Source organism: Bos taurus, chromosome 29, assembly GCF_002263795.3.
Source record: "Bos taurus isolate L1 Dominette 01449 registration number 42190680 breed Hereford chromosome 29, ARS-UCD2.0, whole genome shotgun sequence".
Taxonomy (NCBI): domain Eukaryota; kingdom Metazoa; phylum Chordata; class Mammalia; order Artiodactyla; family Bovidae; genus Bos; species Bos taurus.
The window spans coordinates 49,707,956-49,763,252 of NC_037356.1; the positions used below are offsets into that span (position 1 = coordinate 49,707,956).

The following is a 55,297-nucleotide window of genomic DNA, read 5'->3' on the forward strand; positions in this document are numbered from 1 at the left end:
CACAAATCTGTGTTGGTTTCAAGGTCACGAAGGTAGGCTCCTTGTCTTATTCCCCTGGTACGTTTACTGTTGACCTAACTAACCTAAGGGCTTCCCAGGTCACGCAGTGGTAAAGAACACACTCGCCAACACAGGACACACAAGAGACTCAGGTTTGATCCCTGGGTCGGGAAGATTCCCTGGAGAAGGAAATGGCAACCTGCTCCAGTATTCTTGCTTGGAAAATCTCATGGACAGAGAAGCCTGTCAGGCTAAAGTCCGTGGAGTCGCAGAGTCGGACCTGATTGAGTGACCAAGCACAACAACATGACTGAGCTGGGAATTGACCACACGGGACCGAGGGCTGTGTGTGGTGTGAGAGGGATTAAGTCCTCCCGTGATGCTGGGAAAGACCAAGGGCAGGAGGTAAAGGGGCACAGAAGGTGAGATGGTTGGATGGCATCACCGACTCAATGGACATGAGTTTGAGAAAACTCTGGAAGATGGCGAAGGACGGGGAGGCCTGGCGTGCTGCAGCCCACACGGTCACAAAGAGTCGGACACGACTGAGTGACGGAACAACAAAAGCCACCCCGTGCTCCTCAGTGTGAGGCTCTCCTGCTCCCCCGTCCATCCACCTGTCTTTCTGCACCAATACGCACTGTCTCATCAGCAGGTCTTTACAAGAGTGGCTCTCTCTTCACCGACACTGCTCTCCTCCGGGCCACGTCGCTAAGTCCCGTGGTCACTGCCGAGTGCCCCCTCCACCTGGTCCGCCTCAGCACCCCCCCACCACGTTTCATTCGGCGACCAGGCCCCCCTCTTGTTCCCACTGCTCCCACTGTCTCCTCTGCTGGTACCCTCTCGATTCTCTGACCTGATGCATCTGGGAGCCCTCGGGGCTAGTTTGTCTGCACTTTGCTGGCAGCTACGTCTGACCTCCCTGCTCAGAAACTGCTGAGTGCTGATGACTCAAGTTTCTGTCTCAGCTTGGGTCTCTCCCCTCAATCCCCAACCACTTGAGCTGCTGCCCCTCAGCGGTGCCACTGCCCGTCCCCAGGGCAACATCCTCCCAGCATGACAAACCTCCAGAACAACGGAGCTCCTGGGCTTCCTGCCCCGCCCCTCCTCCTGCTTCTGACCCATCTCGATAGGTAACAGGCCATCCTTTCGGCCCGTTTGGACACGTGGGAGTCGGTGTTAAGCCCTCCGCTGCACACCATTCTTCCAATCCACCAGGAAATCCTACCACCACCCCTCCCACCTCGAAAGTCCTTCCAGAGCCCAGCTGCTTCTCACAGCCTCCTTGGGCACTGCCTGGTCCAGGCCATCCCAGCCCCCACGGCCAGATGGGAGCCCCAGCCTCCCAGCTGGTCCGGTGCCGCCCTCCTGCCCACCCGCCCCCCCTTGCAGGGCAGCTCCGCTCTGACCCCTGACCTCGTCTCTCCTGCCCCCCAGCACCGCCTGGGCTCAGTTCAGTTAACAGGCTTCCTCAAGGCTTCCCTGATTGCAACACCCCTTCCTGTCACCCAACCCCTCCCATGCCCCCATTTTCCCCACAGTCTTCTCCCTCCAATGACCTGTGTGAGCGCCCTCAGCGTGGGTCACCTGCCTCCCCTGCCTGGAGGATGAACGTCGAAGGGCAGGAAGCCGGTTTCCTTCCCTTCACTTCCACAGCACCCAGAGCTTGTCCGGCACAAGGGGGGTGCTCCCTGATCACGTGTGGGGGCGAAGTGGACACACAGGGTCCCAGAGGGACTGATCCATGAGACGCCAAGTGGAGGTTAAGGGGAGGGGCTGCCCATGCCAGTCTTCTCGACCCTCACCGCGGTAGACCCCCATCACACACACACACACGCAGACACACGTGCACACACATACATGTACACACACGCACACATACATGCATACACATGCATGCACACACACATGCCCGGGCCAGGGCTCTACCTCCTGGAGCACCAAGGGCTGGGCTGGGACCAGTACAGAGAGCATCTCTACTCTGTAATAAATGGACAAGCAACCTCTGCAGGGGGTAGGGGCCTCTCCACCCCTTCGGCCACCGGAGGGTCCCTTCTCAGAGGTCCCCTGCCACACTCAGGGGAAACTCAAGGGTGTCAGCTTGCCTCCCACGAGCTCCAGCTCAGGACAGTCACAGCTGGATGCCAGATCAAGCCCGTGGCCCCTCCAACAGTTCACACCGCCTCGTGCCCAGAACCCCTGGGGCCTTGTAAATGTCTCTGAAGAAGATGATGATGTTCTAATTGTGTTTTCTTAGAGGCCCACTTCTGAGCACCACCGTTACAGATATCATGTCCCCACTGAACATCGGGACCAGGCATGGTGACCAGGGGACACCAGCTGGGACTACCTTCCATCAAGTGCCAGAGGCCAGCCCAGCTAGGGCCTCGATGACCACTCCAACACCAGGGCCGGGTAACGACTGGTGCAAGGGTCCCAGTTCTGGGCCTGTGTGGGGAACAGCCTTGGCCCCCAGGGGGCGGGGTCAGGTTCAAGGGCAGGATATGAGCCTGCTTGGCCCCTGGTTTTACTCCTTCAGAACCATGTCAGGGGAACCCAGCAAACATTTGTGGAATGGCCAGGAGAGGAGGCAGGGCAAAGCAAGGGTCACTCATCCGTGGACATCAGGCTGACCAGCATGGGGGGTGGTAGTGGTGAAGGACAGGGTCCTGGTTTATTTGGTAGTTACAGAAAAGAAAGGAATTCCAAGCTTGCATCTGTAAGCACAGAACCTCGGTTTGACCCCCTTTAGGTGGGGAACTGGGAGGACCACTCAAGAAAAAGTGTCCCTGGGTGAGCCCCCTTGTGAAGATTCCCCCGTTCACATCCTGCTCAAACGTCACCTCCTCCAAGAGGCCTGGCCCCTGTGAACTACAAATTGACACTTGCCATCTGCCTCAAGGATTAAGTATGTACTGCTGCAGCTGCTGGCCTCCAACACCCCCGAAGGGAGTCCAAGGTGAAGAAGAGAAATAGGGCACTCGGTGCTCAGGGGGAAACTGGCAGGACAGGTCTCCAGAGAGCTAGAGATCTTCAGGAGCTGATTTATGAGCCCAATTCTTACATCTCCTCACACCTAGAAGAGCATTAAAACCCTTCATGATGACGACTGTTCCTCATGACTAGCAAAGCTTCACAAAACTAGTAGAATCCTTCAGGGAAAATGTCTGCTTGACCCCTTCACCAAAATCACATACGCTGACCACCCCGCTCCTCTTTGGCGCAGTTTCTCAGAGCTCTCTGAGGTGCTGGCTCCTGGGCTGCAACTCTCATTTTGCCCCAAATAAAACTTAAGTCGCCGCTCACACATTGTGCATTTTTAAAGGTGACAGTTCATGGTGACCGACGAAGTTACCCAGAGAGGGCTGGAGCCCTGGTATACGACCAGAGGCCTCTTATACCTGTCCACCTCCTTGAAGAGTCCAGACAAATCTGGGTAGGTGAATAGTGAAGTCTGGCATGCTGTAGTCATTGGGGTCCCAAAGAGCTGGAACAACAACTCCTGGTTCTCGGATCTCCCATATTGGTTGATAATCCTGAGTTTTATTTGGTGGTGGAACAGGTACCTGCCTGCTTCCAACTGAAAGATATTTGGGGGGGAGTTGGGGGGGAGGTGGTGTGCAGATGCTGGTTGACCAGGGCACACTCACCTAAGGTCTAGATACTGGGTGGGGCTCTGTTGAAAGATACCAGGGTTTGCTCAGTTGTAGGAGACTTGAGTGGTCTTGGCTGAAGTGGTTAGGTAAGAGGCTGATCTGACACTTTTCCTCAATAGAAAATCTACCTTAATAGAGTTTGTCAGGTTAAAAGTGAAGATACTTATTACATGAGAGCTTTGCTCCAAAGGAAAGGGACAACTTTTACGTTGTGCCATTTTTTAAGTCGACACCCCCGTATCAGTCACTTCCCGGCATATTCTCCTGCTGAATTTCCTTCTTCACGTGACCTTCTCTGAAATGACCTGTCCGAATTCCTTTCCTTGGTAACACCCATCCCCTCCTTTGGGTGCGACCTAGGGTGGAGGATGGAGCTGATTCTCCCCTTAGGCAGCAGGAACTCAGCTCCCAGGCTAAGGGGTCACTGAGGCCTCAGACAGGGCTGTGCATTAGCCAGACCAAGGGACTCGCTCTCCTACCCCAGAAGCTGGTAAAAACTGATCCCAAATGGCTGAACTGTGACCTGCTGTCCCCTCCCCACCTACACACACACACACACACACACACACACTCCATGGCAGCCTTTGAGATTTGCCACAAGGTAGGGATGGTGCCAATTTACAGAGGAGGAGAGCCCAGGGTTACCAGGGCCGGGCCAGGCCAGGTGCTGCTCTGGGGCGCAGTGCCGAGGCTGGGAGGGCTGTGGGCCACTTGGAGGATGAGGGCGGCTGGAGCCTCCAGAGAAACCACCTGGGAGACTCCCAGGGCAAAGGAAGAGCTGGAAACAAGGGCGCCCAGGGAGGGAGCAGGTGGAGTGGGGAGCCCTGGGGAGCCGTGGGGAGCCAGCCGCGAGCCCGGGGCCGGGAAGGAGCCGCGGCTCCGGGAGCCTCGCCCGGCTGAGGGGTCCAGCGGGGCCAGGCCCGGTCCCCTTCTGCCCCGACAAGGTCGTGGCAATTCTCCGGGTCAGCACGTGGCCCGAGGGGGGACAGGAGGACAGCTCGCCTGAGCAGACGCAGCAGCTCCTAGTCGCGGGTGGCCCCGCCCCTCACCGCTCAGGTCCCGCCCCGCGCCGGCCCGGCCCCGCCCCCCGTCGCCGGCCGCAGCCCACGTGACCAGCCCCGGTGCAAACAAGCGGGTCAGCTGACGCGGCCCAACTGCGCCGTCATCCCGGCTATAAGCTCGCGACCTCCCGGGCTCTCCGCTTCGACCGGGCCGCCGCCGCCATGCAGACGCCCAGACTGCTGCCGCTGCTGCTCGCCCTCGGCCTGCTGGCCGCGCCCGCCGCCGCGGTCATCAGGTGAGCCGCGCAGCTCGCGCTCCCCGCGGACGCCCGCGCACCCCTGTGCCCCCGCCGGGGTGCAGCTGGGCCGCCCCCGGGGCCTCCTGTGGGGCCTACCCGCGGGCGGGGCCGGGGAGCTCTGCAGGTGCGGGGCTCGCCCGGGGGTCCGCGCGTCCTCTTCTCCCTGCCATCATGGGGGGGGGGGGGGGGGACCGGAGGTAGCAGGAGGGCTGTGACTGGGAGTCGGCTCAGCGTCCCCAGGACGGGTAGGGTGGAAGCCTGTGCTCAGGGGCCCGCACTCGGCTGGAAGACAGGAGACCCAGAGGCAGGCCCAGGAGGTCCCTGAGCTTGGGTAAGTCCTTTTTGCGCCTGGGGTCTCTCTTCCCAGCTGTGAACTGGGCCTGGCCTCATCCCGGTCTGTTCGGCCAATGAGATCTTCCCACAGCCCCTGAGCCAGTTGGACGACCCTCTGGACACCAGGAGGCCCACAGGGTCGAGAGGCAGTCAGCCTAAGGATGGGTCTGGGGGAGTGGCCCAGCTGGCACCAGGCCCTGGGTGGCTTCCCCCACTGCTGAGCTGGGGCTCTGTCCCACCTGCTGCCTCAGTAAGGACCACACCCTCCCCAGGCTTGGGGGCCCCCACTGGGTCCAGCGAGGCCGAGGACTGTCAGGCTGGTCCAGGGCTGTGCCATGCTGTGTCAGCGAGACAGAGGGTCCCCCCACCCTCTGAGCCTCGCCAGGCAGGCTGCTTGCCCAGCAGGAGAGGGGTGCGGAGGGCCCACCCTCTTCTGCCCTGCCCCCACCCTTGCCCAGGCCTGGAGCCTTAGTGCGGGCCTGGGCCGGCATTCTTCCAGCTCTGCTGTGGGCCTTTGCCTGTGGGCAGGGGGGTGGGGTCTCGGGGCTGCAGCAGGCTTGCGCCTTGCCAAAGGGCTGGCTTGTGTGGGCCCTTGCGTGGGCTGTGCCCTAGGAGCAAGTAGCCCTAGCTGGAGCAGTTGTGGGGAGCAGCTGCAGGCCTGAACCTGCCCTGGCCTCACCCCCAGGCCTTCCACTGGGGACGCGAGCTTGGAGCTCCTCAGGTTGGGGCAGCTGAACCCAAGCCCCCACGTCTTCATGTCCAGTGGAACTGCTGGCATCTGTCTCCTTAGTCATTGGAGGGTGTGTCCCCCTCCCCCGCCCCCAGACAAGAAGCCCAGGCTCCCCCAGCCTGTCCCTTCTTAGGCAAGAGGCCAGGCCCACATCTTCCTGGAGCATGCCCTTGGCCTGCTGGGAGGAGCCACTGCGACCTTGAACTCGCAGATCCCCAGGCTGGGAAGTAGCTCTTCTTGCTCAGGTGGCCTCCTGTCCCACCTCCTGGGGCAATCTCAGACCCCTGGGGAGCTGGGGGTGGAGAAGGACCCCTCACAGTGCCCCTGCTGCTGGGCACACCACCCAGGCTGGCGTGTGTGCTGGGTGGTGGGGCTCCCGGGAAGGGTCCTCCAAGGAGGGGCACCGGGCCTTGCCTGGAGTGTGGCCTAGCAGCCCCCACCTCCAGGCCCCAAGTGTCAACCTTGACCTCCAGTGGCCTGCTTAATGGGGAGAGAGTGACGGGGTTCAGTGCGGCCTGGGGTGAGGACTGGAAGGAAAGGGGGGTCCTGTGAGGGGCCTGGGGGTGGTCAGGGAGAGCTGGCTGCTTGGAGTGGGTGGCCTGGAAGTCCCGTCTGGCGGCCAGAGGGTGGCCACCCCGCAAGTCGGACTGGTGAGCTGGGACCATCTCTGGGGGATCTGGGTGGGGCGGGCCAGGCAGATGGGGCCCCATGGAGGGCTTTGGGCAGACGCGATAGCTGACCGCTGACCCTGGACCCATTCAGTGTGGGGATAGGAGACCACAGCGGTGCGTGTTGGAGCCCCCGGGGTCTGCGGCGGGGCGGGGAGCAGGCACGCTGGACCTCCAGCTTGGTCGTGGGTGTGGGAGCCTCCCGGTGGGCTGTGCACCAGCCAGCCCTGACGAGCCTGCCTCCCGTCTTGACAGGATCCCACTGCACAAGTTCACGTCCATCCGCCGGACCATGTCGGAGGCCATGGGCCCCGTGGAACACCTGATCGCCAAGGGCCCCATCTCGAAGTATGCCACTGGGGAGCCTGCTGTGAGGCAGGGGCCAATTCCCGAGCTGCTCAAGAACTACATGGATGTGAGTGTGGGGGCCGGGGAGGCAGCCTGGGGCTGGGGGAGCCCGCCGACTGCCCACAGCACTGCGGGCAGGAGCTGGCTCTGAGGAAACGTTCCTGAGCCGGTGTGGGTTTGGTGAAATCCTGTGTTCTCAGCCTCCAGTGGTTTGCGAGCTTCATCCGTGTGGGGGGCGGGGCTTCTACCCAGCCACCCTTGTGATGGGCGTTTCCACCATGCCCTCCTGACTGAGGGCTGTGACTTCCTGGCCCCAGCTCCCAGCCCCTCTGCCCATCCTGGCCCAGGGGGCTAGGAGGGTTGGCTGGAGCAGCTGAGCACCTCCCTGACGTCTGCTTCCCCTCCTGCCACCGAGCATCAGCTCAGAGCCGGGCTGGCATCTTCATCCTGGTGGCCGGCCCCGCGAGACTGCCCCAGCCCCTGCAGTACATGGGGGAGCCGGCCCGGCGCGGAGAAGCCCAGAATCAGGCCCGGGCCTGCCCGCGAGGCTGTGGGTGGGGGCTGGGGGTCCCTGAGCTCAGTTCACCTGGGCCCGCCTGCCTGGGAGGCACCCACTGCCCTGGAGCCTCTGTGCTTATCTCGCCTGTGTTTTTGGAAGGCCTGTGGCGACCACGGCCCAGGCCCTGCACCCTATCTTCCTCTTTGGTCAGTGACCAGCCTGTGTGCCCACTGCTCGCAGGGGGGGAAACCAGCTCAGAGGTGGAACGTTCTGGAACACACAGCATGCTGGGGCAGGTCACCCTGGTCCCAGCTCTGGGGCCAGGTCCTCTGGGGCTGCCCAGGTGACATCCTCTCCACGCCCCCCCCCACTACCTGAGTTTCGGGAAGCCAGCCCCTCGCTGCCATCCGGCCTCTGGGCCACTCAGGTTTAGGGCAGGTAGCTGCGCCCTCTGTCCTGCCTGGCTGGAGCCCGGGCCAGGAAGCTGTGGCCTCTTGCAGGCATGTGATCAGGCAGTGGCGGGGGGGTCTGCCTGGGGCCTGATGGACCAGTTCCTGATCCCTGCCCCCCAGTATGCACGCAGACAGACAGCATGTGCGAGCGTACCACGGGTATGGAGATTTGCTGAGTCATGCTCCGAACCCCCAGCACCCCCCAACCCCAAGTCTAGACACTTCTGCTGGGTCGTGAGTCAGTGGTGGCTGCTGCTCCCTGGAGCCAGGTGGCCGGAGAGAGATGCCCAGAGGTCCTGGAGCCGGAGCCCTGCAGTGACCTGGGGCCCAGCCTCCGTCCCTGGGACGGCAGGGCCCAGCGGACCCCAGACTCATAGACGCCTGTGCCCCTGATCTCTGAGGGGCTGAGGATGGGGTCCTCCTGGAGGCGTGTGCCCCCTTCATGCTCACCAGAGCCCTCACCCCACATCTGGGCCTCCAGACTGCCTCTGCTGCCCCGTGTGCAGAGGGGGAAAACTAAGGCCCAGGGCAGTGAAGGCAGCATGCCCACCACTGAGGGACTCAGCCTGACTGTGCGCCGCCTCCCCAGGGCCCCCTGGACCCCTCTGCCCGGGGCCCTCCAGGCTCGGCCCAGGGGGGTCTCAGGGCCCAGGGTCAGGCTGTCACTCGACCCTCATGCTGGGGAGGAGGCCTTCCCTCCCAGAGCCCTGGACCCAGCCGAGGGCTTGGGCGGGGACGGCGGGGTAGGCGGCTGAGACAGCCCACCTGGCCCCGGGCCCCTGTCCTGGCCTGGGCCTTCTCTCTCCCCGTTTCCCACCCTAGCACACCCCCCCGGCCTGGCCCTTCTCTCAGCCCCGTGGGGAGCCCCGTGCCCTGCCCTGACAGACCCCACCCCCAGGCCCAGTACTACGGGGAGATCGGCATCGGGACGCCCCCGCAGTGCTTCACAGTCGTCTTCGACACCGGCTCTGCCAACCTGTGGGTCCCGTCCATCCACTGCAAGCTGCTGGACATCGCCTGCTGTGAGTCCGTCTGTCCTAGGGGCCTGCCGTAGACCCCAGAGGGAGGGACCCCGGGCAGGGGCGTGCCGCCCCCACCGGCTGCTTGCTGTCCCCTCAGGCGCTGGAGGCCAGCTGTCTAGTCTCAGCCCACCCTCTCCCGTCTTAGGGCAGAGATGTCCAGGTGGACCTCCTGGACCACCTGCCGCTCCCACCTCTCGGCCACACCCAACAGGCGGCCCCTCCGGATTCTCCACCCTCCTCCCTTCCTTGATTTAGGGACGGGACCATGGGGGTCATGGGCTGGACCACCCGCCCGGGGGCTTGCTGGATGGGCCGCAGCAGGCAGCGGGGGCCTAGCAGGCTGGTCCAGGGCGGGAGGACTGAGGCTGCAGTGGGGCCGGGCAGGCAGGCCGACAGTCCCGCTCGGCACAGGGACCCACCGCAAATACAACAGCGACAAGTCCAGCACCTATGTGAAGAACGGCACGACCTTCGACATCCACTACGGCTCGGGCAGCCTCTCGGGGTACCTGAGCCAGGACACTGTGTCGGTGAGTGTCTCAGGGCCGCTCGCCAGGCCAGCGGATTCACCCCTGACACCAAGGCCAGGCAGGGGTCCGCTGAACAGGGCAGCCAGGGTCTCAGCTGAGCAGAGGCCCGGAGGTGGAACAGCTGGGCAAGCTTCGTGGGGGGACGTGACGGGGGCACGTGGTCCCATGTGCCGGCCAGGTGATGCTGGAAAGGCTGGCAGGAGAGGCAGGCCGAGAGCCCCCAACTGCAGAAGCGAGAGTGCCGGGCGGGGGTCTGGGCCCAGGACCGGCGAGTGACGAGTGGCAAGGCTCCTAGCCATGCAGCCAGGCAGAGGAGCCGGCGGACGGCGGGGGGCCACCGCAGCCAGAGCTGCCGACCAGGGGCAGCTGCCAAGGGTGTCGGGCAACATCTGGGGAGGGCTGCGGGGTGCCCGCAGGATGCGCCCGCCTCCCTGGGGAGCAGGGCGGCGCCCTCATGGGCTCTGCTCGGGCGGATCCCCTGATGCCCGGCCACAGGAGGCATCTGGGTTGGGAGCTGTGGGGAGCAGAGCAGAGCAGAAGTTAGTCCCCTCCCAGCCCCCAGCCCCATGAAGGCCGCGGGAGGCCTGTCCCCAGCCTTGGTGGCAGGAGGACCCTTCCTCCAGCCTGCCTGGCGGGGCCGCCCTGCCCCTCCATGTCTGCCTGGCGGGAGTGGGGGCCTCTGCCCGGCTCCCTCTGAGCCTGAGACAGGATGTCGCGCAGCCCTCCTCCGCCCCCAGCGTCAACCCCAAGCAGCCCTTTCTTCCCACATCCTGCTCTGTGTGTGTCTGCAGTCTCCGCCCTGGCTTGGGGGAGGGGGTAGCATGGCCTTGAGTCCAGGGTTAGATCCAGGGTTCCCCGAGGGCGAGGGCGGGGGTGGGCGGGTGGGAGGGCCTGAGCTCAGGAGGAGTGCGCGGCTCCCTGCTCCCCCGCTTTGCAGCCGTCCTTGAAACTGGCCCAGCAGAGCATGGGCCCCGCACCCCACTCTCCCCACCCGGGTCCAGTGCATGGGCAGCAGCCCTTACTCCGGGGCCGAGTCCCATGCTCCAGATGATGGGCACCGACCGAGCTGGCTTTCGTGGCCGTGGCTGCCCGTGCAGGGATGGGGGTGAGGGCCGCCTGGGGCCCAGCGTCAGGCTCGGTGTCCACACGGCGCCTGATCCCCGCTGTCCGTGGCCCGCAGGTACCCTGTAACCCATCCTCATCCAGCCCGGGTGGCGTCACGGTGCAGAGGCAGACCTTCGGGGAGGCCATCAAGCAGCCCGGTGTGGTCTTCATCGCGGCCAAGTTCGACGGCATTCTGGGCATGGCCTACCCCCGCATCTCCGTCAACAACGTGCTGCCTGTCTTCGACAACCTGATGCAGCAGAAGTTGGTGGACAAGAACGTCTTCTCCTTCTTCCTGAACAGGTGCGGGGGCGGGGCTCCGTCGTGCCAGCCTTCCCTGCGGTCCCCTGCCAGGCGCTGAGCCACAGCTCTCACTGCCCGATGGGTCGGCGCCCTCTCACAGGCAGACAGGCCATACCGAAGGCTGGGTCTCCCCGGGGTCCCCGAACCAGGGTCCCCCAGCCGGCTGGCCCTGGATCTGGGATCTTGGTCGTTGGGCCTGCCTCCTGTGACAGCCCAAGCTGGGCCAGGGACCCTTCCGGTCAGTCTGCCTGATGTTCCTGGGCCCGGTGACAGGCAGGCTGTTCCCTGCCCCTGGGTCACTTTCGGCCCAGCGGGGATCAGGCCACGAGCCCTGATCTGTGCCAGGAGCTCTGGAGGCAAGGGAGCTGGGGTTTTCCCATGGGGGTGACCCTGGGAGAGCTCAGGGCGAGGCTCCCACGTTGTAGAAGCAACGCTTGGTGCCGGTCACACTGGGGAGGGGTCGTTGGAAAGGGTGTCTCAGTCCCCCAGCCCCTGGCCTCTTCCCACGATGGTGCTGTAGGTCCTGGGAGGGAGCCCCCAAGGGGGGGAGTGCAGGTTTGGTAGGGCGGGGCACGGGCAGGGGGTGGGCCGGCAGCCTGCTGCTCCTGGTCACTGGTCGCCACGCCCCGCATGCCCCGTCTGGGTCCGACCTGGGCACTTCTGGTGGAATTCCAGCCCAGAGCCTTTGGCCCGGTCTCTATATGGATGCTGGTCTCTGTCCCTTGCTCAGTCAGTGGCAAAAACTGAGCAGCTGCTGGGGCCGAGCTGCCGGCTAGGTGCTGGGTGCATGTGAGCCCTCGGGTCCTGGAGAGGCAGACGAGGTGCAGAGGACCCAGGAGCTGGGCCAGGTCTGAGGTCGGGACAGATGGCCCAGCTCCGTGACTCCCCGGGCGCGGGTTCGGGCAGGAAGTGGGGGCGGGCGGCTGGCTTGCAAGGGCAGGGCTGAGGAGGGTACATGTGTCCTCCACACGTGGGTGGTGGAGGTGACGGGAGGTGGCAGCCACAGCGATGGGCGGAGGACAAGTTTGGTGAGCACTGGAGACAGCTGGGCAGATGATGCTGAAACCACGAGTGTGACTAAGAGGTGGGGAGGGTCGGAAGCTGAAATCTGAAGTGGGAGCCAGTCTTACGGTGGTCTGGGTGGAGAGTGTCCTCCGGAGCGGCAGGTGCAGAGGGCCGGGGGCGGGCGCAGAGGCTCCGCCCTGCTCGGGGCAGCCGGCCCTCCTCCTGGGAGCCCCTGCTTTTCCTTCCAGGCCCGTGAGGTCCCCGCCCCGGGGCTCCTAGCACTCACGACCTGCTCTGCCTGCTGGCCCAACCCTGGCTGTCCTCGGGGGGCAGGCTGGATCCCTTGCAGCCGAGGCAGGCTCTCCTGTCAGGAAGGGGCTTGGCCTGCGATCCCTGGGTGTGAGATTGGAGCCCCCCTCCCCCCGCCAGATCCTCCCACCCCTGCACGCCCAGGAAGGGCCCTGCTCTGGGTCGCCTTCTGAGGGCCCCACACCAGCCCTGACCCCCGTGCCCGTCCAGCCCCGCCACCCGCAGTCTGGACGCCTGGCGCAGAGGCGGGCAGGGCATCTGACTGCCTCCTCCTTCCCCGCAGGGACCCGAAAGCCCAGCCCGGGGGCGAGCTGATGCTGGGCGGGACCGACTCCAAGTACTACAGAGGCAGCCTGATGTTCCACAACGTTACCCGCCAGGCCTACTGGCAGATCCACATGGACCAGTGAGCGTGGGGCGGGTCCCGCCTTCGGCCCCGCGGGGTGGGCCTTCCCGTGGGGGCCCTGCCCGTGGCCTTGGCACAGCAGGGCTTGTGCGGGCTGCGGAGGGCTGGCCCAAGGGGACCCGGGCCCCGTGTCCTGCCAGCCCCAGGTGCTTCCTGCCACCTCCCGATGTCCAGCCAGTGGCCCCCCCGCACACAGCTCCCTTGGGTGACCTGTCCTTGGCTCCTGCGCTCCCCTAACTCTGCTCACGACCTAGTCCTCTGGGGGCAGGCAGGGGCTCCAGTGGCCCTGGGAGGGGACTCAGGCTCCCGCCCCTCCCCGCAGGCTGGATGTGGGCAGCAGTCTGACCGTGTGCAAGGGAGGCTGTGAGGCTATCGTGGACACAGGCACGTCCCTGATCGTGGGCCCTGTGGAGGAGGTGCGGGAGCTGCAGAAGGCCATCGGGGCCGTGCCGCTGATACAGGGCGAGGTGAGCGCCGGCAGGGCTGGGGAGGCGGGGAGCCCTGCCGACGGGCCCACCCCGTACACCGGCTCCCCTCTAACCACCCCCGCAGTACATGATCCCCTGCGAGAAGGTGTCCAGCCTGCCTCAGGTCACCGTGAAACTGGGGGGTAAGGACTACGCGCTGTCCCCAGAGGACTACGCGCTCAAGGTGAGCGGGGCCGCGGGCGGGTGCAGACGCCCTGGGACGTGGCGCGGGTGGCGGCCGGTGGTGACCGCTGCTGCCGGCGCAGGTGTCGCAGGCCGGCACGACCGTGTGCCTGAGCGGCTTCATGGGCATGGACATCCCCCCGCCTGGCGGGCCGCTCTGGATCCTGGGCGACGTCTTCATCGGGCGTTACTACACCGTGTTCGACCGGGACCAGAACCGGGTGGGCTTGGCCGAGGCTGCCCGGCTCTAGCTGGCCCCCGCTCACTGCTGGAGTCCAGAGGAGGAGGCCGCCCCACCACACACACCCACACACGCACACACACTCATGCTCACACTGCACTCACAGTCGCACCACAGCCCGATCATCCCGAGGCCCGTCGGGCCGCAGTTCGGCTCCGTGGGTTCCCCTCCCTGGTGTCTGAAATGCTGCTTGCTGGTCTGTCTGTCTGTCTGTCTGATGGGGAGGCAGCCTGGAGCCGAGCTGGCGGGCAGCTCCGGTGCGCAGAGTCCTCTCTCTGACTTGGAAGACACAGCCTGTTGGATGGTCGTGTCCCGGGACCCCCGCCCCGGGTGATTCCCTCGGGCCCGGCTGCCCTCCTGGGCGCTCCGCCCCGCAGCTCCAGCCCCTGCCCGCCTGTTGGTCCTGGACGCCGTGATGAAGGGCCCGCTAGGCCTGAGGACGAGCTGGCAAGGGTGGCAGGATCCAGAAGCCAGTCTTGTGAGGCCTGCAGGGCCATGCGGGGGCTCGCCTCGTCACGGAGGGCGTCCAGGGCATTCTCTGGCCCGGGGTGGGGTGGGGTGGCACCAGAGGGGAGGGGGCTGGGTCGACCTTCTCCATGGCCACCCCTTTCTTGAGTGGCTGGGAGCCAAAGTTGGCACGAAAATAAAGTTGTTCAGGCCTCTGCCCATGTGTTGGTGTGTTTTGTGCCCGGTGGGGAGGGCACGCTCCTCGTGGAGGCGGGGGAGGAGCTAGCATGCGCGGCCGTGCCCTCGCCTCAAAGGGAGGCGGGCTCAGCCTGGGGCACCCGGGGCCCAGGCCAGGCCCGGACCTGGACACTTGCCTCCCGCCCAGCCTCGTGGCCGAGGTTCTGCTGCTGGGGGTGCCAGCTCGGGGGGGGTGTCCGGCGCAGTGACCAGCGAGGTGGGCCTGGCTGGGGGCCTGTCTCGTGAGCGCCTACACTGAGGCACGTTTTTGGGCCCAGGCAAGTGCCCACCACACTTCCTTAGAAAGTGTTTCCCGAGTCCCCTGCACACCTGACTGGGGCCTTGGGAGGGGGCGGGTGGCGCCTGGGCAGCCTGCCTCCCTCCCGGGCCTCCTCGCCAGCCCGTGGAAGCAGTGTCTCCGCGAATAAGCCCTGCCAATCCTGGAGCAGGCCAGCCTGGTGTCCTGGGGTGGCAGGGTCCAGCGATCCAAGACAGGAGTCCCCTCAGGCTAGTCTGGCCTGTTTTGCTAGACGGGGGTAGAGGTTGGTCAGAGTGGTTGCAGAGCCAGGAGGTTTTGAGGGATGAATAAGAGTTTGGGAATGCTTGGTGGTGAGGCAGATGCCTCCGGGATGGGTAACTCTGGACCCTGCTCGGAGCCCACCCCCCCCTGCAGGGGTAGGGGTCTGATGTGACGTTTGTTCCCGTCCTGGTACCGTCTAGGCCGGCAGGGCTGTGGCTGTCACCGGCCTGGCCCCGGGGGCCTGGAGACCACACCCCAGAGCCGGGCCCTGGCATGCCTCTTCCAGAATTGCAAGAGGGATCATGAACGCATGCCCAGTGTTCTCTGCACCTGAAATCTGAGCCAGGAGTGGGCAGAGCTCTGCAGGGCTGCAGGGCTCCTGGGAGACGGTCGTCAGCGCCGCAACCTGGGAGCTTGCAGGGCAGAGCCGCCAGGAAGGAGGCCGCCTGCCCCTCACGTCCTGTGCCTTGACCATGCGGGCCTCTCTGTCCTCAAAGCCTCCCACCACTCCCTCAAGGCTGGCGGTGGCCCCCTCCTCCGCCTGCCTCGCTCACTGAGACTGGGCAGAAGTGGGGCCATGTGTCCTCTCCTCTGGGACATGGGGACGAGACCCCCAAATGCCGCATGGGTTATTAGCGCAGGCTGAGCCCCCAGCTCCTAACCCAGACTGGCAGGGCACTGGTGTCCTGCCCAGGGTCGGCTCCACCCAGCTGGCCAGGTTTCTCTGGACCCTGGAGTCTGACTCTGGGCTCAGACCCAGCTTCTGTGACCCGACCCTGAGCCTCGAGTCTCTGTCCTGGGAAGGTGGGTGACAGCTGGGCACTCCTGGCCACGGGCCTGACGGACGCCAGGAGGAGCCCAGCACAGGGCCTGGCGTTCGGCCGCTCCAACGCTGGCTCTCACTCTGGCTGGCTCGGCCCTGCTCTGCACCAGCCCAGCGGGCTCAGGTGGACACATCCTGCTTGGAGGACACCCAGTCTGAGCTCTCAGGAGCTGATCTGAATCCAGCACCTTCCCTCGGCCGCTCTGGTGAAGGCCCGTGGGATGATGCATCCCGGACAGTGGGCTGGGGGTCGGGGGCAGGGTGGTTGGAGTTGGGAGAGGAAGCCCAGCTCCACCCAGTGACCAGAAGCAGACCCCTGTGGGCCTGGTGCCCTCTCCCATGCCCGAGGACCAGCTGGACTCGGGCAGGCCAGCCCATCCGCCTTGCAGCCTGCCCAGCCCTGGGCAGAGCCTGGCCCAGGGAGCCCAGCTGGCACGCCAGGGAGACAGGTTCCCAGGCCACACACAGGCTCACTGGCCCCTTAGGTCAGGCGCCACCTGAGACTGGGGTCTGGCCACCGCCGAGCCAGGCCCTTGGAAGGGGGTCGGTGGTGGACTGCTGGGGGAGAACTGAGCCCAGCTTCCCGGAAGTCCCATCGCCCTCTCACCTGTGGGCTGGGCCTGCCAAGGGTGTGGTCGGGCAGGGGAGGGATGTTGCTCTGGGACCCTGCCCCCTGGAAGACAGTTTTAGCAGCATCTTTAGAGCCAGCTCTTTGTGGGCTCCTGATCAGCCCTGGACAGGAGAGGGGGCCTGACCAGGGAAGAGGCTGCAGACAAGGGCTCGGGCTCGGCACGTGCAGGGGTCCTCGAGAGAAGGGGCTTCAGAGAGGACTCTGAGGAGAAGGGGCCCCTGGGTAGGAGCCAGATGGGAGGAGAGGGTGTCCTGGAGACGAGAGGTGAGTCGAGCCGGTCAGAGCAGAAGCGGCCTTCATGGGAGGAAGGGCTCGAAGCCTGTGGGGGTAACAAGGGCTCGAGGGGGAGCACAGGCTGCCACCGGGAGGGCGGCTGCGTGGGGCAGGGGTGGAGGGGGGGCCGCTGCTCCTAGCGGTGGCTGGTTGGAGAGGAGGACCACCTCGGAGGCCCCTGCGCAGCGAGGAGGGGTTTGGGGCTTCCCCACGGCGAGGGTGTGGTTGGGACGACTGCAGGAAGGGCAACCGATGTGGGGCAAGTGTCAGAATGGCAGGGAGGCGGCGTAGATGGGGCTGGAGGCCTGGGACGGGGGCGAGGGTGACAGAGCCCGCAGGGCAGCTTGGGCAGGTGGGAGGCCTGAGCTCCAGGGGGATGAGTGTCACCGGGCCTGGGAAGGGACACCTGGCCCCAGGGGCAAAGAGGCCTGTCAGGTGAGGGGTCATGGTCTCCAAGACTAGACTTCGTGAGGGAGCGACATTACCTGGGCTCAAGCAGGGGCTCTGGGCTTGGGGAGCTTGAGTTCAGATCTGGGGGAAAGTGGGGGCGGGAACTCGGTGGGGTGGACTCAGGAAGGATGAAGTCCCGGCCAGGTCAGGGGCAAGACTGGGCAGAGTTGGGGCTCGGGTGGGGGCCTGGCGAGGGGCACCCTGCTCGGGGAAGGACTGCAGCTGGGGGCCCTGGGGCTGGGAGGGGCCTGAGACTCAGGAGGAACTAGGGCCCTGGTGGGGGCTTGGATAGGAGCGGAGTCCTGTGGGGACAGGCGCGCAGACAGGAGCCTGGCTAGACGTGAGCACTGACTTGGTGAGGACAGACTGTGGGCAGAGGGCTCTGTGGGCAGAGGGCTTGGGGAGGCCCAGGCACCCACCTGGCCTGGGACTAGATGGGTAGGGGCAAGGGCTGAGACGCAGAGAGAGCCCAGATGGAGCAGGAAACTCACCGGGCAGAGAGGAGGGGAAGGGTCCTGGGAACCGGGGCGGGGCGAGACAGGGGGAAGCACAGAAGGGGGAAGGGGCTGTCCCCGGAAAGACAGGTGGGACGGCTCAGCGAGGGGCCGGGGGCTCAGCCAGAGGGAGGACACAGGGAGCGGGTGGGATCCGGGAGACGCAGGCAGGTGGCGCGGGCGCCGGGGCTGGGCGCTGCGGGAGAGCCCATCCCTGCCCAGCTCTGCCCACCCGCAAGGGTCGCCACTTCCGGCCGGCGCCCGCAGCGCCCACCCCACCGGCGGGAGGAGGCGGGGAGGTGGCTGCGCCCGCCGCCGCCGCCGCCGTGAGTCAGGTTTGGGCTGCAGCCGGCGGCCGGCCCTGGCGCTGCGGAGGGCGCGCAGGCAGCGGAGGAGCGGCGCTGCCAGCCCGCGCCCCTCCCCGCGCCGCCCCGCGCGCTCCCCGCGCCGAGGTCGGGCCGCCGGGACGCGGAGCGGCGGGACAGCCAGCCACCGGCGGGACGGCGAAAGGACGCGCGCAGCGAGCGCAGGGTCGGGCCCGGCCGCCGAGGAGTCGCCAGTAGGTGAGCGCGCGTCTTCCCGCGGCTGCGGCAAACCTGGGCCGGGCTGGGGGCCAGGGGGCGGGCGCCGCGGGGCCCCGGCTGCCGGACCCCCGGGGCGGCGCGGGGCGAGGGCGCGTGGTCTGAGACGGCTCGTTTTGCAGAGTGTCGCTGTGCGATTGCTCCTGGCGACCGGCGAGTGCGCGCGCTTGGGGTCCCAGAGCTGCTCCGGGCCGGGTCGGGGGGCAGGGGCGATGCGCGCGAGTTCGGAGCCCCCGCGGGCGGCGGGTTCATTCTTCCGCGACTGTGTCGGGGCCTGTGGCGCGGTGTGTGTGAGGGTCACAGTGCGGGCTTGTTTACCTGGAGGCCTCTCTGGGCGCACGGGGTGTGCTGGTGTCTGGAGAGCCGGGCGGTGATGCTGGCGTTTGTGTCCCAAGCGTCAGCTTGTGCCAGCGTGCAGGTGCCGGGCAGAGCTCCGCTCCGCCTGCCGAGCCTGGCAGAGGCCGTGTCATTGTGGGCGTGCGTGCCCTGTGTGGGCGCCGTGTCTGGGGTGCTGCTTGCGTTGTTTACTGAGAGAGCCTGTCGGTCGGGTGCTGGGGGAGTGTGGGAGTGTTGCTGTTGTGTGTCAGCGGGTGAAGTGTTGGGAAGCCCCTGCTGTCCCTGCCAAGGCTGCTCGGAGGGCTTTGGCATGGGGCGGGGGACGGTGGGGGAGGCAGGTGGTGGCCGGCAACTGGCTGCCCCTGCGGGATTTCCGTGTCCCTGGAGCTGTTTATGAGACTGCAAGGGGGAGGCTGTAGGGGCCAAGGTGGGCCCATAGGGTGATCAGGACCCGGCTTATTCTTCGTCTCCCCCTCCCTGCAGGCCCAGGGCCCCGCCCAGTGCCCAGCCCTGCTGGGAGCCCCGGCCAGCACCACGGACGGCACCCAGGAAGCCCGAGTCCCCCTGGACGGGGCCTTCTGGATCCCGAGGCCCCCGGCAGGTTCGCCCAAGGGCTGCTTCGCCTGCGTGTCCAAGCCCCCAGCTCTGCAGGCTCCGGCGGCCCCGGCCCCGGAGCCCTCGGCCTCACCCCCCATGGCGCCCACCCTGTTCCCCATGGAGTCCAAGAGCAGCAAGACAGACAGCGTGCGGGCTGCCGGTGCCCCCCCGGCCTGCAAGCACCTGGCGGAGAAGAAGACCATGACGAACCCCACGACCGTCATCGAGGTCTACCCAGACACCACGGAGGTGAATGACTACTACCTCTGGTCCATCTTCAACTTCGTCTACCTCAACTTTTGCTGCCTGGGCTTCATCGCCCTGGCCTACTCCCTCAAGGTGAGCCAGGAGGATGGAGGAGGGGCTGGGGGTCTGGAAAGCTGAGCAGTGGTGCTGGCCCCTCCTCCCTCACAAAGAAGCCCGTGGGTGCAGCAGGTATAGCAGAGAGGCTGGGGGACCTAGGGAGACGCAGAGGTCGGCCAGCTAGCTCAGGACAGCAGAAGGCCTGCCCATCGCATCCTGAGCTGGGGAACCTTCCAGGGCGTCCTGGCAGGCTCAGCGTCCTCGGGGCCAGGGTCTCTGCACGGCCAATTTGGCCTCTGGGGTTGGGACCTCAGTGTCCTGTCCCCTGTGTAGAGACCTGGGAATTAGGCCTGGGCGCAGCTGCCCCTGGGCATTAGGATGGAGCCAGCGTGGAGGTGAAGAGAGCTTGGAATCCTTCCCCTGTTGATAGGAGGAGGGCTGACGTCACTGCTGGAGACCTTGTCCCAGCCCCGCACAGGGAGCCTGACGCCAGGCAGGCACTCAGGGGGGCTGTGACAGACAGACGGGGCGCTGCCCCCACCACTGCTCTGCCCCTCTCACATGCTTTCCAGTGACCCATCCTGGGGGGATGGGGCGGGGAGGCCGGGGCAGGGAGGCCTGAGTGTGTCCCATGCAGCCTGACCCCGCACCCTCGGTGTGCACGGCTCTCAGAAGGCCTTCCCTCGCTGCTGTGATGGGAGCTGCCGGAGCGGAGCAGACAGGATACCCCCATCCCCTGCTCCCCACCCTCGAGGGCGCAGCGGAGAAAAATGGACCGAAATGGGGGAAGGGAGCTGTGGTTGACTCACACTTGGGGTCCGGAGATCCCTGCGGGTGCGTCAAGACCCAAGAGCCTGGGGCTGCTGGAGCCCAACCCGCGGAGGGGCAGAGGGAGACCCGGGCCTCCCTGTCTCCTCCCGCTTCCCCAAGGGCTGGGCTCTCATCTCGCCAGGTCATCCCTTTTCCTGGGCCCAGATTTGAGCGTCCGGGCGCATTTCACTGATTGCAGCTGCCCGAGGCAGGGGTGGGGAGCGGGAACACGGGGGAGGGCAGGCTAGAGGCAGAGGAGGGGCTGGCACCCGGGGGGACGGAGGCTGGGACAGCTCTGCTTGCTGCTCTGAGCATGGAGCACCCCCCACCCGTCCCTGTCCCAGCGTCACACGGCCTGGCCACCTGGCCTTCCCGCCTCCTGACTCATCCTCAGGGCCTCCATCCCCCCGCTGCTCATGCGTTCATCTCCAGGCTAGTGTACCCAGCCCTGGGCTCCATCGGACAGGAACTGTGTCCAGTGAGTGTGCATGCGTGTGGGCACGTGTGAGTGTGCACGAGGGCATGAGTGTGTGTGCAAGAGTGTGTGCGTGCATATAGGTGTGAGCATGTATGTGTGTGCTTGAGATGTGCAGGCGTGAGAATGCACGTGTATCTGTGTGAGGGTGTGAGTGTGCATGTGTGTGTAACTGTGTGTACTGTGTGTGTGTGTGCATATAGGTATCAGCGAGCATGTGCGAGTAATTGTATGTGTGGATGTGTGAGTGTATGAGTGTGTCTATGCGCGTGTGTACAACTGTGTGTGCATGAGTGTGCATGTGTGCTTTAGAGGCAGCAAAAGGAAGGGGGTCCCAGGGAGGCCGGGGGAAGCCCCCCAGCCTCAGCTCTGCCTCCGGGGCCCTCCTGCCAGTCCCGCCAGCAGCCCGTGGACCTGGGCGTGGCTGTGAGGCTCCTGTGGGTGCCGGCGGGCCCCGGGCAGGCCCATCTGCCGTGGGTTGTAGGTAGGTCACAGGTTTCTGAACTGAGTGCAAGGCTCTGCGCTGGGGTGGGGGGTGGGAGATGGTGCTTCTAAGAGGCAGAAGGAGCCCCACTGTGCCTCCAGCCGGGCGCTCCCCCACATCCTCCCTGTGGGCTCTCGGAGCAGAGAGGCGTGGGACTTACTGGGGAGCGGCATGGGCAGCCAGCAAGGCAAGCTGCCTCTGTCCCCGGCAGAGGGACAGGCGGGCCTGCTGGCCCGGGCTCCCGCACCCGGGAGTTCGGCCATCTGTCTGTCCGGCTGCACGTCTCCTGGCCTGCTGCTCCGGACATTGTTTGCAGCCAGTCGCGGGCACTTGCAAGGGCACCTCACGGCCTTGGGGTCAGGAGGCCTTGGCTGGACTCTTGGACTCCCTGGATCCCTCCGAGCGCTGACCTGCGTCACTGAACCCATCCCCTCCTCCACTCGCAGAGCACGGCCGAACAAAACGGCATTCCCGGGAGCGCCAGGGGCAGGATGGCCTGCCGTGTCCCCACAGCCCCCCTCGGGCGCAGCCAGGTCCGTCTGGGCAGGCGTGGCCACAGATGGGAGCCTGGGGCCGCGGCCTGTGCTGTGGGGGTGGGTGGCCCAGACAGGGCTCACGACGACCGCCAGCCCCCCTTCTCGGTTGGGAGGAGTCCAGCCCCTCCTGCTGGTGCTCCAGGCCCCGCACGGCCCGCTCTCACCTTCGCTTCCTCCTATTCTCTTTTCTCCCACCCATTTGCTCACCCCACGCCCTCCTCCAGCCTCCCATTCACTCCTCCGTCCACGCTGTGTAGCACTTTCTTCAGCCCCTCCCCCACCCGCCACCCACCTGGTGCGTCCATCAGGGCTCTGTCTGTGGCCCACACACCTTCATGGATGCGTGTCATCTCTTTCCTCCTGCCCCGTCTTTCCTTGACACCTTCATCTACCGGCTTCCCTGAATCTGTGTATTGATTCATCTGCCCGTGCTCCAAGTCTCGCGCCTGACGTCTTCTTCCACCCTGTCCCTCCCTGACTCTCGTGTAGCCGCCATAGCCATTCATTAACCTCTTCTAGTCAGTCACCCGGTCATCAGTTCATTCAGACACTTCAGCACCCTGTCACTCTCCACCCATTGATCCCACGAGTAATAAATAATTGTCTCGTTCCTAGTAAGTGACGAGCAACACGTGATCCCTGTCTAGAAGAGCTTACATCCTGGCCAGCAGTCAGACAATAATAAAACTTACACTTACGTGAGTCAGGTGGTAATGTCAGCTATGAACAATAAATGAAGCATCGTCAAGGATATACGAGGTGCTATTTTATATACAGTGGGCAAGGAAGGCCTCTTTGATGAGATTATATTTTAGTCTAAACCTGAATGAATTCATGCAGTAGCCATAAATGCATCTGGGAAAGCATATTCCAGGAAAATGGACTGGGTATTACAAAAGCCCCGAGGCAAAGCCAGGTTCAGGGCCCAGCGTAGCTGGCGTGGGGGTGAGTCTTGGAGCTGGTCCAGAGATGGGGTGTACTGGGCCAGACCACGTGCATTGTGTCTGCCCCAGTAGGGTTTTGTTTTGAGTGAAATCTTGGATGAATTTTAAACAAAGAGTCAATATTATGTGGCTTGTATTTTAAAAGATTGCCCTTGTTACTGGGGGAGATAGCCCATAAGGGCTTAAGGAGTTGCGGAGCTGGGGACCAGATCAAAGGCTATTGCCTCAGTCAAGTCTTGGTTCAGAAGGTGGGAGCAGAGAGTGGAAGCAGATCCCGTATTTTAAAGGAAAAGTCAGTAGACTATCCTGGTGGGTTGGGCATGAGGTGAGGGAAAAGAGAGAAGAGCCTAAGACTGCTGTTGTTGAGTTGCTCAGTCATGTCCAACTCTCTGCGACCCCACGGACTGTAGCCCACGAGGCTCCCCTGTCCATGGGGTTTCCCAGGCAAGAATACTGGAGTGGGGTGCCATTTCCTTCTCCAGGGGATCTTCCCCACCCAGGGATGGAACCTGCGTCTCCTGCATTGCAAGCAGATTCCTTACCTCTGAGCCGCCCAGGAGCTCAAAGGACATTCATCTGATCTGTTGAGAGAACGGAGGTGCCATTCGCACCTGAGGAAGGAGGCCGTAGAAGGAACAGGTTTGCAAGGAAAAGACCCTTGCTCACCTTGTCCACCCACCAACGCATGCACTCATGTTTCCACCCTTTCAACTCTTTGCCCGTCCATTTTCTCTCTATAAATTCATATATTCATCTTCCTTCCTTCCAGAGTTTCTCTTCCACGCTGCCAACCATCCGTAGATTCACTCATTCACTTACTTACTAAATTCATGTTCCTTCTGTCTTTTCTTTCTTCCTTTCCTCCCGCTGTTTATCCACCAACCTCATCCATCAGTCTTACTCTTTCCATCCACCCAGCTCGCCATCTAATCTTTTTTCTTCCCTGGGTTCATCTGTTTCCCCCCCTTACTCATTAATAGCAATAATAGTAGTAACAAAAAGCCAGCAAATACCAATAAGCACCAAACAGCCCAGTTATTTATTGAGCTTTTATATTCTAGGCACTGTTCTAAGCATGTCTCATTATTTAATTAAATGTAATATTTTATTTAAAGGTAGCAAAACCCTATTGGAGAAGGCAATGGCACCCCATTCCAGTACTCTTGCCTGGAAAATCCCATGGACGGAGGAGCCTGGTAGGCTGCAGTCCATGGGGTCACTAAGAGTCGGACACGACTAAGTGACTTCACTTTCACTTTTCACTTCCATGCCTTGGAGAAGGAAATGGCAACCCACTCCAGTGTTCTTGCTTGGAGAATCCCAGAGATGGGGGAACCTGGTGGGCTGCCGTCTCAGGGGTCGCACAGAGTTGGACACGACTGAAGCGACTTAGCAGCAGCAGCAAAACCCTATGAGACTGGTGCAGCTAACTGCAGATGAGGAAACAGGGGCAGAGGCACCAGGTAAATTCCTCGGGGTCGCCATCAGGTTCGTTTCCTGGACCTTTGACTCGTTACACTCTTCTTTCTATAGTCATCGCCATTTTTCTTTTTTTTTAATTAATTTATTTTTTATTGAAGGATAATTGATTTACAGACTTCTGTTGTTTTCTGTCAACCCTCACCATGAATCAGCCATAGGTACACATACATCCCCTCCCTCTTGAACCTCCCTCCCGTCTCCCTCCCATCGCATCCCTCTACCTAGAGGCCATCAGTACATTTCTGTCTCTTCCTTTCATTTATTCACGCTTCCTGTTCAATCACCTCTAAATTAAGTTGCTCATTCATCCGTTTGTGTATTCGCCTTCCCTGTCTTCCCTCTACTTCTTTCTCCCAATTGCTTACCATGTCCATCCAGGTAGTCCGCTCTGGAGCTGGCGTCAGCTCGTCTGTCCACCTGTCCACCCATCTTCCCTCCCTTCCCGTCACACACACTCTGTCACCCCAGTAACATACACGCTCATCAGAGAGCGTGTATATTACCATCCATTTATCCGCCTGCTCATGCTCCCATTTTTCTCATTTCCTTGCTTCAGTTGACTTACCCAGTTACCCATCCATCAGTCTGTTCACTCGCCAAAGGGCCTTCCTTCTCTTTCCCTTATCCAGCCACCATCGTCCAGCGACCTCTCTGCCCTCTGCTACGCATCCGTTTATCCACTCCGCTCCTCCATGTTTATTCCTCCTCCTTCAGCCCATTGCACCCACTTCCATCCTTCCTTCCTCTTTGCCTTTCTTCTGCTCTGTTTTTTTTTTTTTTTTTTTTTTTGAGGGGGCGGCTACTCTGGGTCTTCATTGCAGCACACGGGCTTCTCTAGTTGCAGCACAGGCTTAGCTGCCCCTCGGCACGTGGGATCTTAATTCCCCAACCAGGGATCGAACCCATGTTCCCTGCGTTGGAAGGCAGATTCTTAACCTCTGGACCACCAGGGAAGCCCTGTTTCTTCTGCTTTTCTCGCCCGCTCATCTCAGCCTCCCCTCCTCACTGCCTCTTGCTTCCTGATCTCCTAACGGGGTGCTCCCAGGCATGGTCCTTGGTCCTCCTCTTCCCGTCGTCGGCGCTCAGTCCCTTGGTGCTCTCGTCCAGTCTCAGAGCTTTAAGTAGCATCTTCATGTTGATGCTCCTCCAATTTGTATGTCTGCCCTAGACCTTACCCCTAAACTAGGCTCTACAAAACCTACCTGCTCAAAATACCTAGCTGTATGTCTAGAAGACATTTCTAGCTTCACGTCAAAAGTCAAACTACTGAATCGCTCACAAGCGTCCTCCTCCTGGAGTGCCCTACAACCCCCTTATTTCAGTAGATCAAAAAGCCTTGCAATCATCTCAAATTCCTTTCTTTTTTATCACACTGCACATCTGATCCCAGTAAATACTGTCAGCTGTGTCTTCAAAATAGACCCAGAAAACGGTCAGTTCTTACCACCTTCATGTCTACTGACCTGACACGACCCACCCTGCCCACTCACCTGGGCTGTTAAGGGAGCCTCTTTTCTGCTTTTCTCCAGCCTCTGCCCCTGCAGTATGTTCTACACACAGCATCCAGAATTATCAGAGTAAAAAACTCCAGAGCCTGCCTGTTTTCTGCTAAAAAGTGCCTATGAAGCCCCACACAAATTGCTCCTTGACAGTCTCCTCTCTGATTTTAAGCCCCCCTCCCCTCTCCTCTGGGTTCTGCCCTCCTCACACTGGCCTCTGGTTATTCCTCTGGTAGAACTCAGCACATCTACACCTGGGAGCTTTGTATTTAGACACCTGTTTTCCTGCAGGTGAGCGTATGACCATCTCTCCACGCTCTCCTGGGCTTTACCCAAACATCCCTGCTCCCTGGGTTCTTTCCTGAGTGTCCACAGGAAGTCCATCCACCCCTACACACTCCCACCCTCCTGCGCATCTATGTCTCCCTGTGTTAGCTTGCCATCCCTCCTCCACCCTCCAGGCAGCCAGACATCAGTGCCATCTATCTGCCTAACCCAGGCCCTGCCTTTTGTCCATATACCCACTCATCCATCTATCCACCCAACCATCCTTCCATCTATTCACCTATCTATCCACCCACCCACACATCCATCTATCCACCCATCTCCCCATCCACCCATCCCCCCACCCACCCACCCATCCATCCATCCATTCACCCATCCACCCATCCATCCATCCACCCATCCATCCATCCACCCATCCATCCATCCACCCATCCTTCCATCCATCCACCCATCCACCCATCCATTCACCCATCCATCCATGTATCCACCCATCCATCCATCCATCTATCCATCCGCCCACCCACCCACCCATCCATCTATCCATGCACCCACCCATCCATCCATCCATCCATCCACCCACCCATCCACCAATCTGCTGATGCAAAGACTCTCTTCCTGCCTCTCCTGTCTCTCTCCTTGCTCCCTTTCTTCCTCCTCCCAGGCTCTGCTTGCAGTATGCTCAGACCTGCACCTCTCTGGGCTCTGTGGAAGGAGAAGGTGGGAGGGAAGGGGACTCCTAAGACCTGGCCTGGATGAGGCCAGGGGCGCCTCCCCAGGGACGCTCCTTCCCAGCCCGAGGATCTTGGGAGTAGGCCCACCGCTGTCTGTGGCTCCCTGGGACTTATTGGACTGCAGGCCGCTCCTCTCACTTGGGCGTGCGTGTGGCTGTGCTGGGTCTTTGCTGCATCAGGCGGGCTTTCTAGCTCCAGCGTGGGGGCTTCGCTTGCAGTGCATGGGCTGAGTTGCCCCATGGCAAGTGGTCTTAGTTTCATGACCGAGATCTAACCACATCCCCTGCATTGGAAGGCAGCTTCTCAACCCCTGGCCCACCAGGGAGGCCCCCGTTCACTTTAATATCCCGTCTCGAGGCCCCGGGGGCTGCCCCTTGTCCACAGCGTGTGTCCTCAGGGAGCCCCAGTTAACTGTAAGTGAGGCGGAACCAGTCAAGTCAGCACACACTTGTGACGCCCCCTCACCCAGTCACAGACTCTCTGAGGCCAGCTTCCTCTTCCGTCTATTTTCCCAGAGCTGGTGGCGTAGAGTCGACCCGTGACACTGAACACGCTTAAGGTGTACGCGATGACCTGACACGTGTGCGTCGCGTGGAGTGGTTTCTACAGCAGGGTTAGTTAGCACTCCATCACTTCTCATAATTACCTGTTTTTAATTTTTTTGGTAGTAAGAACACTGAATTTTTACCCTCTTAGCAACTTTCAAGTACGTAAAACAGCATCAACAACCCGTGTTATTATAAATAGTTCTATGTCTTTAATATTTATTTTATTTATGTGTTTATTTGGCTGTGCTGGGTCTTCGTTGCAGCGTGTGAATGCAGCAGGATGTGGGATCTCGCTCCCTGACCAGGGATCCAGCCCGGGCCTCTGCATTGGGAGTGTAGAGTCCTAGCCGCTGGGCCACCAGGGAAGTCCCCTAAGTGTTTTAGATTTACCTAAAAGTTACCAGAAAGGAGATACAAGAACCCCTGCATGCCCTTCACCCAGACCCCCAGCAGTTAATAGTTCACCACATCCAGTGTCTCTTCTGCGTGTGTGCTCACTCACCCAGTCACGTCCGACTCCTTGTGACCCCAAGGACCGTAGCCCTCCAGGGGTTCAGCCCTCCTCTGTTCGTGGGGTTCTCCAGGCAAGGATACTAGAGCAGATGCCACACCTTCCTCCAGGGGGTCTTTCTGACCCAGGGATTAAGCCACGTCTCTTGATGTCTCCTGCATTGGCAGGCAGATTCTTTACCACTGATGCCACCTGTTAAATACAGGTTATTTGTCTCATAAACTGAGAGTAAGTTTCAGATCTGATGCCCCTAAGCCTCCCCCGCCCCGCCCCCAAAGTCCAGCGCACGTTTCCACCCAGAAAGGACATCCTTGGGCAGTAGCCCCGTGTGGTGGTCAGGAATCGGGAACTGACCCAGGCTCAGGGCTACCCTCTCCTGGGCCCTCTGCCTCAGGCCCTCCCGCCTGGCCTGTGTGTCCACTCTCAGCCCTGACTGCTGGTCTTACTGCTCCTGGCTTCAGGTCCGGGACAAGAAGCTCCTCAACGACCTGAACGGGGCGGTGGAGGACGCCAAGACGGCACGGCTGTTCAACATCACGAGCTCCGCGCTGGCCGCCTCCTGCATCATCCTGGTCTTCATCTTCCTGCGGTACCCGCTCACCGACTACTGAGGCCCCAGTGGGCACGCCAGCGGGACACGCGGCCCTGAGACATGGCCAGAGCAGAGCCGGGCGTCCGCCCTGGGCACCCCCTGACCCCAAAGCTGTGAGCCAGGCAGTGGGGCCATCGGAAGCTTCGTCTGTCAAGGGGGCAGCGAGCTTCGTGCTGCCCCGGCCTCTCTGCCTCTTGGCCCCCTGCCCGTTTCTGGGGGCCCCTGGGTTTCTGCCTGTGCTGCTGCACCCCGGCTTTGAGTGGCTGCCCCCTCTCCCTGCCTGTGCCCCCACCCGGGCTCCCGAGGCCCCTCAGACCTGACACCCTGCAAGAAGGGCCCGTATGGGGCCTCCCAGGGTGGGGCGGGGGCCTGCCAGCATCTGGGGGCTCACTCCCCCCACGACCCCACCTCCTCCAAGCTGTGACCCTGCTCGGAGCTCTTGTATCTGTGAACCTCCAATAAAATACTCGAAAATACTCGCCCAGCTATGGCCCCGTCTCCTAGCCACCCCCCACCCCCGCCCCCAGGCAGGTGGGATTCGGAGGCTTCGGGAACCCCATTCAGGCACTGCCTGGGGGTCCTGAGTGCCACACCCAGCTGACTTTTCCAGGGATCGTCCACCCTGTAACCCTGGGGGTCTTCTGCCTGCTCTGCAGGATGGGACTGAGGGGGCTTTTGGTGGCTGCCTCCTTGGAGAGGAGGGAAAGGGGCAGGCACAGCTGCCCTCCTGGCAGAGAGTGAGAACTGGCAAAGCCCAACAGCAGGAGGGAGCACCGGGGCAGTGACTGCCGCGCCCAGTCCCTCTCGGGCACCGGGAGCCGCATGCGAGGCCTCCAGGCGAGCCTGGCACACGCAGGGCTCTGAGGTGGCGCTGAGGGTCAGGGCTGGCTTGGCTGGACGTAGGCTGTGGCCAGAAGTGGGCACTTGGGAGTGCGGGCAGTGGGCTGAGGGGGGGCACTGGGAGGGTCTCGGGGGGCGAGGGGGAGAGTTTGGGGACCGGCTGGAGGCGGGCCGGGGGGAGCCAGGAAGGGCGCCTGTGTCTCCAGCATGGATGGTGGGGCTGGCGGGGCAGCTGAGCGTTGAGACTGGGAGACTGAGGAAGGGGACAGTTTGAGACAAGCCCCCCCGGGGGGCGGGGAGGACAGCTCCTGAAGGGGCCTGAAGCCCCCTGGGACTTGGGGCCTTGAGGGAGGAAGGAGCCAGGAAGGGGTGGGGTTGCTGGGAGGGGCGCTATGGAGGAGGGGGGTGGTCACCCCTCCCAGAACCGGGCGGTGGACAGAGGGGAGAGGGCTGGGGAGGGGGCATGCAGAGGGCCAGGTCCGGCGCCTGGGGGGTGGGAGGGGGACAGACAGAGGGGGCGGGGCGGGCAGCGAGGGCCGTGTCCAGATAGACCGCGTCCCTCACCAGGGCAATGCTTGGAGGCATGTGGGTGCAGGCCTGGGAGTGCGGGCTTCCCTTCGGGCCTCGCTCGGAGAAGAGACCCCCCTCCATGGTGCCTGCTGGGGAAGTGGGTCATCGGGACGGCCGCTGGTCTCCGGGGAGGTGTACGCCCGGCTGGCTTTGGTGGTTGATGGTCCGGGGTACCAAGCATGGCTCAGCTGTGCTTCGCTGCCCAGGGGTGGGAGGGGAAGACCAGGTGGCGGGCCAGGAGGGGCGTCCACGCGGTGGGAGTTGGAGTGGGATGCGGCTGGTGTTCGGTTGGGAGGAGGCAGCGGGCCCGGAGGCTAGAATCCCACGGGTCCTCGTTCAGGGGAAAAGGGAGTCAAGGTGGGGCGCAGGGCTCATGGGAGTAGCGGTTTGGAGTGCTATGACCCCTCGGCCTGGAGAAGCGCTTCCCAGGTGGGAGTATAAAGGACCTGGGTGCTGGCTGCACCCCCAGGACATGGCCCAGGGCTCAGAGTGGAGACCAGGCCTGAGTCTGGAAGCTTCAGGTCAAGGGGGTGAGACCTGGGTGGACAGAGGCAGAGATGGGTGAGCGAGCTGGACTATAGCTGTGAAGGAGAACAGGAGCACTGGGGGGCAGGGAAGGGGAGGGGACGCAGGGACATGGAAGTGTTGACCCCTGACCCCAGGGGGCGGTGCGGAAGGGCAGGCTGGAAGGGAGCGGCCAGCCTTCAGGAGGTCTCCACGGAGGGCCAGAGCCAGGGGTGCGGTTGGCGGTGGGCTGGGGGACACAGCATCTGGGTGCCTGGCCGGCCCTGAAGGTCAGTTGCAGGCGCTCTCAACACTTCCTGGGTGAGGCCCAAGAGGATGCCCACCGCAGCCCAGGGTCCTGGGAGGAGTCATGATGGGGGGGCTGCGGCCGTGGGAGAGAGGCCTCGCGTGCGCTGTGGGTCACAGGTCAGCCTGGACTCGCCCTGGTGCCCCAGGGCTCTGTCCTGCCCGGCGAGGGTGGGGAAAGTGCAGGGGAAGTGCTTCCTTGGCTCACTGTCCTCACGCCTTGGGTGCCGGTGGATGACTGCCCACCGGGGACAGGTCCCGGGAGAAGGGCATCGTGTTTAGGCCGCCGCGGCCAGCTTCTCCCTGGGCCGTGCGCGCCCAGGGCAGGCCTCGGGCTCCTGTCTCCTCACAGCCAGCAGAGGCGCCCTCGGCTCCCGGGAGCTCGTGTCCGGTCCTGGGCAGCAGGGAGCAGGCAGGCAGCCCAGAGGTGCCAGCCTTGCCCCTCGGGCTCAGGGGAGGGTGGAGCCCAGGCAGGGACCACGCAGGTCAGGCAGACCCCCACCCGCACAGGCGGCGGGCGGCACAGGCTCCACCTCGGTCTCTGGCTTCCAGGTCTGTGTCTTTGCTCTTCCTCAAGGGCTGGGTTCTTCCTCGACCTTCCAGCCCACTGCCCTACCCCCTGCACTACTCCTTCCCCGTCTCTGATTTCCGCAGTGCCTGGCACGCGTGAGCCATTTGCTGTAAGCACTCAAGAATTACATGTGAACGAACTGCCCTGGCTCACTCTCTTCCTGCCCCTCCTGGATGCGGCCCCCAGACTCCTGCAGCTTTGGGAGCATCAGGTGACTTTCCTCCCCCTCCCCTCCCCTCCCCCTTGTACTGCCCTGGGCCACTGCTCTCACAACCCCCAGCCTGCAGTCTCCCTTTTGAAAGGATCAGGACCAAGTAGCCGAATGGGGAGCAGATCTGAAGGGCGAGTCTGGCTGTGTGCCTGCATTTGAGTGTATGTGTGCACTTTGCATGTGTGTGTGCACACCTGCCTGCAGGCGCGTGTGTGTTGGGGTGGAGGGGCCTCGAGGCCAGGCTTGGCCTCTCTTGCCGTGACCACAGCCCTTCAGAGTCCTGCAGGGCCCCCCTGCACTTCCAAGCCCACAGTCCACTCCAGCTTGACTCTGCAGACACTGGAAACCCACAGAATATTCTTCCTGAATCGCGTGCTCTCAGCTCCCCACAGGTGTGCAGAGCTCCTGTTGCCACCCAAGGACTTGCCCCCCTACAGAATAGCAAAGACAGTTGAGACGGGGTGACCGGGGCTGGGGGGCAAGTCCCAGACCGCTGCAAACCCCAGGCTCACGAGACTCGCTCCTCTGCGCCTGATCTGAGGACTGGAGGACAGGGGGTCAGGTATGGGGGGCTCTTCTGAGCCACACCCCTGCCTCTCAATTCCACCTGCCGGGGCTGGGACCCCAAGGGAAGTCTCGGGACTGGTTTCCAGGACAGAAAGACGTCACCTGGGAGAACAGCCAGGCGGCTCGGGGAAGGAGGTGGAGCCGATCAGGCCGCAAATTCAAGACCGTCAGAGCCCAAACACGGGTAGAGCTCGCACAGCACAGGCGGGCTGGTGAGTCAGTAAAACAGGAAGCGAAATTATAACCAACACCACAGAAATACAAGGCATCACGAGAGACCGCTATAAGGAGCTCTGTTTCGATAAACCTGGAGGAAATGGACACATTCTTAGAAAGGTGCGACCTGTCAGGACTGAACCAGGAAGAAAGAGAAGATATGAACCACAGTTACAAGTGCCGAATGGAATCCGTGATGTAAAAACTGCGGCTGGGACTCTGCTCCCAGGGCAGGTTCGATCCCCGGTCAGGGAACTGGACCCCACATGCCTCAGTGAAGGTGGAGGATCTCTCATGCCGCAAAAAGACCCAGCACAGCCAGATTATACATATTTATACATATTTATATGCCCAAAAAACAGAAAGTCCAGGACCAGAAGGAAATGGCCACCCACTCCAGTACTCTTGTCTGTAAAATCCCATGGACAGAGGAGCCTGGTGGGCTGCAGTCCGTGGGGTCGCAAAGAGTTGGACACGACTGAGGGACTGAGCACACAGATGGCTTCACAGTCAAATTCTTTCAAACATTTAGAGAGGAGATAACACCCGTCCTTCTGAAACTACTCCAAAAAATTGCAAAGGAACCAACACTCCCAAACTTATTCTATGAGGTCACTATCACCCTGATACCAAAATCAGACAAAGAGATCACACACAAAAAAGAGAAAATTACAGGCCAGTATCACTCATGAACATATATACAAAAAAAAAAAAAAACCTCAACAAAATATAAGCAAAAAATCCTCAACAAAAATATAAGCAGACAGAAGGCAACAATATGTGAAAAGGATTACACCCCAGGATCAAGCAGGATTTACCCCGAGGATGCCAGGAGTTTTCAACATCTTCACATCAGTCAGCGTGCTGTGCCACACTGGGCCTCCCTGGTAGGTCAGTTGGCAAAGACTCCACCTGCAATGCAGGACACCCTGATTCGATTTCTGGGTCAGAAATATCCGCTGGAGAAGGGATAGGCTACCCACTCCATATTCTTGAGTGGAGAATTCCCATGGATCCTCAAATCAATGTGATGATATACCACATTAACAAAATGAAGAATAAAGATCATATGATCACCTCAGTAGATGCAGGAAAGACTTTTAACAAAATTCAATACCCATTTATGATATATACATTTTTTAAAAAACATCTCCACAGAGTGCATATAGAGGGACCATAGCTCAACATAATAAAGGTCGCATATGACAAGAGCACAGCTAACGTCATGTCTGTGGTGAAAAGCTGAAAGCTTTCCCTTAAGATCAGGAACAAGGCAAGTATGCCTGTTCTTACCACTTTTACTCAACATAGCATTGAAAGTCTTAGACACACACACCAACTGGATGAGGAAAAGAAAGAAAAAGAGCCCAGACTGGAGAGAAAGAGGTCAAATTGAGACTGTCTGCAGATGACAGGGCGTTATACGTGGAAAATCCCAAGGATGCGTCCAGCACACGGCTAGAGCTCATCAATGAATTCAGCACATCTGCAGGATTAAGAATTAAGACACAGAAATCTTCTAGTCTACACTAACAATGAAAATCAGGAAAAGAAATTCAGAAAACAATCCAATTTGCTATAGCATCAAAAAGAATAAACCACCTAAGAACAGACGTGCCTAAGGAGGCGAAAGACACTGAAGGCAGCAGTTGAAGATGGTACGAATAGATGAAAAAATACAGCACGCTCATGAATTGCGAGTTTCAATGCTGTTAATACTACCACAGTGCCCAAGGCAATCGATAGGTACAGTGCAAGCCCAGCAGAACGCTAGTGGACTTTGCCCACGGAACTAGAAATGCAAAAATAACCCCAACGATCTTGAGACAGAGGAGCAGAGCTGGAGGAGTCACGGCCCCTGACTCCAAAGTGAAGTACGAAGCTGCGGTCATCGGGACAGTGTGGTGCTGGCACAAAACCAGAAATATGGGCCAATGGACAGAACAAAGAGCCCCGAGGTAACCCTACACTTCCGTGGTCAGTTAGCACGATGAAGGAGGCAAGAACAGACAATAGAGAGAAGACAAGCCTCTTCCATACGTGGTGCTGAAAACTGGACAGCTGCGTGGGGAAGAATAAAATTAGAACACTTTTCACACCATGTACAAAAATTAATTCAAAAAGGACTAGAGACCTAAACGGAAGGCCAGAAGTCATAAAACATCTACAAGAAAACATAAGCAGAACACTCTGACATAAATTGCAGCAATATTCTTGGGGTGCTGTCTTCTCAGGCAAGAGAATCAAAAGCAAAAATAAACAAATGGGACCTAATTAAACTTAAAGGCTTTTGCGCAAGAAAGCAAACCATTGACAAAACAAAAACATGACCTACACACTGGGAAGAAACATTTACACATGATGTGATTGACAAGGGATTAATATCCAACATATACAAACAGCCAGTACAATTCAATATCGAAAAACGCCCAAAGAATGCAATCAACAGACGGGCAGAAGACTCGAATAGAAATCTCTGTCCCAAAGAAGGCATACCGGTGGCCAGCAGGCATGAAATCGTCCTCAACACTGTGAGTTACTAAAGAGAAAGGCAAATTGAAACCGCAGTGAGACGTCACTTCACACCTGTCAGAACGGCCGTCGTCAAAAGTCTACAAGTAACAAGTGTTGACGAGGACGTGAGGAAAGGGAACCTTGTGCTCTGTTAGTGGGAATGTAAGTCGGTGCAGCCTGTGGAAAACTGTGGGGTTATACATAACGGAAGTTTGCTCGGCCATAATAGAGAATAAAATCTTGCCATTTGTGACAATACGGATGGATCCCGAGGGTGTTATGCTAAGTGAAATAAGTCAGACAGAGAGACAGGTGCTGGATGATTTCACTTACATGTGAAATCTGAAACACGCGAGCAAGTATGTCAAAACCGCGAGGATCACAGACACAGAGAATAAACAAGTGGTTTCCAGGTGAGGGGTGGGGAGCAAAGAAATGGGTGGAGGAGCTTAAGAGGTACACGCTTCCGGTTACAGACTAGATGTCACGGGCTGAGATGTACAGTGTGGGTAACATGGTCAGTAACTATGTAATAGATTTGTCTCTTCTCATAACGTGTATGGTAACGTCAAACCACCGTGCTGTGTACCAGGAACTAACCCAGTTCTGTGAGTCAACCACGCTTTTTCTCAGTTGCTTTGTTTATGAGTTTTCGGCTGTGCCGGACCCCCGTTGCTGCGCGGGCTCTCCTCCAGCTGCGACCAGCAGGGGCTACTCTGCAGCTGTGGCGTGCGGGCTTGAGAAGCCACCCCACTGAGAGTGAGGAGGCTTCTGCTGCTGCGGGTCACAGCTCTAGGGCACACGGACTCAATCTCTGTGGTGCGTGGGCTTAGGTGCTCATGGCGTGTGGGATCTTCCCCGCCCAGGGACTGACCCTGTGTCTCCTGCATTGGCAAGCATATTCACCAGGGAAGCCCTTGAATTGTATTTTAAAAGCAAACAAGCAAACTTGTAGGAAAATGAGATCGGATATTGGCTCCTGGAAGGAGGGGTTGGGGGAGTTGGATGCAGGCAATTGCAAGGTAAACTTGCAGTTATAAAAGAGATAAGCCCTAGGGACACAAATTCTTTACTGCATGTAGGAACGTTGAGAAGTAAATGCCGAGTTCTCATCACAAGGAAAAACCTTTTTCTATTTGTTTTATATCTACATGAGATGATAGATGCTGAGCAAACTTTGCTGGTCATCATTTCTCAATGTATGTAAGTCAAATCATTACGTTGCACATCTTACAATTATACAGCGCTATATAGCTCAGAAAAACTGGAACACAAGAAAAGCATCGATATACTTAAGAAGTCAAGGCACGCGTGGGTGACATCTGGGTGCGGATAAGATTCCATTTCTTGATGCTGGTGCTGGTTACATGAATATCTGATTTATAAAAGCATTAGGTTGTACAACTATGCCTTATGTAGTTTTCTGCATGATATATATTTATTTATATACATAACCTTTTTCTTTAGAAATGCATATTTATATATGTGTATACAAGTGTATATTCATAGCAGTGTCATTCATAAGCATCAGTGGGAAATGAATATCTGGTAGCACACATTGTCACATACCTATTAAAAAGGGTAAGTGTGCACATCTTTGTTTAGACCCAAGTAATCCCCCTGGGGAGTTCACCCTTGTGTTTATTCATAAATAACAACAGTGCAGAGAATAGAATGCCTCTGGGAGAAAAATGACTGTGGGAAGGGAAACAGGTGAGCAGGAAATGTTCAATTGTATTGTGAACAGAGACGCACAGAGAGGAGCGGGGGTGCCTAGAGGGGGTGTCCGGGGAAGAAGGCGGCAGCCTGAGGCTGGAGAGGAAGCGACCACGTGGAGGGGGTGAGAAGGGCACCTTCATGGGGGTGGGCACCAGTAACCACAGGAGGTAGGTGAGGGACTGTGAGAGAGCTCACATTAGCAAATGCATCGCAGCTGACGGGAGTCGGGAGCTGGTGCAGCGGGTGGGAACACGAAAAGGGACAAAATAGGGGAGCGCTGGGGTGCTGGGCGCTGTTGGAGGAGGGTCCTCTGCCCCTCCGCTGAGAGCCTGCCAACAGCAAAAGCTCACCCAGCGCCCAGGGACCCTCCGCCAACTCCAGGACCCAGGCTCCCTGCAAAGTGGCCAGTTCCAGGGAGCGTCCCGGGAGGACCTAGACCGTCTTACACTGGGGAAGCAAGAAGGGCAAAAGGATAGAGGAGGGTGTGTCCAAAACACGCAAGCTGTTGTTGAGTCACTAAGTCATGTTTGACTCCTTGTGAGCCCATGGACTTCAGCACAGCAGGCTTCCCTGTCCTTCACTATCTCCCGGAGTTTGCTCAGATTCATGTACATTGAGTCGGTGATGCCATCCAACCGTCTCAGTCCCTGTCATCCCCTTTTCCTCCTGCCTTCAATCTTTCCCAGCATGAGGGTCTTTTCCAGTGAGTCGATTCTTCACATCAGGTGGCCAAAGTATTGGAGCTTCAACTTCAGCATCAGTTCTTCCAGTGAATATTCAGGACTGATTTCCTTTAGGATGGACTGGTTTGATCTCCTCCAGTCCAAGGGACTCTCAAGAGTCTTCGGCCCCGCAACTCGAATGCATCAGTTCTTCACTGCTCAGCTTTATTTTATGGTCCAACTCTCACATCTGTACATGACTATTGGAAAAGCCATAGATTTGACTGTATAGACCTTTGCTGGCAAAGTGATGTCTCTGCTTTTTATCTAGATTTGCCATAGCTCTCCTTCCAAAGGGCAAATATCTTTTAATCTCATGGCTGTAGGATCCATTCCCAAATCCAGAACCATCTGAGGATCACAGTAGACAATATTAGTAACAATCATAATCCTTTGAATAAAATAGGAAACATGAGTCCATACTAAGATTAGCTAATACATCAACTGGAAGTTTAATGGACACTGGGATCTTTAGTTTCAAAGAAGCATCTTGGAGAATACTTATAATTAGAGAGGGAAACCTGAGTAACGTCACAGCTGGAGAACCCAGCAGGCCCAGTGGATCTAGTGATCCGGTGAGCATCATTGGGGACAGGGGGGCACGTGGGAATCGTCAGCCGCCCCAGAGGATGCACTGAGAACAGCCCTCCTGATGGGTACCCCTCCTGCTGTGGGCTCAGTGTCTGTGGCCCCAGATTCAAATGCCCCAATGTAACAGCATCTGGAAGTGGGGCTGTGGGGGGGGGTGATGAGGGTTAGCTGAGGTCCTGAGGTGGGCTTCCTCATGAGGAGAAGCAGAGAGCAGGGACCCGCTCCTCCTCGAGCAGACACACCGGGACGGCCTCACCAGGACCCGACTGGCAGCACCTAAGCCCAGACCTCCAGCTTCCAGAACCCGGAGACTCACTGTCCGCTGTTGAAGCTGCTGGGCCAGCAGTGTTCTGGAGAGAGAGCCTACACCCACCCCCCGAGTCCCCTCGGCTTTCACGGGGTCTCAGCACTCACGGCACTCCTGGTGCGGGACGCGTGGCTGTTCTTCCACAGGACGTAACTGTCTGGCACTGGCCGCGGGCCCTACCCTTGACCTCGCCTCTGACACTGTCTACCCAGAAACAGCGCTGACCCCACGGGGGAGGGCTCGTTCCCACAAGCCTGCCCACTTCAGATGCCCACGGCAAACCCAGTGGTCAGCTCTGCTTCTGACCCACTGGCCACAAATCAGAGGCTTCCACAGCCCTCTCCTTGGGTTCAGTTAATTTGCTAGAGTAGCTCACAGAACTCAGGAAACTCGTTTTCTGCTTATCAGTGCGTGACGAAAGGATGGGCTGGGGGACTTCCCTGCTGGTCCAGCTAGGTTAGGACTTGAGCTTCCAACGCCAGGGAATCTGGTTTGATCCCTGGTCAGGGAGCTAAGTTCCCACGTGCCACATGGCCAGGAAAAAAAAGGATGCAATAAAGGGAACAGGCTACAGGTGAACCTCCTGACAGAGGGCTGCACGGGGCGGGGCGGGGGAAGGGAAGCGGAGCCCCACACCTGCTCCGGATACTCCACCCTCCCCGCATCTCCATGCAGCGTCTCTCCAGACCTCGTACCCTGGGGATCGCAGCGCAGCTTTCCCAGGTGGCATGATCAGTCATGAACTCAGCTTCCCGGAGTGTGGAGGGCGCGGCTGAACACCACGCTTCTGGTCACAGCTTGGTCTTTGGTGACCACTCTCCACCCAGGAGCCCACCCAGGGTCACCTGTGACAGCAAAGGACACTCCCACTGCCCTGGAAATCCCCAAGGAGTTTCGGAGCCGGGTGACGGGGTCAAAAACAAGCATTAGAATCTAAGCTCTCCTGGGCTTGTACCCCGAGGAACTCACAAGAGTTTCAGAAGCCCTGGGCCAGCCACCAGAAACACAGCCCAGCAGCAGGAAGACCCCGCCTGGGGACTGCAGCAGTCCTGCGACCTTCCGAAGCACCAAGGTCGTGCGGGTCACGGAGGACCGAGACCTGTTCCAGACTCAAGAGCCACAGAACTAAGGAGCAGGTATAAATATTCCCACCATGCTGCCCGCCTGGTCAACATCTGAACATGGCCTTCTGATAAACCTGAGTTATTATTTTTCAGGCCCCATTTATCATTTTTTCCCTGTAGGATCAGTGTTTTTGGCACTGTGATGAATGTCCTGCTGATTTTTAATGCTTCTCTCACTCCGAGGTCCTGAAGTTTTTCTCCTCGTTTGGCTGCAATAGCTTCTTTCTTGTTTCCTCTTTTGCTTTGTTCCCCCGCCCCCCCGCCCCGCCCCAACAAGAGCCCCGCCCCCACCCCCCGCCCCCCGCCGAGCACCTGTGTCTCCCACCTCGGGGTCTGCTGTGCAGAGCCAACAGCAGGGCAAAGGGAGCGCTTCTTCCCACACAGAGACTGTCCTTCCTGGCTGCATTCAGGACTCCACATCTCCGGTTCTCAGCAGTCCACCCTGATGCTCTGGCTGTCGATGGCAGCGCCTCTGCGACTGGCCCAGGACGCAGGCTCTGAACTCACGTTCCAGTTCCCCCTGCCAGGGTCCCAGTGCTGTGCTGTTTCAGAAAAGACTCCCTCCGCCCCTCAGTCTCACCTCGTCCCCAATGTCACGGCCATCTGTGCCGGACTTCCGTCTCAGGCATGGTGAGCTTCCGATTTCTCCCCACTGCTGAGGTCTGTCTGCTCATCTCCAGCCTCTGCATTTTTCTCTTGGTGGCCCATTCTGACATTCTCTATTCACTCTGTTGGGGCTCACAAATTCTGTCTTCTGTCGTGTCCAGAGTGCTATTCAGCACACGCAATTCATCGGTGCCTTTTTCTTAATTAACCATCATTAATTTACCAATTTGCATAATATGTCATATTTTATTATCCTCTACCACCTTTATTACTTTGCCTTTAATATTCAAAAATAATATGTGTATATGTATCCCTGAATCACCGTGCTGTGCGCCTGAAGCATTGTAAGTCATCTACGCTTCAATAAAATATGTTATTAAGAAAAACACACAAGGAAGTGTTTAGAGACGAAAGGACCTACGTCTGCAGTGTGTTCCCAAGTGTTCAGAAAAAATTCTCTATCGATCATCATTTATCTCCAGCCGTCACCTGTCATCTCTGTTATCTGTTCACCTAATTGTCTGCCTGTTATCTATCTGTGTCTATCTCTAGAGAAAGATAAAGCTAATTAATGTAAGATTTGAGGGGACCTATGAGTGAAAGCCACAGGAGAATTATTTGCACTATTTTTACAACTTTGATATTATTTCCCATAAAATTCTTAAACCTTTGGAAAACTGGAAGAGAGAATAAAAATATCAGCACATAAAAGAGAATTCAAATGTGTGATCCACCTATGGATGTAGGAAGATGGAGGCCAGTGTCCGCGCTTCTCTGATTTTTGAGGAGCCGTCCCTTCCTTATTTTTTGTGCTGTCTCTGTCATATACCGAGTGCCGTTTACGGGCAGGTCTGCTTCTAGGCCCTCGGTTTAGTCGCTAAGTCGTGTCCAGCTCTTGTGACCCCACGGATTGTAGCTCACAAGGCTCTTCCGTCCACGGGATTCTCCAGGCAAGAACACTGGAGTGGGTTGCCATTTCCCCCTCCAGGGGATCTTCCTGACCCAGGGATGTAACCTGGGTCTCCTGCACTGCAGGCAGGTTCTTTACCAACCAGGCTGCGAGGGAAGCCCTGTATGGTTTTGTCATGTCTGGCTTTCTCACAGGTTTACAGTGAGCCCCAGCGCCCACCAGCCCCTCACGTCACTCTTCTTCAAGGCTTTCCTGACTATTGTGCTTTTATTGTTTGATCTGTGCTTGTTTTTCCTCTGTTCTGACTATTCCGCTTTTTAAATTATTTACCCGGCTGCCTCGGTCTCAGTTGCGGCACGCGGGATCTCAGGCGGCGGCTCACGGACGCGCCGGGTGGGGCTCGGGCTCCTGAGCGCTCGGGCTTCAGTGGCTATGGGCACCAGTTCATTTGATCCAAGGCCTGTGGAATCTTCATTCCCTGACGAGGGGTCAAACCCACGCACCCTGCATTGCAAGGTGGAATCTTAACCACTGGACTGCCATGGGGGTCTCAGCTATTCCACTTTTGACAGTCATTTAACTTAATGTTTTTAATTTTTTAAAAATTGAAGTATGGTGGATTTACAATGTTTCAGGCATAGACCAAAGTGAGATATATGTGTGGGGGGGTGATATGTGTGTATATATGAATATGCTATGCTATGCTAAGTCACTTTAGTCGTGTCTGACTCTGTGCGACCCCATAGACAGCAGCCCACCAGGCTTCCCCATCCCTGGGATTCTCCAGGCAAGAACACTGGAGTGGGTTGCCATTTCCTTCTCCAATGCATGAGAGTGAAAAGTGAAAGTGAAGTCGCTCAGTCGTGTCCGACCCTCAGCGACCCCATGGACTGCAGCCTTCCAGGCTCCTCCATCCATGGGATTTTCCAGGCAAGAGTACTAGAGTTGGGTGCCATTGCCTTCTCCGCTATATGAATATATGTATATATATATTCTTTTCCAGAATTTTCTCCATTATAGGTTACTACAAGATATCAAGTATAGTTTCCTGTGCTAAACAGTGAAAGCCACTCAGTCTGACTCTGTGACCCCATGGACTGTAGCCCCCCAGACTCCTCTGTCCATGGAGTTCTCCAGGCCAGAATCCTGGAGTGGGTAGCTGTTCCATTCTCCAGGGGATCTTCCCCACCCAGGGATCGAACCCAGGTCTCCCACATTGCAGGCAGATTTTCTGCCATCCGAGCCACCAGGGAAGACCCATGCTATACAGCAGGTTCTTTTTTTTTTAATCTATTTTATATATAGTGGTGTGTACCTGCTAATCCCAAGCTCCTAATTTACCCCTCCCGCTTCTCCTTTGGTCGTTGTGAGTTTGTTTTCTACGTCTTCGGGTCTGTTTCTCTTCTGTAACTGAGTTGATTTGTATCATTGTTTAGATTCCACACGTGAGAGGCATCATATGGTAGCTGTTTCTCTGCCTGGATAGTCATTTAATTTTATAATCAGCTGGTTAAGTAGAAAACAAACCTACTGGGATTTTGACTAAATTTATACATACATTTAGAACGAATTTACAATTTTTATACCATTGAGTATCCGAAATCTCTCAGGCCATCTCATCCTTCCATCTCTATGAGCCATCTGTCTTTAAGTTCTCCCCCCAGATACTTTACAGTTATCTGCATAGAGGTCGTCACACAGAATTTCTTAGATTTATTTCTAGATAGTTGACTTCTACCATATATGTCACAGTTTCAAATATTTCCTCTTCTAAGTATTTGTGGCCAATGTAAAGAAATGCAGTTGATATTTTTGATGTTTTTTTGCCGTTGACTTTTCTTATCATTTCCTCCTTTCCTTTGTGTTTGGCTGTGCTGGGTCTTTCCTGCCGGGAGCGGGCTTGCTGAGGCTGTGGCAAGCGGGGCTGCTCTTCACGCAGCGCACGGGCCCTCCCTTCGGGGGCTTCGATTGCGGCAGCGCTGGCCCCTCTGCGCCTGCGGAGCCCGGCTGGACCGGGATACAACTTGTGTGCCCGGCAGGGGGATTCTGTTCCACTGCACCCAGGGAGGTCCTGCAGGTGACACTTAAAGAGTGATCCACACTCTTACTAAGATGTTTTTATTTTCATGATTTTTTTTTAAGTTCTGGATTTTCCACGTAATCGTTGGTGTTCAGTCACCAAGTCGTGTCTGATTCCCATGACCCCATGGACTGCAGCACGCCAGGCTCCCCTGTCCTTCACCATCTCCCGGAGTTTGCCCAAGTTCACATCCCTCGAATCAGTGATGCCATCACCATCTCATCCTCTGTTGCCCTCTGCTCCTCCTGCCCTCAATCTTTCCCAGCATCAGGGTCTTTTCCAGTGAGTTGGCTGTTCACATCAGGTGCCCAAAGTATTGGAGTTTCAGCTTCATCATTAGTCCTTCCAGTGAGTATTCAGGGTTGATGTCCTTTAAGATTGACTGGTTTGATCTCCTTGCTGTCCAAGGGACTCTCAAGGGTCTTCTCCAACACCACAATTCGAAAGCATCAATTCATCAGCACTCAGCTTTCTTTATGGTCCAACTCTCACATCCATACATGACCACTGGGAAAAACATAGCCTTGATTATATGAATGTTTGTCAGCAAAGTGATGTCTGCTTTTCAACACACTGTCTAGGGTTGTCATAACTTTTCTCCTAAAGAACAATCATCTTCTAATTTCATGGCTGGAGTCACCATCTGTAGTGATTTTAGAGCCCAAGAAGAGAAAGTCTGTGACTGCTTCCACATTTTCCCTTTCTATTTGCCATGAAGTGATGGGGCCGGGTGCCATGACCTTAGTTTTTTACTATTGAGTTTTAAGCTGGCTTTTTCACTCTCTTCCTTCACCCTCAACAAGAGGGTGAAACAGTCATAGCATATTTTATTCTGCCTTTCTAATCCACATACATTTTATTTGTTTTTCTTGACTCACTGCATTTTCTGGAACTTCGATTACAATGTGAAATAGAGACTCTGAAGGCAGGATTTGCTTTTGCAATCCTTATCTCAAAGATAAATCTTTCTGACTGTTTGATTTTGGGTGATATTTCCTCTAGGTATTTGTACAAATCTTTTAGTAGTTTAAGGAACCTCCCTGTGATTCATAACATGCTAATATTGACTTTTTCGCCATTATGCCATAAATACAAACAACTCTGCCTCTGCAGAAGCACGGATTAAAATAACCCAGCCAACAGGAAGTAGTTCCTGGGAGCAGACGACTCAGAACGTGGGGGGCTCTGTGAGCCGAGCGCAGAATGAACAGTGCAAGGCCCGCCCTGCGGTCACTGTCCCCCGGCGCCAGCAGCTCTGCCTGGGATTCTTATTTCAACAACTGGGCCCTTAAAGACATTCACTCCCCATCTCACCAAATTCTCACGTCTGGTCCAGTGCACACACACATTTTCAGCCTTTTTCCCCAGCACAGGAGAAAGCATCTTCCTATTTTTTCATCTGTGCTTTGCTTTCTCCAGAACGGGCGTTCTCAGGTCGGCACCCAGCTCCCTCGTTAGGAGAATCTCCTCCAGGGCTGCCAGCTGCTCCTTCCGGCCTTCATCGTCCCCCAGACTTTCTCTGAGGTTGTGAAAACGAGACAGGCTGGGACCTGGGCCCTGGCGCCCCTTTCTGCAGCACTTGTACCCAGACAAACGTCTCCTCCAGAGACAAAATACACGGACACTATGTTTTTCAGTCGCTCAGGCGTGTCTGACTCTTTGCGGCCCCGTGGACAGCAGCACACCAGGCTTCCCTGTCCTTCACCACCTCCCGGAGCTTGCTCAAGTTCACGTTCACTGAGTCGGTGATGCCATCCAACCATCTCGCCCTCTGTCATCCCCTTCTCCTCCCGCCTTCAGTCTTTCCCAGATCAGGGTCTTTTCCAATGAGTCAGGGACTAACAGCGACCGCATGCGTGTGCAGCTGGGGCAAACTGTGGGCAAACGATGCTAAAAGACCCACACCCGACGCCACTTCTTTTTTATTATTTTTTACTGGGATATAATTGCGTTACTGGGTTGTGCTCATTTCTGCCACGCAATATCAAATCAGCCGTTTGTACACAGACCCCTCCCTCCTGAGCCCCCTCCCACCTCCCCATCCCATCCTCTAGGTCGTCTCAGAGCACCAGGCTGGGCTCCTGGTGCTGTACGGCAGCCTCCCCCAGCTGCCTATTTTTCACGTGGGAGTGATGTGTGGCAGCGCTAATCTCCCGATTCGCCCCACCTTCCGCTTCCCCTACCGTGTCCACAGGTCGGTTCTCTCTGTGTGCATCTCTAGTCCTGTCCTGCAAATAGATTCATTTGTACCATTTTCTCGATTCCATATATATGCTTTAATATGCAAGATTAGTTTTTTCTTCTGAGTTACTTCGCTCTGTGTGACAGACTCTAGGTCCATCCATATCACTTGAACGAACTCAGCCTCATTCCTTTCTGCTGCCAGCTGCCCCTTCTGAAAGGCTGGGAGCAAATGCAGGGGCTGCCCATCCCCTGCCGGCTGCCCCACAAAGGGATGGGCAAACCTCCAGTCTGACTCCTGGACACACTCCTTCCCTCACCCGATAAGGAGCCAGTTCGAACCCCACCCCGCCCCGGGGAGAAGTGAGCAAGAGAACCTGTTACCTGTTCTTGCTCCCTGCCTTCTGCAGCGGAGCCCCAATAAAGCGCTGTCTGAATTTCCTCTCTGGCCTCTGATCAATTTCTATTGATTAAGCAGGCCAAGAACTCTGGGCAGTAACAAAAATGCTCACCTCAATTACTTAAGATCATTACTGGACTTCCCTGGTGGTCTAGTGGTTAAGAATCCACCTGCCAACGCAAGAGATGCTGGTCCCATCCGCTGGTTCTGGAGGAGTCCACAGGCCGCAGAGCAGCTAAGCCTGTGCACAGCCACTGAGCCTGCGCCCCGGAGCCTGAGCTGAAACAAGGGAAGCCGCCGCAACGAGAAGCCCCCAACTAGAGGGCCGCCCCTACTCGCCACAAGCACAGAAAAAGCCTTCGCGTAGCAACGAAGACTTAGCACAACCAGAAATAAGTAATTAATTAATTTAAAAATGCAAACCATAAAAACCTTAAAAAATAAAATCATTACTATGCTGGAGAAAATGGGTCTACATAAGCATTATTCCTTGTCATACTGATATTTTTATAGGCCAGTTGCTTTTGAGTTAATTTGTATTTTATGAACACACATCACAGCAGAAATAGCTCAGATCTGTTACATTGAGATTGAACGTTATTGAGCAACATTTCTCTTTTGATTCGATGGTGTGATTTTCCCACTTTAATATGTTAATGTTGCAAATCATTTCACATTCCCCAACCCGATATTCATGGCAAATAGGAAGGGAAACAATAGAAACAGTGACAGACTTTACTTTCTTAGGCTCCAAAATCAACGCAGATGGTGACTGCAGCCATGAAATTAAAAGACGCTTGCTCCTCGGAAGAAAAGCTATGACCAACCTAGACATCATATTAAAAACGGAGACATTACTTTGCCAACAAAGGTCTGTATAGTCAAAGGTATGGTTTTTCCAGTGGTCATGGATGGATGTGAGAGTTGGACCGTGAAGAAGGCTGAACACCAAAGAACTGATGGTTTTGAACTGTGGTGTTGGAGAAGACTCTTGAGGATCCTTTGGACTGCAAGGAGATCCAACCAATCAATCCTAAAGGAAATCAGTCCTGAATATTCTTTGGAAGGACTGATCCTGAAGCTGAATTGCAATTTGGCCACCTAATGTGAAGAGCCAACTCATTACAAAAGACCCTGCTGCTGGGAGAGATTGAAGGCAGGAGGAGAAGGGGACGACAGAGGATGAGATGGTTGGATGGCATCACCGACGCGATGGACATGAGTTTGAGCAAGCTCCGGGAGTTGGTGATGGACAGGGAGGCCTGGCGTGCTGCAGTCCAGGGGGTCACAATGAGTCAGACAAGACTGAGCGACGGAACAGCAACAACCCAACATTAAAACAGCCTCGCCTGCTTGGAATACATCGAAGCTGCCCATGTTGTTATCATTTTAAAGTGTTTCTTCGCTTCCTGTGGTTTTTTCCTTTGCCTTTTGCTCAGCATGCCGACTGCCCTCCAAGTTCCTCTTCTCACACCGTCCTTGTTAGGTCTGGGTGGCAAAGCGGTGTTAGTCTTGCATCATTTCAAGGGCATTTTTTATTTGTCACTTTCTTTTGGTTGCAGTGGCTGATGAAGCCACACGATCCTAGAGTTTTTGAAGAAGAAAGGTTTGGTTTCAATTCCTGTAATAGTGATTATTCTGTCTTATTTATTTGTGCCTATCTCCAGTACCTCACACTACACGCTTGACTTGTTCTACTTACTTGCGCCTATCTCCAATACCTCACACTACATGCTTCACTTGTTCGTTTTAGTTTGGGAAATGTTTTTGTTGAAATACAGCTGTTTGTTGAACACAATGTCGGGTTAGTTCTGGGTGTACACCCAGGGGTTCAGTTGCACGTGTCCATGTGCATATGTGTTCTTTTTCCAGTTCTTTTGCGTTGCTGGCTGTTATAAGGTGTAGAACACAGTCCTGTGTGCCAGCCTCGCTGCCCGTCTGCGTTAATCTCAAACTCCTCGTCGTTCCCTCCCCCCCCCCGCCCCCTCTGGTTATCATAAGGTTGTTTCTACGTCTGTGTTAATTTATTAATTTTTATCTTTTCTCATTTTCTTTTTTTATTGTTATCTTATCTCCTCTCATTTCAAATACAGATGTGACGGCCGTCCCGTTCACGACTCTTTTCCACACAGGCGATCGAGCACTTGCACGACCTGTGGAACAACCGTTCCTGTTCATTCCACGTGGTGAGTTCTTCCCCAGATACGTTAAGTGAGTAAACAGGAGAAGAGATATTCCGTCGTTATGGCTTCTGATGAAGACGCTTCTGCCTCCCTGCTGTCTGGGGAGCGCCCCACACTTGGATGAACCACGGTGCTTGCTTCCGTTTGGGACGGCCGGGGGCAGGATCCACAGCCCTGCGTCTTCACGCGTGTTTCAGGCTGCTCGCACGTTCAGCCCCTGGTGGCCCCTCAGCTGTCCTCTGGGGCTATCATTTTGTTTTTTAGTGCTGGATAACTCTGAAAAATGGGTCGAAAAACTGGAGAAGAAAATGGTGCAGAAAAAAGACGGGAAAATACGAACCTTTGTCACATTTCACGCACCAACTGAATTCATTTCCGATCGTTTTCATCGCTTGATTAGACCACTTTCCTAAGATAGCTTTGGCATCCTGAGTGACAGCCCTGCTCGTAGTTTTTCATGGTAAAGCTGGTGGAGGGACGGCCCCGGAGGCCCCGTGTTGGAGACTCCCTGCTTCCACTGCAGGGAGCTCCGTCTTGATCCCTGGCTGGGGAACAAAAATCCCAAAAGCTGCGTGGTGTGGACAACAAAAATAATAAAGCTAATTGGAAATATTACCTTGTCTACCCTATTTCACAAACGGCTGAGTTTTCAGGAAAAGAAATCCGTAGGGTCAGGTTCTCCTGCATTTAAATCATACTTTTTTTTCCCTTCAGTCCTTTCCTAATCGTTCGCTTAGCCTTGTTTCCGTTTTATTGAATTGAACCATTTGATTTTATTGGCTTCATGGTGGTTGTCTAACCGCCAAGTCGTGTCCGACTCTTTCTTGAACCCATGGACCGCAGCTCGCCGGGCTCCATTGTCCACTGGATTTCACAGGCAGGAGTATTGGAGTGGGTTGGCATTTCTGTCTCCAGGGGTCTTCCCGACCCAGGGATCGAACCCAGGTCTCCTTCATTGGCAGGTATGTTCTTTACCACCTGAGCCACCAGGAAAGCGCCCTGGTTTTATGGTAAAGACAGATAAATAGTAGCCATATCATGACTTTAGCCTATGAATGGATCAGTAACATTATTAACTTCAGTCAAGAATATTTCCCCTGTGACCTTGTGTTTTTATCCACCACAGTATATTTATCATACGTATCTTAATGTCCAAACATGAATATTCTAGTTAAATTTTTTTCATGGAGTTCTAGCTTAATTGAACTGTGAGCAGAGAACATTCTGTATACGATTTCAATCTTTTGAAGTGTTTACACACTTACTTTATGGTCAATCTTTTGTTAATATATCATATGTCCTTGAAAAAATATTTATTTTACAGTGTCGGCGTCAGGCTTTGTGTGACTTGTAGGTAAGATTTCTTCATCGTGATGTCAAATCCTCCGTGCACTTGCTGGCTTCGTTTGGGGGGCTGTAATTGATCAAAGGTCCCAGCAGCTGCGCTCTGAAATCCAACACCCCACTTGACTGGAGCCACAGGCTGCCTGCCGCCGATGACTCGGATTCCCAGGCAGGCTGGGTCCTGGGGGGCCTAGCTCTCCCTGAAGGAGGCGGGCAGCCGAAGGATTTCTCCAAGGCCTTGCCCAGCCTGATCCAGACCCTGCTCTGCCACAGCATCACAAGAACCAGCTGGTGGGTCCCGTGGGAGCTAGGGAGGTGCGACAGCTAGGGACAGTGGTGGACAGAGTTTTCCCTGTTAACAAAAAGACAGAGATATGAGTAAGGTGCAGTCACATTCACAGTTCTTTGAATTTTCACAAATGTACACTCATATAAACTCCGCCAAAATCACGATATAGAACAAGGCCACTCTCTCAGACGATTCCACCCTTTCTTCAACCCCGGGGGCCCAGGCCACCACTGATCTTTTCTCTGTTTCTGTGATGTTGCTTTTTCCAGAATGCTATCTAAATGGACGCTTGTGCCTTGCAAGAAAAGTTATGACAAACTTAGACAGCTTATTAAAAAGCAGGGACATCACTTTGCCGACAAAGGTCTGTATAGTCAGAGCTATGGTTTTTACAGTCGTCGTGTATGGATGTGAGAGTCAGACCATAAGGAAGGCTGAGCGCCGAAGCACTGATGCTTTCAAACTGTGGTGTTGGAGAAGACTCTTGAGAGTCCCTTGAACAGGGAAGAGTTCAAAGCAGTCCATCCTAAAGGAGATCAGTCCTGAGTATTCACAGAAAGAACTGACGCTAAAGCTGGAGTTTCAGTGCTTGGGCCACCTGATGCGAAGAGCCGACTCAGTGGAGGAGACCCTGGTGCTGGGGAAGACTGAGGCAGCTGGAGAAGGGGACGACAGAGGAAGAGATGCTTGGATGGCATCACCGACTCAATGGACATGAGTTTGGGCCAGCTCCAGGAGACAGTGGAGGACAGGGGAGCCTGGCGTGCTGCCGCCCAGGGGTCGCAGAGTCGGACACGACTGAGACGCTGAGCAGCAATGTGAACAGAACCTCACGCGTGTGTTCAGGCCCATCCTCTTTCAGTAGTAACCGTGCCTCTGAGATTCACTCACAGTGTTGTGTGGATAGGAATTTGCTTCTTTGTATCACCAAACAATGTGCCATTCCCAAAATGCGGGTCACTTTGGGCTGTTTCTGGGTTTGGTAGTTACAGATAAGCATTTAGGGAGTCCCCTGTGATCCAGCGGTTAGAACTCAGAGCTTTCACTGTGCAGGCGGAGTTCAACCACGGGTCGGGGAACTAAGATCCTGCAAGCCATTCGGCAAAAAACCAAACAGCAACAAGAACAAAACCTCAACAAACAACACTCACCGACGGGTTTCAGTGTGAACACAGGTTTTTTTTATCTCATTTGTGTGAATGACACTGAGTCAGATTGCTGAGTTACATGATAAACTTATGCTTAACTTATACGAACCCAGCAAGCTCACCCCCATGGGACCGCCCCATCCTACACCAGGGCCAGCGGTGTGTACGCTTCCATTGCTACAGTCCGTGTCAGCACTTGAGACGGTCGGGTTTTTTTTTTATTCTAGATGCTCTAAAACATACGTAGGGGACTTACCGGTGTCCAGTGGTTACGAATCATCTTGCAATGCAGAGGATGCAGGTTCGATCCCTGGTTGGGGAGCTAGGATCCTGCATGCCGAGGGGCAAGTAAGCCCATGAGGCTGAAGCACAGCCCACAAGCCTCGATGACAGGTCCCCCGTACACAGCAAAGGTCCCGGCACCTCAACCAAGACCCAACACAGCCAAATAACGATAAAATAAAAAGTACGCAGTGCTTTCTCACGGAGGTTTTATTTGCATTTCCCTGGTGGCATGTGATGTGGAACTTTCATTTTTAATTGAAGGGTAATTGCTTTACAGAATTTTGTTGTTTTCCGTCAACCCTCGACGTGAATCAGCCAGAGGTAAACCTGTATTCTTTCGTGTGCTTCCTCGCCGTTTGCGTATCTCCTTCCGTGAAGCATGGTTCAGCCTTTTGCTCATTTTTGATATTTAGTTCCTTTCTCAGCTTTGAGAATTCTTAATGTGGGTTTCCCACATGCACAGCCCATGGGGTTAGACAGCAGACACTCCCTGTCTCCAGTCGTGGAGGCTGGAACCCCAGCCCCCGGTGTGGGAGGGCTGGTCTTCCGGAGGCCCCCTCCTGGGCCCGGTGGCCTCGTCTCACAGGACACCAGTCCTGACCTCACTGCGCCGTCGTCACCTCTTTAAAGGCCCAGCTCCAAACATAGCCATAATCTGGGGCCCTGGGCGTCAGGACTCGAACACAGGGATCCGGGGACACAGCTCCCCCCGTGCAAATGTCCCTGTTGAACACGCCCTCCCGAGCTGAGGGCCACGGTTTCCGAGATTTCTGCAGATTTATGATAAGTTTTGGAGTCAGGTGACTTCAATCCTCTTCTCTTCCTAAGTTGCTTTGGTTAATCCGGCCTTTTTCATTTCCGTGTATATTTTAATGTAACACTTCCTTCCTCTTCAGTTTTCTGGAAGGATCTGTGCAGAGTTTATACTATTTCTTTTCTGCATGTTTGGTAGAATTCACTCCATGAAGCCGTCTGGGCCTGACGTTTTCTTAGTGGGAAGTTTTTTTTTTTTTAAGCCAAAATTAAACTTCTTTAGTAAATAAAGTTATCTGATTCTCTGTTTCTTCTTGAGTGACCTGTGGAAGATTGTGTCATTCACCGATTTTGTCCAGTTTAATTTATTATCTAAATTATCAAAAGTACTGATGCAAAGCTGCTCTTACAGTTCCCTTTCCGTTCCTTTAATATCTGTGGAACGTGTAGCGGTTATGCTTTCGTCAGAGGACGAGATGGTTGGATGGCATCACCGACTCAGTGGACAGGAGTCTGAGCAAGCTCCAGGAGTTGGTGATGGACAGGGAGGCCTGGCGTGCTGCAGTCCATGGGGTCACAAAGCCGGACACGACTGAGCGACTGACAGCAACAGCAATGCTTTGTCATGTGAGATCCTGCTGACTTCTGTTTTCTCTCTTCCTACAGTCACTCTGGCTAAGAGTCAGTCAATCCTACTGACCTCTGAGAACCATCCTTCAGTCTCAGATTCTGTCTGCTGCTTTTTTGCAGTTTCATTGATTCTCACTCTGACTTTTCACATTTTTCTTTTCTTTTTTTTTTTTTTTAAGTTGAATTAGCTCCTTTCTCTAATCAGTTAAGGTGAGAACTGAGGCCCTTTCATTGAGAACTTCTTTTATAATCTGTACAGTAATACTCTAAACTGTGAAAACAGAAATTCAGAGAGTGAGTCACTTCACTTTCTTTCTTTGGAAGTAATTTCTAACTTACATCCTGACCTATTCTTTGATCTGTGGATTTTTTAGTGGTTTGGTATTTTGTTTCCAAATACACAGGTATTTTAAAGATTTCTTCCTGCTATTAAGACCTAATTTAACTCCATCTGGCCAGATAACATATTTTCTACGACACAAAATTTTAAAACGTACTTTCTGCTCCAGAATGTGTTCCTGTCCCACGCACACTTGAACAATGAGCCATCGCGGGGTGGAGGTGCCGTGAGTGCCCTGGGACCCCGTCTCCTACATCCGGGCTTAGTTTCTGCCTGTGTCCATCAGTCACTGCAGTTTGAGACTTTGTGCAGGACGAATTAGGAGAAGGCGATGGCACCCCATTCCAGTGTTCTTGCCTGGAAAATCCCATGGACGGAGGAGCCTGGTGGGCTGCCGTCTACGGGGTAGCACAGAGTCGGACACGGCTGAAGCGACTTAGCAGCAATAGCAGCAGCAGCAGCAGCAGGACAAATTATTCTCTTGGCACTTCCTTTGTGGCCCAGACAGTAAAGAATCTGCCTGTAATACAGGAGACCTGGGTTCGATCTCTGGGTTGGGAAGATGCCCTGGAGAAGGGAATGGCTACGCGCTCCAGTGTTCTTGCCTGGAGAATCCCATGGACAGAGGAGCCTGGCGGCCTACAGTCCATGGGGTTCTTCCCTGCTCCTGGGACAGGGGTCTGAGATTGTTCTGACCCAGGAGGCTCCTGGCTGCTGCTGTTCTTCCCGGCTCTCTTACCCTGCGTCTCTAAAGGATTTCTCTCTCTCCTCCCAATCGCAGCCACTGGTCCTGAGAGGTGACTTCACTCTGCTGCAGATGAAGTCGTTCTTTTGCAGAAGGATTTAGCCTGGTTCCACAGCCTGCTTCTCCCCTGGAAAGCTCTCTGAACCACAGCCCTGACGCTGGGGGCAGGAACCACGGCTTGCAGGAACTCACCCTCACTTTGGAAATTGAGTGCTTGGAGACGTCTCTGGTGGTCCAGTGGTTAAGACTCTGCGCTCCCAATGCAGAGGACACAGGCTAGACCCCTGGTCGAGGAACTAAGATCCCACGTGCTGCAGGGCAAGGCCGAAAAGTAAAAATTAAAAGGAGAGGAAGAAGTTGAGTGTCTGGTGGGTTGGGCTGGCCGCTCCAAGTCTCGGCGGGGAACCCCGCCACGAGCCAGCACATGGAGAGAGGGACACTGCACTCTCAGCGCCTGAGCCCAGGGTGGGGCCCGGGTGGGGTCTGAGCTGGAGAAGGACTCCCCTCAGCCACACTCACTCAGGATTTAGCCTCAAACGCAGATGTCAGAGGGGCAGGGCAAGAAACGCTGACAAGCTGCCCTCCCGGGAAGGTAGCTCAACAGTGGGATCTGGGGGGGCAGGGTGTGGGGACCCCTGCAAGCGTGGCTCTCGGCCTGGGCTGGGCTTCCGTCAGGCTGAGCCAGAGTGCGGGGGTCCGGGGGTACACACCTAGGTTCACAGACCCTGGACTCTTCCAGTTCCTACCAAGTTCTAGTAGATTTTATGGGATGAGTGTTTCTTCATTTGAAATGGCTGCAGGGTAATTTCCAGAGAACAGCCATTTGCATTTTTTGAAAAATAGTCTCCGGTTTTACATTAAGTGGAACCACAGAGCCCCCTTGCTGTCGTGCTGAGAGCAGGGTGCCCTGCCGCTTTATGATTCAGCGACATTTCAGTGTAAGGTTTTCACAAGTTCCCCTTCGGCTACGTGCTTGATGGGCAAATGGTGCAGGAAACACACAGTCCCTCCAAAGGGACCCCCGACTCAGCTCTCCTCCCGCGACCACTGCCCGCTCTCCAGCGCTTCCTCCTTGGCAAACACACAGGATTTTATTCCCTTACCCTGTACATCCAAACTGTAATAAATGCTGCTTAATTTATTGTTTATTTCTTTTTGTAAGCTTTTTATTTTGTACTGGGGTATGGGCTTCCCTGGTGCCCCAGACGGTAAAGAATCTTGATCTTGCTAAAGATCAAGAGACACGGGTCTGATCCCTGTGTCAGGAAGATCCCCCGGAGAAAGAAATGGTAACCCACTCCAGTATTCTTGCCTGAGAAATCCGCAAGGACACAGGAGCCTGGTGGGCTACAGTCCATGGGGTCACAGAGAGTCAGACACGACTGAGCGACTAACACTTTTCACTTCACAGTCGATTAACAACGCTGTGATGATTTCAGGTGAATACAAAGGGACTCGGCCCACATATTCATGTTCTTACTGCTTAATGTGTGTGTTTCTCAAGGCCACAGAGACGTTCCCCTATGCTTTATTCTAAATGCTTCGCAGTTTCACAGACCTTCCCTGGCGGTTCGGTGGTTAAGACTCTGCACTTCCACTGCAGGAGGCCTGGGCTCAGTCCCTGGTTAGGGAACTAACATCCACGTGCTGCACGGCCCAGACAGAAGTAAAGGAAATAAGTGTTCCGTAGCTTCGTAGTTTGCATTTAGATCTATGATTGATACACAGTTAATTTTGTATAAAGTAAGAGGTTTAGGTCAAGATCCTTTGTTTTCCTATTGGCATTCAATTGTTCCAACGTCATTTCTTGAAAATTAAGTAAAAACATTTTATTTCTGGATTTTCAAATAGTGTCTTTGAGTTTTTTTGGTGACTTTTGAAACATTTTTGAGTGATTTAAAAAGGCAAATGAAAGAAACAAGAAAAAACCCTCCCTTGGAAACAGCCAGGTTTTTGCGGGCTCTGGAGTTCTGAGGGTCAGGCGCAGCCCTTTCTCGAGGCTGGTTTTCATGCAGGGAGGCGGGGTGGGGTGGGCGGGGGCCTGCCCTCCTCCCAGTGCGCGGGGAGTCCCGGGTGGGCACGTCCCCTGTCCTGCCCCATTCCTGCTGCAAGGGACGTGAGGCCCTTGGGGCACCATCTGAAAGCCAGGGAGCAAAGGGAGGCAATTCAGGAGCCTCCTGGTTTCCCCCCCAAAAGCTTCACTCCAGTCTGTGTGGGCGAGAAATAAAATGTACACGAGAGAAAACTCAAATGCCTCGTGGTCCCCACGAGGTGAGTCCCAAAGCAGAAGAAAGGAGACCGGTGCCCTGATGACCCGGGAACATGACCGGCCCTGCGAGGCGGCCCTCGGGCGCCACCTGGTGGCAGCGCTTGCGCCGCGGCTCTGCGGGTGGCTGAGGCCTGGGCCGCGGGCGTGGGGGCTCCAGGAGGCGGACTCAGAGGGCAGGTGGGAGGCAGATGATTGACAGGTAGATGGGAAGGTGTAGCTGGGTGACT

General features: G+C 56.8%; 2 protein-coding genes across 4 annotated transcripts; both read left to right on the forward strand.

The window, feature by feature from the left end:
• Positions 1 to 4,790: 4,790 nt before the first annotated feature.
• On the forward strand, positions 4,791 to 14,224 carry CTSD (cathepsin D). 3 transcript variants are annotated; one of them, NM_001166521.2, is made up of 9 exons: positions 4,791 to 4,953; positions 6,943 to 7,102; positions 8,891 to 9,008; positions 9,420 to 9,538; positions 10,719 to 10,945; positions 12,543 to 12,665; positions 12,988 to 13,132; positions 13,218 to 13,316; positions 13,399 to 14,224. In NM_001166521.2, exons 1-9 carry the CDS (start codon positions 4,880 to 4,882, stop codon positions 13,564 to 13,566), a joined length of 1,233 nt encoding a protein of 410 aa, NP_001159993.1. In that variant the 5' UTR covers positions 4,791 to 4,879; the 3' UTR covers positions 13,567 to 14,224. The 3 variants fall into 3 exon arrangements, with proteins under 3 accessions (NP_001159993.1, XP_005227352.1, XP_005227353.1); XM_005227295.5 differs by having other exon boundaries at positions 4,809 to 4,953; positions 8,885 to 9,008; positions 9,264 to 9,538; positions 13,399 to 14,220; XM_005227296.4 differs by having other exon boundaries at positions 4,809 to 4,953; positions 8,885 to 9,008; positions 13,399 to 14,220.
• Positions 14,225 to 18,658: 4,434 nt separating this feature from the next.
• IFITM10 (interferon induced transmembrane protein 10) lies at positions 18,659 to 28,621 on the forward strand. The gene is made up of 3 exons (XM_059883158.1): positions 18,659 to 18,686; positions 18,797 to 19,284; positions 28,015 to 28,621. Exons 1-3 carry the CDS (start codon positions 18,659 to 18,661, stop codon positions 28,162 to 28,164), a joined length of 666 nt encoding a protein of 221 aa, XP_059739141.1. The 3' UTR covers positions 28,165 to 28,621.
• Positions 28,622 to 55,297: the final 26,676 nt, after the last annotated feature.

Coding starts and splice junctions, on each gene's coding strand:
- CTSD (XM_005227295.5), top strand. CDS start 4,880: ATGCAGACGCCCAGACTGCTGCCGCTGCTGCTCGCCCTCGGCCTGCTG. Junction 7,103..8,884: donor TGCTCAAGAACTACATGGAT/GTGAGTGTGGGG, acceptor CCCCACCCCCAG/GCCCAGTACTACGGGGAGAT. Junction 9,009..9,263: donor GCTGCTGGACATCGCCTGCT/GTGAGTCCGTCT, acceptor TCCTTGATTTAG/GGACGGGACCATGGGGGTCA.
- IFITM10 (XM_059883158.1), top strand. CDS start 18,659: ATGGGGCGGGGGACGGTGGGGGAGGCAG. Junction 18,687..18,796: donor GGGGACGGTGGGGGAGGCAG/GTGGTGGCCGGC, acceptor TAGGGTGATCAG/GACCCGGCTTATTCTTCGTC. Junction 19,285..28,014: donor CCCTGGCCTACTCCCTCAAG/GTGAGCCAGGAG, acceptor TCCTGGCTTCAG/GTCCGGGACAAGAAGCTCCT.